Raw genomic sequence first — 72089 nt, 5'->3', positions numbered from 1 at the left:
ATGCAAACATAATCCCACAGATCGTTTATGACCCTTAGTTTGTCCAATGACTACTGTATGTCTTGACGACAGGTGACGAAAATCGGTACATGTCCGTAATTTTGTCATTTCTGGATCTTGAGGTAATGTACGTAATTATATAAAGTTGTACCAGAAACTTGTGGGGGGGGGGGGGCATGTGCTGAAATTCAAGCTATATTATAGAGGTAAAGGGGAGTACCGGTAAATATCTTATCCAGACGATGTCTATGAAACCAAAGCCAATGACACTGTCGCTTCAAAAGTGAATAGAGTGGAATGGAACAGACATGTTTCCTTTGTCTGTTATGATTTCAACCCGGCGATTATGCTTTTTGACAGCGTATAAGAATTCATTTTTTTTTCTTTTGGTAGTTATTTGGATTTCATTAGGAAAATGAAAATGACGGTCATACCGTACTTACAAGAAGGTATCGTGTTTTTTATTAACACTATTCTTCTAAAAGAAATGGTCTGTCGTGAGCAATGTTTCAGTTATCAGTTGTGAGTATTTCAATATTTTGTGCAAGCTTACAGTTTAACCGGTTTGAACTTCTCGAGGTGATGTTGTGTCCAGTCACCCTTTTGATGTACTGATTTTTTTAATCATTTCTCACAATTCGCGATATGTTTTCCAGTGATTTTATCTCAATTTTACTGGTATTTTTTTCTTGGTATTTTTTTATTGGCATATTGACAATGACATATGTCACAATAAACCTTTCTTTAAGCTTATATTATCATTCAGATATTATAGTTAATAATTTTCACATTATCAACGTTTATCAAAATTACTATTCTACTTTTTTGGACACATATCTCCATTTGCTTCTTTTTTTTCTATTCTGCAAAGCTGAATTGAAAACATATGTGGTGTATTGACGCAATATTTAATTCTACCATTATCATAATCCAGTTATGTGTACATACTTTGCAAATAATTTGTAATTCTGCATCGGGCTGCATGAATGAATCTATTGAAGGAAATAAAGATACCATTAATCAATGTTCAAATAATATTTCACTCGTGGTTCAAGAGAACCATCGTGGAAACTTTATGCTTCACGTATGTACGGATGGATGGAGCAGTTTCAAGCTCAGAGAGTGTCTAGAATATATTAAATATATGCCACCTTCCATCTGCAAGGATATTCTTAAGCTGTATATTTGCATTGTATTCTTACGTTTCATGTACCATACATATATCAAGTATAAAGTAACAAGCACATTCAAGTACATTATAATGTTTCTCCATTTTGATTCTTCCAGTTTAAGTTTGATATGAAGCAGACTGGAATGAATAAGAGAGAATATTATTTATCTTATTCAGACTTATATCAGCTATGGATTTCTTCGGTTCCATGTATACATGCAGACTGTGATGGTAATTATCGCAATATTATGGTAATATGCAATTAAATGAATGATTTCATCCTTTGGCAAATTTCCCATTATTTTGACAAACATCGTTTAGCTCGATCCCTTCCCAGAAAAGTGCCCAGAGCTCAATTTGTGTAATTGCACAATGATTTGACCACAGGATATGTTCAAAATCTTAAAATGTTATCTTAAAGGAGATATTTACCCCCCCCCCCCCCCCCCAAAAAAAATAATAATAATAAAAAAATAAAAAAATCGTGTTTGTCTTTTGGGGGCTTGTGGTTGATCTTCATCTAATCTGCTTGGCATAATTATGATGACGACCATAGAGTAGTATGTTTTGTGAAAATATGAGGAATTCTCAAATTCCATAACTTTCTTCTCTCCTTATTGGCTATAATTTCGACGAAAGGTCTCCCGTTTTGTATATTCCAAGTTTCAATAACATGACAGCTGTATTTGAATATGGAGTCACTTTTCACTTCCAACGAACACTCGCATAAAGAGACAGACACCTGTATTCTTACTTGTCAAGAATAAATATACGACAACAGCGTAATACATACGTGTGTTGGAGGCACGGCATTTTTTGTATTTTTATTCTTTTTTAAGCTTATATGCAGTTGTATAACAAAGATGTACCCAATACATAACTGCAATTCTACACAATCAGTAAACTTTGTTCAAAATTGAAAGAAAACAAATGAACTAGCCCAAATCGTAAAAATTCAATATTACACAGTCAATCATAGGTATTTACATTCATATGTTGTAATAGTAAAGAACAATTATTTGTAGTATAAAAAGGAGTAAATGCTACTACTATATCATTTCATACACACATGAATAACCTTGAAAACAGGTCGTGTCAAAATACTATCTACAAATATTTCTGTACAATATCCGTTCATGATTATTATTCCTTTTTAGACACTCTTTATTCGCTTGTAAACTGTAGCGACACTTTGCAGTTTGGGATTTAAATAAGGGAAAATTGAACAATCGGAAATAAATGAAAGCATAACAGTATCCACCAGCAAAGATATGCACATTTTGAATAACATGGTACTTTTCGATTTTATAACTAAGAAGCTATTACTTCCAGTGAATATCCCTGGAATTCGTTGAATACATGAAATGAATGAAGAGCTACACAACAAACAGAGTGGTGTACGTTCCCATCTCACCTTCATCATAGATGTCAAAAGCATAAAGAGCAACGCTTTGCATACAATTCATTCACGGGGCACAGTCTTCATTTATGTTTTAGGTCTAAGCAGGCCATAAATGAATACGTATTTCCTTCGTAAAATAATCATGAATGATATTATTATCATGTAATCAAAGCAGGAGATATTGGCTTTGTTCGTATGCATTAAAGAAGAGCAGCAGCGATTGCAGATCCATTTCTAGTAAAAATCAGTGCGACATGAAACCCAAGGTTTGATTGATTTCAGTAGCTTTGTTTCAATATTTACTTATCCTTTAATAATGCACTATGGTACATAGTCCTTGATGTTGAATTCGAGACACGCATCGCTGCTTTTCTGATAATAATCACAATGTAAACTATAGCTCAAAATGCCAACACACATCTAAAATTCATGTTGATATTAGCTACATATCTGTAAAGTACTCCAACTTTGAATTGCTCTGACGTAAAGAAAAATAGATACCAACCATACCTGAAATCCCTCAAATTTGTTAATAGCAATCTGCAAATCTGTTTACCTCAGTAATAAGCTGGTATAAAGACGCTTTTTTTCACAGAGGATCGAATTTCACTTTTGATCCTGTGCCCATGAAAAAAAAATAATAAGTCGATTCAGTGGATCCATTAAAGAGCACGTAATTTAACAAGCAAACTCAAGTTGGAATCCATGAAAGTGTAGTGATAAGTAGGAAGACGTGAAAATGGAAATTGGACTGAGAGGGACAATTGAGTTGAAATTATAGAAGACGGTCCTTATTTGTCATTTCGGTTGTTTGTTTTTGGTTTCTAAAATTTGTCACAGTTCGAGCATACTTTCCTAATGTCAATATCACAGAACATTTGGGAAGTGTCATGGAAATCATTTGGGAAATGATTATAACATTAACTGATATTAATTGAACATTGTAACATTAATGAACGACAATCCGTGTCAGCAAAGTCTGACATCAGTGATCAAGGTCACTTTACACTACACAATGGTAATGTGTATATTTCTTTTTTACTTTTTGATTTCTTTATTTCTGTGTTTTTTTCCTATCTTTCCTTCTACTATGGCAGGGAAATGCATTGACATTACATGAGTGACAATGTCCTTGTTCCCATTGCCGTTATGTCAATTTTACTCCGCTCTCGATCAATTGGGAATTCACCCTTTCTCTGCCAATGAGTCAAATGTGAACGAATTACACACATAAGCCTATGGACAAGAAGTTGATGTGACACGCAAAGGGTTCACCAATATTCCTCCTTCCACCTATTTCTCCGCAAAAGAAAAACCTTTAGCAAAACGTCTTTTTTTAACGGACAATTTGTTTCAATCTGATGGAAGAGCGTGCGTCAAAGCACAAAACACATCAGCGTCACGCTACCACAGTGTGTGAACAGTTGAAGTGCTTGATTGAAAAACACAAATAAATTAACTCCATTTCTGTCAGTTTGAGATATTTGCGATTAAACTTGCTAAAGAACAAAGAAAACGAGAGGTAAAATATTGGGAAGTCTTTATCATAACTTCAAGAAGAAGAATCCTTCTGTAACAAGTGACGAATCATTTAAGAGGCTATATTTTTCAGTCCTTGATGATGGACTTATCTTAAAACTGTTCAAAAATGGCGCTTAACCTTTTTTTTTGCGATCAAACTCCTCACTACTTGTCAGTTTCAATACATTTTATAACGTTTAGTAAATAGTTGTACCATCCTTGTCCTTCAAGGATAAACCAGTGTTGAAAAGGCAACTTGTACAATTCCAGCTCTATACTGAAGCATTTCCATTTTCTTTCAATATCATATTAAATATATTTTTGCTCATCGTCATTTCACTCATTGTTTCACCTTACCAACAATTTACTGACAAATGATCACATTGTCGCATCGATAGACTTAACCTAAACAGAGAGTATAATCTTATCACATAGTTATCCTCATACAAAAATGGAATTCAATCACACGTGTGTTATTTCCCTTGAAATCCCCCCCCAAAAAAAAAAACCCAAAGTAAATAAATAAAACGTATAGAAAAATATGGCGACTGCTACTTTAAGGTCGACAAAATACCTGCTTAGAGTATGACATGGGGAGTATTGTGTATACAGAATGTACTGACGTGTTGACGCATGCGTAAAATGATATATGAGGGAAGCCATAGAATAATGCTTGTACTAGACAGCTCGTGCAACCCACAGAAAACGTAATGTCATGACAATAAGCAAGAGATTAACATAACCTTTAGCGGAGGACTCCTAAGTCAAATCAACAGAAATCAAATCGACCAACATGGTTAAGTTTACTGAAAGACAACGATCTATGCACACATTCACACACAGTACTTGCAAAACACAGTTCGTCGCGATCTATCCCTTGTTCGTACGATCCCGCCATGGGAATCCTTATTATAGGCTCAGATTTCAATTTCAGAGGTGCGAAAATGAGCACTTTTTCATTAATACAAAAATGTTTTGATTCTATTCGATTCTGTCTTGTTGTAATTGTAATGAATACATTGTCGGTTTAACAGTGGCCCTTTTCATCAATGCAGGAAGATTATACTTAGGAAGAAGTTATACACTTATAGAAAGCATTTCACTTGATTAAACAGAAGTTTATATCGATGAGGGCACTCTAATGCTAATTTCACTAGTGGAAAGAACTTCCACTACATAGGTCTACGACCATTTTTCTTTTGTTGCCTCCAGCAGCGACGATTAGCTGCAAAAATAGGACATTACTCTTTTACATTTACTTTTTAATACTTTGGTGAAGGATTCAATTCATCGTTGGAGTGATAGTTTAACTTTTAAAGGAACAAATGAAACCATCCTATACTTTAATCGTCGAAGGGTGCTAAGAATTTAATGGCGTGCGACGACCAGTTTACAGATTCGCCGCAGTGCCTTTTGTCAGGTAGGGAGAGATGAACTGGGATGACCTATATACAAATACGCTTCAGGTCAGGCAGATTCTAAACAAACACTCGTCACATGTCATTAACCTTTTGCCTCCAAGATACGAAATAATTCCCCTCTGTTTATGCATGCACACATTTGGATCCCTTTCAATAAAGCAAACTATTAAACCTTAAACTGGTAGTATGTATTCGGAAAAAATGAATCAGTAAATTTCATACATATCACTTCCCCTACACCTGGAAAGCCGACACTTGTATAAAATGAGGTGTGCAGGTTACATGTAATAGACACAAAACATATGAAAATATGGACAAGAGCATTTCATGTTGAAACTAAATTATATTAAATCATACACTAATAAACACCATTGTGTATGTTTCTACTATAAAAATTTCAAATATAAGACTATTATAAAATGTTAATTTTCTTTTGCGAAAACAATGCTGACAACACAAAAAATCGTAATGATTATATTGTCTGGTAAATTACAGGGTTAATGGAAAACAAGTAATCTGATTAAAATTTTTGACTGCAGTTATGAATACCATGTTCTTACATGATTAGTATACAAATAACACAGAAATACAAACGGATTATAATGTCTGCACTACACTTAAAATATGGAAATATGATTTCTTCGAAACGCGTTAAGTCATCAGTAATCGTTGCAAAGTTTGATAATAATGATAAACAATGATTTATGAATTCAGCTCGTGATACATCGTAGTGTAATAGAAACTCGAGATGACGAAGCCATTAATATTAATCAAATACACTGAAATAATATTGATAGGAAGATTAAAGAAAATTAAATGGAGAGTGCCTCATCATACAGCGAAGACCACGGAACTTCTCACCTTACGAAAAAACATTGTTATGACTGAGTGAAAGAAAGTTGGTAAATAGAAATACAAGTACAAACTGAAAAGAATTAATAGTTGTGAATAATTTACACTATTATTACGACTCCTTCAACATTACTGTTCGAAGAATTCTAAGATCTATTTTTTCCTTCAGATTAATTTGAACCAGTTTTACCTTATACAAAATTATGATTTCTCTTTTATTAGTTTGTAATAACAATAAAATTGATTATAATATGTTATAAAACCTGAAGAGTATGGTATTACACATGTAGGCCGACATATACATTTACAATCACATGATTATAAACATAGTAAACATATATAAAAAGATTTTAAACAATTTAAAGTAACAAGTTTCACTTTACCCACAGTTAAAGGGATGTTATAGTTTTGGTTGAGATGGGGATTTAATTCTTAATCTTTTGCGAGATAACTAGAAATTACTTCAATGAATATTAAAGAGCATACCATTCCAAGAAGAATCAGACGTTTATTTGATGGAAATCGGTTTTGAAATGCCTGAGACATCCAAAACCAAAAATGTCCTATTAAAAAATGGGACCCACCTTTTATTAGGACCACTTGCTTTCCTTCGTTTTTGAATGTCTCAGCCATTTCAAAACCGATTTTTTAAAATCAAATAAACGTTTAATTCCTCTCAAAAAGGTATACTCATCAATGTTTTCTATAAGTGGTTTCTGATTATCTCAGAAAATTTAAAACCTGAATCCCCATCTCAACCAAAACTATACAATCCCTTCATGGAATCTGTTTTGTTCGTTTATCTTGATATGTTCTACTTGGGACATCTCTTTCATTTTTCATTTCTGAACCAACATGACAGATAAACCGTCGGTAAGAATAGTCAATTGTTAAACCTTGTGATCAAGGGCAGGGAGTTCAGTATACACCCGTAATCTCTTCAGACTTGAAAACAAACACACAAACCAATCACAAACAACATATAAGATGGTGAAGCACTGGGGATGAACTCGCAGTTAGGTCTCGAAACGGGAAGTGCGATTGCTTTGTTTTCATTACGGGCTTCATGTTTCAACTGACACTCCGTTATCTGACGTAATATCTCTAGGATACCGGAGGATGAGGTTTGTGTATGAGTGACGAGGCTTCGCTTAATGAAAGCGACATCAGCTACAACTGCACCCAAATGGCTGCAGACCACTCTTCCTCTCATGAATATGCTCGTGCATTTTTAGGCTGTGAGGGGACTCGTGAAGGGGGTACGACACTTAATTAAGCAAACAGCGCCAAAGCAATATCACGCGTTGAGCCGCGGGAGATGGGACGAACAACGTCGCTGGTGCGACAGCCATGCGACAGCATTTTGTGCGCGGCTGAGATGGGAGAGTTATGTCAGCGGGGATGATAATCTAGCTCATACATCGCTTTGGGATTACCACACAAGAAGAATCACTTTACCTCGACGAAAACAAAAAAGAGAGAAGAAAAGAATGAAATGGAAAAGTGTAATCATCTTTTTCCATCATGGAAACCATTTCTTCACAACGCCTACAACGACCAGGCAGGGAAAACCCCTTTTTCAGTGCATGTATGTTTTCTTCATTCTGCTTTATCCATTATGACTTCATGAACACGCTCGATGATACCCCAATTCAGAATGGAAATGAAGTTTCATGTTCAATCAATGAAGCGTTCATGGCCGTGAAATTTACCTATTTAAGTATGCTACGATCTCTAGTATGTGCGGAGGTGTGTACGTGGGTGTATGTGACTGATGCGAGACAACAGTTCTCATTGACTTCGCTATAATTACTGCCTGTTTTACTAATATCACAGTCTCCATGATTACATCCATTCTTGAGCTATGTTCAATTTTCTCGCGTGCTGTTTTTCGTTTTGTTCGAAGCAGACTCATCTTCATACAGCGTAAGTAATCACTATAATCACTGAGGAGATATTTGGGTAGAGACCAAAGAAATATGGGGAAGCTGATAAGACTTGACGTCGCAGTAGACGACAAACATCGATTATCGCGAGCGCTTCCAAGGTTTAGGCAAGAAAATGGCTGGCTGATGACTGCTATATTGGCATTTCGGTACTTCCCATGATTTTTAACGAAAATTCCACAAACCCGTTTTCTGTTATAAAGTTTGCAGTATGTGTGTGCGTGTGTTTCACACATTTTTTTGACCGCTCTTTCCTCCTCATTTTCATTACATCTTGAATTGTCAACTCCATACAAATAAGAATGAAGATCCGTCTTATGCGTAACCTTGTGGAACGAAATATTATACCTCTTCTCGCGTAACTAATGGTTTCGCGCAAGTATTTGAAGACTCTCATGAATAAAGACATTTGTCGAGTCTCGACGGGGAGGTAGCTTCAAGGAGCAGCATAAATTACCTCGTAACAAAGAAAGAAAACAAGATAGGAACCTGAAACAACAAACTGGAAGGTTTGGACAAAAAAAAAACCCCACAAAAACAACAAGCACTAACACGTAGATATGCATCGCACATACGTAAAGTCATTCTCTCACTTACCCCCTTCAATATGAAAGGTCAGAATTATGTTTTCCCTCCTTTCCTGATACGCCCCTACGATTCAGCTCATTGAGGCATTACACGCCATCTTGGTCTGAAACACCTGTCCCACAATTCAACGATCACGCTCGTCGTATAGGCGGCTTTTACCAGAAAATGCTGCCTTAAACTTCCGGTGACCGGAAGACGTGTGATGCGCCTGTAGAAGGTCCGAAGCTATTGTTGTCTTGTCAATTATTTTTCTTTTGCTTTTAATGACCAACCAGGATGCATTGCGATATAGGGTGATATTATTACATCATTTGGAGAAAATGGTGATTAAGATTTATAACTGCACGAAATCTCTCGCAAATTGTAAGAGGAGAACTGATGAAGTGCGAGTGTGGCTCTATACTATTCGTGTTTAACATGGGGTTGTACATTCACTTCATTGATTTAATCTTCGTAATTAATGAGACCGCATTTGTACTTGCTAGTGTTTTCTTTTTATCACCGTCACTTCTAAGCATGCATTTTCGTTCCACCTACGTCCGAATTCTTGAGAATACGGATATCAGGTCAGGCCTTATGTCTACCGGCAAATGGAAAACGGGATCAAGAAGACAAAACATGAGGAGAAAGAGGAATGACTGGAGTAGGAGAGAAAAAAGAAAGAAATAATACTGGAAACAGTAACCACACTTTCAAAGATTATATCAAAGTGCAGTATAAACTAACATGATTACCTCAGTTGGTATCTCGCTGTGGGGTGTCAAGGCCAAGAACGACTCGGCCAGAAATACAACCGCAACAAATTTGCCTCAGACAAAATGTTACATTAAGAAGCGAAAGTATTGCAGCGAAGTATACCGCGTGCCGGCATAATTTGGCTAAACGTGTTTGCTAGTGGATTACCGCGTAAGAAGGAGGTTATTTTAAAGGCGCTGTTTAAAGATACCCCCAGTTTAAAGATAAGAAATAACCTGCATGGTCCTAGATGCTGATATTGACTAAATAATATGAAGTGATGAAAGATAGAGTTGCATAAAACCAAATGTACTTCAAAATAAACGTTAAAAAAATGTCAGCGTACGAACTATGCGAAATAATATCTCCCATACACAGTAATATAAAAACAACAACACCATCATTCAACAGATTATTAGTATGGTGATATAAGAATATGATAGATCTTACAATATAGAGACAGCATGATTCCCAAAACTTTTGTATGCTGGAGTGTTTTGCAAGCATCACAGAAATTAAGTCATGATAGTGTTAAAATTCAGAAATTGAACCATCAACAATGTTACACAGTGTCTCCAATGTCTGCCGGGAAACTCAAAAAGACTGAATAACCAGAACGTAACTGTGGAATAGAATAATAAAAAGGTAATTCACTGACCACAGTGCAGGAATCAAAATATAAAAGTGACTTGGAACCTCGCAGATTTATTGCGGGAAAGACAAGACTAAGACGTTATGGATGGGAAGGAGTAAAGATTGTTGTAATCGAAGGACCAAATGGGATTGGTATTAAAGAAGAACAGAACAAGCTCTGGAAGAATAGATTTACTACCACACAGTGGAATAAGGAAAGAATTTGGTAAAGAAAGGAATTATTTGAGGGTAGGACGTCAAACAGGAGAACAGAAGCACTGGAAAATATTCGATAATTTTCGTGTCCCTAAGAATAAGACTTGGGGGAATCTTATACTCTTCTCCGGTCGCCCCTTCATAGATAGCATCGTGTTATCAAAAGAAGGACATGCAAAAACAAGAAAGACGAACCAAAGAAGCTCCTCGAGGAAATAAAAACGAAAAAAACCACCGTTTTCCATATTTAACAAAGTAACGCTACTTCACATTTTGAAATTGCCAGTTTAGCGTCTTCTTTCTATGCATTTTATTTCAATATCACACTGATCCGTTAAAAAAAAAAATACGCTCTTTCTATCTCACATTATTTATTTCTACAGAAATCTATAAAATCCCATATTCCATATATTCCATTATTTCTACAGAAATATATGAAATTATAATTATATATCATAAGTTGCCGGTGTAATGGCAACGCCCTTTTGTATTACTGCAGACTGGTAACCCCTCAAAGTAAGGGAATGGGGTCAGTAATTGGCAAAAGCAAGAATATCTTGTCTATAATCATTTTAACAAAATGTATTTATCGCAGAATTGAAGAGAGCATGGAGAGGGGGAAGAATGTTAGGTGGTTTATCAAATGATTTATCTTAATTTGGAAGAAAATGGCAAATAATAATCACAATTCCGCAGTTAAAATGCCTAAAACACCAATGACCGTTTAACAACTGGCATTTAACTAAACATCAATTATTTTCGAAAGTATAATGCACATGAGACTTTAAGATGTAGTTATTGTGGAACTTGGAGAGAGTACAATTACTTTTAGGTTATGCATGCTAATAAGCTTGCCAGAACTTGGGGGTCCTTATAAGATAGGCAGGTGCCTGAATACATTGGCAGATACGACCCTTATGGGGCATCCCTGATAAAAAAAAGTGTCTTTTGAGTAAACCAATGTATATATGCATCAGTGTTCCTGATGTGAATGCAAAATGCAGAGAAAGAACACTCTAAAAATGGTAACTACTATGAGAAGCGCAAGGATCACGGACAATAGAACCTCGAGTCGTACACGTATGACGGCTCGAGGAATACGAATGAATTTATGACGTCAATGTCGCCATGGCAACGCCGAGTTCCACATCAGTGCATCATCCTTTTGACCTGTACAGGCGAATTATGGCGGGGTATTGCATTGTAAATTGAACACGAGACATTTTAATGAAAGAAGGACAGAGACAGCGAGGGAGAGAGAGATTATAAGATAATGAGGTGTGCAAAATGAATAATGACTAATAGTTTCTGCAACTGTTTAATGATAATTTCCTTGAAGATATTCACAGAAAACTAAAACGAATGGAGGAGAGGTGATTTTCAAACTTCAATTTACTCGTCTGCAATCAAATGCAGTTGGCACGGCGGGATGCAGTTCTTGTTATGGCGCCGAAACGCGCGCGATGAAAGGGGAAGGGTGCGGGGAGCTGTTTTTGGGTCAGGGCCAAACGGAGTCGGACATTATTCTAATAATATCGACACGGAATTTTGCCCCGGGATCAAATGGGCTGCCAATTCCAAAGCATCTTGCTTTGCCACGGGTCTATTCGTGGCTCTTCTCAAGCCAATCTTATCCCCTAAAATCACCCTAACGCTCTGGTCTGTCTTCTGATGTATAGGTATGTGTGTGTGTGTGTGTATGTGTGTGTGTGTGTGTCTGTGTGTGAGAGAGAGGGGAAGAGAGAGATAAAAACTTAGAGAGAGATGGGGTGGGACGGTTTCCTAATCAGTATACCTTACTTATGATAGCAGAGCAGTTTTCATATAGGAGGATGAATGTCCAAATCAAATTAACTCGTTTACCAGGGGCGCTTTCTCGTCATTGGATTCTCTCATACACATAGATAAATTATGAATAAATGAGAAAAATGGCCATTTCTGATTTCAAACATGACGTCAACCTACTTAATTTCAGATTAAGAGAAGAAAAATATACCCAAATCGTGAATATAGAAAACTGAAGAATCGAAGAAAACTATTCCATTAAATTTCTGAAATCTCATCCCACCTCCATGAATGAAATGTAAATATCAAAATATCAAAGACCGCCCGACAGACAATCAATAAGCATGGACTATCTAACTACAAACCTAAATTCCAGTTTTACCATTACATTACCTTTTATTTTATTACAAATCTAGCTATTATGCAAAGTTACATTGATGTAAAGGTATGAAAAAAAAAAGAGCAAAGGTGAAGTTCAATGTACTTTGGAGCTACAATATTTCAAAATAATTCCCGTGTCCCTGATCACTAATTTGCCACGCAAACACAATACGCTTTCCTCGCTATGAATGTGATTACATTTAACCTGGGCATTCCTTGCTCTGTGGCAGAGAACTGAAACCTAAAATTCAATGTGAGTGCCCAATTTACTGGGAGTAATCGATTAAAGGAACACACATTCCCCATGAAAGTGGTGAAACACGACCGAACTATTAAAAAAAAAGTGGAGGAAATCTGTAAGGATTATTGTAATGCCATACGGTCTGGTAATGCCGCCAAATGAATTATGTTACATAGTATGGTGCTAGCTGATCACTTTCGATGGGGCCTTTTGGTCACTCTTCTATGACGTCACAGATCATGAAAAAAGATTATCGACACGCATAAATTCAGCGTTTACTGAAAGCATGGAAATTTCTTATGAATCCGTTTAAGAAATATACAGAACTTCCAACGTAATTTGTCATCATAACGTATGAAATGGGAGAATCCAAAGTGAATGTAATCATTCAGTTTTCCTTGTGAACACAAATAAAGAATGTTATTCCGCTTGATTGACGCAAATGGAACTCTTTTCTGTTTTATCAAGTCACTCTTTTACCGCCTTCAAAGGAAATCCGCTTAAATGATCCACTGACTTTCTAACTGTAACACATTCCATCGGTGGATCTTTTCACCATTCTGCTGTTCAATTTGTTTTCATCGAGCTTGCCGATATGAAAACGTTCTCTCCGAAGTTATCATCCCTTTAAAGCCGAGGGCTTGAATGATGGTGTTAACACCCTTGCACGTGTATCGAAGTGCACTTTTTTGCGCTCACGCGCTGACCCTGAGCCGCGCCCGAGTGCGAACACACGGGCGGTTGTCGCGTGAATTGATCGATTACCTGTGATTAGACTTACAACGGCTATGTTTTAATAATTCTCCGACACCTCATCAAATCCGCATGAATCGGCCTTCGCTTTGAAGGACAGCTTGTATCATAATATTAAAGGGCATCGCACCTACACGAGGTGTTGCAGCGTAACAAAAATGGAGAATGGGAAGAAAAGTGACAACATTTCGTGATTTTGCGTCGCAACTAGCGCCTTTTTTCCATCACAGCCATGTCTATAAAGTTACGGAAGCGCCATCTAACGTTAGTGTTATAGTGAGATGTAGAAACCTTGTTCGCGTTCTTATGAGTGCAGTATAGAGTTTGAAAGGGTTTTTTTGCATTATGGAACTCTATGAGTTTTAGAACGTTATGGATTAAGATTTCCTCCGTGTTGTTAGAGATGACATGCCTTATGATATTTTCATCGATTGGATATTTTTGATCGCTTTCATTTCAAGCTTTAGCTTTGAAGGGTTCAATGGTGCAGCTTTTATCACAAGAAATTAAAACTCTCCGCGAACTGGAAAAAGAAAATACCTGAAAAAAGCTTGAATGGTCTATTTTCTTGTACATGGGCTAAATAGGGTGTGGCTTAATGAGAAGCTGTTTTGGTGGTCGTGCAGCAGGCACACCTTTTCCTCCTCCTGCCTCCTCCTCCTGCTCCTCCTCCTCCTCCTCTTCTTCTTCTTCTTCTTCTCAACTTATTGCTGCACTGTGCATTGAAAGCTTCATTTGCAAGTAATCTTTGCTTGGGCGGGTTGGCTGAGGAAATGTGATGAAGCGCCACCAAACTCCGGTGATGGCACCGCTGCCCGAGCAAGGCAAAACGGACAAATCCACAAGACTCCCCCGCATGCCTCTGATGTATGGGTCTGTCTACGTTTCTCGTATTCTTTAACGACCGCTGAATTATCCTCGTTTAATATGCTGGGCATTAAGCCGCATCGCAAGGCATTCGTTGCAATCAGACGAGTTTTACGATCACGTGTGTCATAGTTACTAGTAGCATGTCATTCCTTAGAGAGAGAGAGAGAGAGAGAGGAGACAGAGAGAGAGGGAGATAGAGATGGGGAGCGGGAGGAAGAGGGGGAGATAAAATTTGTTCATTGCCATCTATCCTTTTCTTCTTTTTATAACCTGTACGATGATGAATCAAACTATTGCCAGAGGATTGTGAATATTAACATAAGGGATATGAAAAGATCTGCCCTGGGTGACAAAGATTTAGGCGAATTCAGATAAGATTTGAACAAAGCCAGTTTGGCAAATATTGACAGGTAGGAGAGGCAAAATTGTTTCATATTGTGCTCCATATTTTTTTCCTCTATATTTATTTTACATCTTCTTCTGCCGCAGGTGGAAGGAGCGGACTTGGTTACATGGTAATTCTGAAGTGGCGTCAACTATGTCAAGTATGTTTCTTGCCGATGTAAAGCATATATACATTCTAGTATGATGTGTCGCGTGGGAGTGAATGTTTGATTCGAACTTGTGACATTATAGTCCGACGAAGCCCATCAATCATTAGGATTCACTATTAATGGTTGTTCTGGCTAGCGTATAGTAAGCTGACAGGTAATTTGGCGGTAGGATAAAACGCGTCTAAGTTGTGTCGTCTGCATGTCTTACTAAACGACATCCACTATAGAGGAACATTGTCGCCAACGCTCTCTAAATTTGTAGAAGAATCTGTAGGTTTGTGTTGAAGATGAAGACAGGATTAGATTAAGACACACCAAACACAGTTGTTTCATGTAATTCTTTAAGAGAGTTTGATCGAATAGTTTATAATCCCCCGTCAGTATGGGGGGGGGGGGGGGTAAACAATCGTTTATTTTGCCTTTGACATTCGAAGGCGTGTCCAATCGCACCCGTTAGTTTCTCTTGTGCCCACCACCTGTCCACAAGGTGTGGATGTAATTAGATTTCCCCTCCGCGTTGTTCAAGTAGGTTCCGCCGTAGCATAGATAATAACGATAATGGAACAAGAGTTAGTGCTCACGTAGGGAGCGTTATCAACCGGCGAAGAAGGGGTGCGGGTGTCTTAAAACACCGACACCTTGCTATGACACAGTAGAATATGTGTTTGCATTCAGCACCTGTCCTCACCGGAGTCTCTTGTTCTCGCGCTTTGTAGGAAACCGTTTCGGGCTGAATAAACCAAACTCGCCCTCTTTTGAGCTCATAGCTTGGTCTATATTAAGAGGAGCTGTGAGAATGATTGAACTCATTGTCCCGATGTGTCTCCTTCAGTATAGAAATAGTACAGTGAAGGGAGGACTCGTTACACAACTATATGCTTTTTTTTATGATGACCTCCATGAAATACCAATTTTCTTTAGTTACGTCAAGAGAAACTGTTTTAGATTGTTTTGTTCATGATGGCTGATGACGGGCACAGTTTAATTTGGAGGGTTTCGCCAAGCAGAACATTTACGCATAATTATAGGGAAAGGTTTTGTGCCAAACGCATAACCTAATGTTATGGCAAGTTGCATTGATTAATAGCGACATAGACATGGCTAGACGAATTTATATCGAAATGCTCGTCAATATTTCTCGCAATGTCTAAAACTTACAATCACATGTACGTGTTCAACAGAATACCCATTTCATTTGATCACGAGTAGAAAACAGTATCTAAAAATAACGGAGCTACATCCTTTTACTTCTTGAGGTGTTTGTCTATTGTTTTCTTGTGTTTGTTACAATGCTCTCCACTTTTACAATCAAAAGCAGTTGGGGGCGCGCTTTAAGCTTCATGCTTGCGCTCTGTGTGTAGCCGACTGTAGCTATTGCGCATCGCTTCACGTGCGAGAATTTGTCAGCCGTTGGGTGGCTTACCGTCCCCTTCACGAGTCATCTTGTAGCCTGGGACAACAGCCGGAAGGGGTTTTAGTCCATGTGGAATAGACAAAGATGGAGAGAGAGAGAGAGAGAGAGAGAGAGAGCACACTTTCCCGAGAAATAATATGGAAGTCAGCGGATACAGATGGTTTGCAATGACGGGGGAGCCACGCATCCGTTTACGGACGATTGAAAACACACAAGATTCAAATAAAGTTTTTTTTTTTCTCATCATTTTCCACTCTGTCAACGTGCATTAGGAGTAGCGTTCAATACAGTTCAATTCAATAAGGAAAGCGCGACCGATGAGCAGGTCATATAAGTTGTAAAAATTCTAAATCCTAAAAAGTAGAATGATAACATTTTGTTCACACAGCCGCAATGAAGAGAGGTTCATGTTTGACCGCTTGTGTGCGTTGAATGTTGAATGGTACAGAGAACCCGGTAACATTGTACACAGTGACCAAATTCCGTGGCGCCGAGAGAATTAACTAAATAAACTTCAAATCTTCAGTGTGGTCATTTCAACTTTTATCTTTATCTCCTGAATCATCAGAGCTATTATGTGGGGGCAAAACATTTGAAATTTTTGCTTTCACCGTCGCATTATTCAAAGGTCACACACAGACACAAGATAACATTAAAAAAAGAAAAACCAAAAAAAAAACCAAAAAAAAAAACCCTGACCTGGTATATCAAACAGTGCCCGCTTGATTCTTACGTCATAAAATTGAAGAGAAAAAAAATGTCTTTTAAACATGTCCGTGCCGCAATAAAAAGCGCATCTCATAGATCCTTAAAAAATCAACTTTCATGACTATAATGTACGCCATTAACCTGTATCAATGCTTGACCTAGTTTCATTTTCAGCCGAAAACCCGAACCCCTCCCAGAGAAAAAAAAAAAGTCTCGGTTTAAAAGGGGAATAGCTAAGTGATCTACTCCGATGCGTTTCGAAGCGGGGCGTGTCGAAATGGTTTTAATTGAAAGTATCAACATACGCTCGAGTCAAAGGCAAAGCCAATTCTGGCTAGTCAGTGCATTCAGAACAAGAACCAAAGTTTTAAAAAAAAGTTGGCATTGGACGTTAGAGGAAGTCACCTGGTATTTTTTTTTTTTGGGGGGGGGGGGAACTCTATCAATCCTAGTAGAATATTATTTTGTCATTCACGCATCTTTCAATGTAATACCATTCTTACATTCATCACACAGTGATGTCCTGCATCTCATATGACTTTGAAAGATGCTGCCTTTTATCAAAAATTGTAGTTTTGTAGTTCAATAAGGGCTGAATGACCACTAATATGACCCAAGTGTCAACGAGGAAAGTATTAAAGGCCGAATGATATATCTTATTTTCAACACATTCTGGCGATGTAACACAGGCTCATCAAAATGAACTTATTTGGCTAATACTAGGATTTGTTTTGCTTTTACCTTGTGTTGAGTATCCTAAATTGATCGACATGAGTCTTACTTTTCTTGAGGAAAAAAAAGAGGAAGATATAGGTTTGCAACGAGCATGTCTCCCATGAATATAATAGAAGCGGGGAAAAGTGAACACAAATACATCAAATCATCTTTTTGTAATCCTCCATATTAAAAGGAAGAGAAATATACTTGTTTTTCTTTTTGTTCAGCGTCAGGCTTTGCAGTCCGACCTGAATGTCTGTGTCAGTCATCTTGCATGAATAAAATTAGTCAACAAGCAAAGAACTTTCTGACAGTAAAGAAGCCAGACTTTATCACCTGCCACCCAGACAGCACGTATAATGAAAGCACTCTTGTTTGAACACGTGCAAAAAGAAGATGAACGCACGTATAGTAACCAAGGCAAGTTTGTGCATGAATGTCAGTGGAAATGTTCATACAAAGGCTTACTAATAAAGCTGTCTCGGAGGTATAACCTCCCATATCATATAGCCATTGTTGTAAAGTAGAAGAAGAACGCAGACGACCGGGTCTACAAAATTGCGCCCGATATTCCCAAGGTGTCTATATCATCACTCCATGTAAGTCACAGATTGCGTAATCAAATCGACGCCCGTTTACCTGATCTGTCCGAATTTAGAAATTGATCGAAAACCTCGGCGTCTTCCGAATACAAGGTGCTGTAAACGGCTGGGCTGTAGTTATTTGCGTAAGCCGTTTTTGTGTCCACATTAAAATCCACTGCGTACGAGTCGGCGTTAGTCCTGTGCCGTGCTTTACTGTTGCACGTGCACGTCTGACACAACGGCCTGTGCTCGCCCTTTGCGTGCGGTTCCAATAGCGGTCCGCGCGCGTGGTTGTGATTGTAAAAATTCATATGCGTGTCAATGTGATTTAGCTCTCCCGCGCTGTGCCTTAGCGCTATTTCCTGCTGTTCCTGGGCTTCACGCCTTTCATCCTCTGTATTAAGAGTTAGCAATCTCAGCACGAGCAGGTTCATCACCGACGCAAGAACGACTAGAGCGACCAATATATAAATGATGCTAAAAAACACGTACTCCGGTTTCTCCTGTATCACGTTATTCTTTTGCAAAGCCACGTAGTCGCCGAATCCGACGGTAGTCAGCGTTATCACAACGTAGTAGAGCGCGTCGAGGAAATTCCATTTTTCGAAGTGCACAAACGCCAGGGATCCTGACACGGTAATGATGATGTTAGCAAGGCCGCCAATGATGCATAGCTCCGTGTGGGACACTCCGACCTTCTTGAAGCGCAGACACCCCTTGACTTTCTTCACGCCGAATCCCATCAGGACGTTGAGACGTTCTCCGACGCTCTGGAACATGACCAAGTTTAGCGGAATACCGATGAGGGCGTAGATCATGCAGAAGACTTTTCCTCCAGACGTGTGGGGAGCGGAGTGACCGTAACCTGTCAAGGAAGAAAATTGTGACAAATTTTAGTCTACGAATACTAGTAGTTTCATTTAATACTACTAAAATAGTGTCATCTACAAGAGCGTTGCAGGAGCGAGAGAGAGAGAGAGAGAGAGAGAGAGAGAAGTTTCATGTTTCTTGTGTTCAACAGTATCATTCTGCTCATAAGATCTTCAACATTTCGTCACCATTACGTCATTTCCTGAGGTTTGTGACTTTTGGAGGAGACAATGAAAAACAACAACAAAGAAATTAGAGAAAGAAAAAAATAGAGAGTTGCTAATAAAAGCTTTGTGTCAAACTTCTATATGTTGTTTTGATGTTTGTTTGTTATTGTTGTGTGTATTTTTTTTTCGCCATGCGCTTCCGATTGTTTCCACTCTCACTTTCACTTTTCTACTATCTCCATATACCTGAGCCACTATGTTTCGACCTTGCGCTTCGGATGTCACAACCCTGCTTGTCAATGTCAAATTTCCTGTCCTGCATAACCTAGTCTAGGACACGCTTTGTGCAAAGCTTCATCACCTATCCATAGTCGTAGCGTGTCATGTGACACCATGTAATTCCGAGGGACTTCTTAGAGAAGAAGGGGCTTTGTCGACCTACTTCACATCTTCGGTAGATTACGAAATCCCGCTGAGTGCGAGAAATGCGACGGGCAGCCGTGCGCAGCTCCCGCATTTCATTTTGTGACCGGTTTCCGGACAAGGTGAGAGCATTTGCGTACTGTGTACATCGCAGCACGTGTAATGCCTATTACGTAGTGGTATACCAAATCATTTTTAGTATGTAGAATTCGCATGCATTTTCAAATTTCGAGAACGGACAAGCAAATGCTGTTCCCCCAAACCCCACCAACATCGTTGTGGAGCATTTTCAAAGTTACCATGAGCCAGTCTTGTTTGTGATCATTCGGATCCTAACATCTTTGATAAGAAGTGCAATAAGCTAACATGGAAGGATGGCTTACAGTCTATACTCGCCCATATCAAACTTACATCAAAGAAGGGGAAAATGATCCTCACAAATAACTGGGGTAGGCCTATACCAATGAAACAGATGCAAAATAAGTTGAATTTTCCATTAGATATAAATTTCATATTTGTCAAAATCATCGCGATAAAAACTCAACGAGCAACTAAAATAAGAAGAGCGAGAACAACGCCAACACCATGCGTACAAGGTGGCAGTCTTAGCTATAACTTTGTATACAATAACGAAGGAGCGCTCTACATTGTTCCTATTAACGTGCACAATGGCGCGTGCAATGGGATACGGTTGCAACAGTTGGAAAGCCTAGACTGCTTTGTGATATCGAGAGAGAACACAGCTTGGCGACGTCTTTCTCCGAGACCGTGTTGGTTTTCCTCCCCCGAACCTCTGTCTGCTCCGTGGCATTCCCAGGAGGCGAAGCGGTGTAATGCATCCTCCTCTGTATCGCAGGAACATTTCGGCGAAAATTGGATCTAATGGCGAACACCGCGCTATCATATCTCGAGCAGATCGATGGATTCGCGGTGTGCTTGCCACGGCCGATGACCGGCGGGCCGAACACGAAGAGTGCCCCTGCAGTCACGGGTGGGCGAGTGAGCTCAGATCACTGGACAGAAACGTTCCATTGTAGTACATTTCTAGACTACACACTATCACTACTGATTCCATGTCTCAAGTGGCACAGCGTATTCATTCTACTAAACGTCATTGTTTTATCTGTTTATGAGTGCTAATGTGTTTTTTCTTTTGAACAAAGCTAAAGCTGAGCTTATGGTGCGACGCCTCCCATAAATTGTCACTGTTTATTTCATTCTAAATGAATTGGTACTGAAGGAAAAAAGTGGTACTTTCAATTGAATTAAATCAACAGCAAAAGAAAGCAACCCAAACAATACAAAAAGAAAATCAGCATGAGATCAGGGCGTACACACAATAATATACTCTCGACAAAATGTGCTCTACATAGTTACAATGAAAATAATCAAAGGCATTGTTTTTCTATACAGACTGAAAACTAATCCATCTGTGCTTATCACTCTGGAAGTAAGCACGGAATACATAGACTTCCCAGACGAATTTGGAACAAAATTCATTTCAAGATTCTTTCAAAAGAAATCATGTGGAAAGTGTTGTCTCCAGAATATCTCAGACACTAAAGTGATTTCGGCAGTTCGTGTCTGCGATAGCTGTATCTTTGCGTGCTGAACAAGCAGAATGTCGTAGGGCTTCTATATTTCACTGGTAAAATAACATCTGGGAGAATAAACATGTATTCATCTACCAAAGTAATTTGATAGAATTTGGCTCCTTCAATGACAAATGTAGGTATGCCAGGCGGCTGTTGATTTAAAGTGTACGTGTGTTCGCACAAGATCGTTCGACGGCAGGCGAAAGACGCACAACAACAAGAGCTTTTGATACATAATCCTCCCCTGTTTTCGAATAAAGTCCCTCCTTCACACAACATAACTGACATCCCCCCATTAGATATGCATCGTCCCACAGGTGAGACACGCCGCCTTGCACGTTCTGCAGACGTCCCCGTATCGATCGGAAGGGACAGAAAATCAAGATCTTGAGGAGGTAAAATTTGTAGTCAAGGCCACGTAAAAAAGACTGCTCGAGTCCAGACTAACACAAATCACTCACGATAAGCATCTCTGCATCTTTATGTTGCTTCGATAAAATGTATTCCTCATGGTTCTGCTCTATAACTTGTCTTTCTTTTTCACTCCCGATTTGTTTTCTTTTGTGATTGGATAGGCTCCCTTCTGTTTCTTAATCTCGTATTAATTGTGTCTACATTAAAATATGATTGACAGACCTTCTTTGGGTGGATGACAAATTGATGATATTTGACCTGTCTGACTCAGATATTGCGACGTCGAGAGCTTAGAATTTCTCGAAGGGATCGGAGGGAAAAACTGTATTTGAGTCTTGTCAAGCATGATACTAGAAACTCAAGTGTGTGTGTGTAGGCGGAACAATGGGCCTTGCTGCTACATTAACCTTACATCACTACTCACAAAATGTTTAGTTAAAACCAAGTGGATCCTTAAGATAACACACAGACACGCACGCACACACACACACACACACACACACACACACACATACATGTGCAACCCACTCACAGTCTACCAAAGAGGTTACAATACACACTGCCTACTCATATTATAATTTCTTTGCGCAATACTCTCCTACGCACCGCGAGGAAGGTATACGGGTATACCCAGGTATAAACACTATCAAACTTTTGAGGCTCAGCAATGCGCGACAAGCAAGGGTGCCTCAATGTATCAACTTCTAGGGTTACTAGTACTCTAATTTCTATTAAATACAGGCTACCTTTTTTGCAACATTCGAAAATTAGTAAATAGATGGATTGATAAATATATAAATGAATAGATAATCAATTCAATACATAACTGAAGGAAAAAAGAATTAAATAAACGATAAATTATAAGTAGATGCAAAAATGCTTAGATAGATTAATTAATGACTAGATAGATAGTTAAATGAATAGATTAAGATATAGAAAGAGCGACGAGAGAAACAAAAACTCTTATGTAAGAAAAGAAGAGGGAAATAGTGAAATGTATAGCCACATTTTCTAGAAGGAGATAGACGTGAGGTAGCGAAAGAATAAAGAAAGCACGCCTTGACGCAAGACTAGCGCCATGTATCAAATTCTAAAGCCCACTGTATATAACAGCTTGTCAAACTCGGAAAGTGGCGCCAGTTTTGATCCTAGTTACACTGCACACTAACATACGCTCCCGCAATGCATGATTGTGGCTACTCAAGAATGCGGGTCGTGGATGCGTCCGTCTCCATCTGGTTGTACAGTGTGAGGCGGTGGTAATTATGTAAACATTGCATTACATGTGATCTGCGTAGCGCCTAGCCATAAGGCACCGTGTCTGTTGAACAGGTATACGAAAATGTCTTTTCTTTCCTTTATCTCAGCACAAAACACTGTCTCAACCTACGCATGATAGACGTAGGGAACAAACAGTTGGTTCTGTTATGTGGGTACGAATGTATCAAATGTTAACTATTTTAAAGCCAACAATACACATAATTATACAGAGACAAAGTGTGCAGAAAGTGCTTCATTTCAAAGGAAAATGAGACTGGGGTTAAAACGCAGAGGTTTGTATAATGTCATCGACTGGTACAATGTAAACTTTCAGAAGTAGTGTCTGATTCCTTTTTTAATCAATATTGTCACCCGCTGCATAGCTTTACGATGTTGAGGATTTTCGTTCCCTCACGACACAATTCACATGTCTGAATGCAAAAAAAAAAAAAAATCCAATATAACAATAAACAGTTTCCATAATGTTAAATGTAGTCACGTCACGATGTTTATTTTTTCTTTGACATCATTATTCAGAGTGATTAATCCTTCCCCCGTATGCATCATCTGCAAATAATTGTAATGACCATAGGTCACAATTCGAAAACGCTTGTGGGATTTATTGCCTGTAAAGTAAAATGTGTGAGCAAAACAAAATGTTGCAGAAAGTCAATAGGTTGGAATTCTTTTTTCGTTTTCATTTCTCCAGCTTCAGTTTCCTTCTCAAAAGGTGTGTTTTCTTGCTTTTCTATTCTTGTCGTCGTCATTTTGTCCTTGTTACGTCCTCCTTTTCAAACTTCTATTTCTTTTCTTGCAGAAGCTGTAGTTGTTGCAGTTGTTTTTTTTTTTCTTTGCAATGCTTCGTATATTAACTTCATGGACAATGATGTAGCCTGATTCCTGCCTTGGCTAACAGAAACTTTGCTCTTTTCGACTAGAAAACACGTAATACGGGTGCCAACTTGACTAGAAGTGGCAGAGATTGTTACGAACCCACAAGTCTACCCCCGCGTATAATCTTCCCCATCGCAGGCGGAAACTTCTCTCTTGCGCTGACATTCTCCGGGAATTTGTTTGGCCTACATCGTCATTTACTGGGCAAATTGTCCTTGCCATAGTCAACAAAGGGTTGGTGTTTTCACGTGACGTGTGCCAGTGGAGAACTAAGTCGACAGATGCTGTTGCAAGCATGGTAAGGACTGATAACCTATACCTGGGAGGAAGGGGTTACCGAAGAAGACTGTACGTCTTGTGTTCTGAGGGCGAATTCTGGATAAGGTACTTTGTATCGCTGCGCAGAAAAGAATGGATATTGCGGTTTGGCGTTGCGTGTATTAATGATAAAAATTCACTCGTTTCCCCGCGATCGTCTATGCCGTCGACTGTTGTTCAAAGCGTGTATGAGGATATTTTGCAAAACAACCAAAACCTAACAAAAACAAAGCTATGACAAACCAGTGATATTCCACGCACTAAAAGAGAAAAACACATTCAACAACTTATCTATTCCTTTTAAGCCACATTTGATTTGATACTTTATCATGGTGTGTTTTTGTTTTTCGACCAGCAGACAGAGTAGAACAAAATAATGAGAGGAAAAAATCAATTCTAGCACTGAGTTCCTTTAGGTTTACATCATGTCAGAAATCCTGTTAATGGGAAGTCCTAAACGTTTTCCTGATGTTAAATTTGATCTGCAGACTATGGAATGTGAAGGACTCGAAAGACAGCATTTCTTTTGCTGTTGAACGCGTTTAGTTTTGAAACACTCGAAAAAGAAAAAAAAATGTGCGGCGGACCACCGTGTTTTTTTTTTGTTCCCTGCTCTTTGCGATGACTGAATGAAGTGGGGGCATGAGTTTTGAGTCTCTCACACACAGGACCTCCATTTTATGTCCTATCCGAGGGACAGAGTGTTTTTGCCTCGTACTAGAGGTAGAGATTACACACAACACTTCTCAACTTTAGACTCGGGAATCAAACCCGGGTCATGTGGGTCGAGAGGCAGACGCGCTAAGAGTCGAGTCATTGCAACGTACGAACCAATAACTCGCTTTTCGAAGGGAACAGCCTTTTGCCACACAAATGCCACAATGGCGTGAAAACAATAACATATTTATCAAATATAATAACGTGGCAGACACTAAGCCTTGCAGCAGACACCGCCGTTTGTAAAAGAATGTCCGAGTGTATGATGCTCTTCGAAGAACCCGCTTATAACAAAGAGGAAACTTTATTCTATTAATAATTGTGCTCAAAAGCGAGCAGTTTACTCACTTATTCTAATCTTATTTTTTTCTTAATGGATTGTGTAAGAAATTACGTCTGGTTTAGAAGCATTGCCAACGCAAAATGGTGAGGAATTGAAAAAAAAGTCTGGTATTCATCGAATATTAAAAAAGTGGCTTGCTCTACAAACCCCGCCTTGTGGCCTAAAGCTCTGACACACTGGAGGACGGCATCTCACGTTTTTCTCCTTGTACAACCATACTGTGGTTGTTTGTCTGTTACCATGGCAATCGCTATCACAGACAGACATCCACCCGCGCAAATCACGTTCGATATTATTTTCAGTGATTTGCATGGGCATATTATTCACGAACACACCATGAGAAGCATGAGAAACCACTGAGCAGCTTTTTATTATCTCTCCATGCATAAATTTGATCCGCAGTTGTGCAAATTAGCGTTAGGAAATTGTATCATTCATGACCAGTGAGTAGTAAAATTTGATATTTTGCTTGAAGAAAACTGTATGTATCATGCAGGAACTATGTTCTATCTCTCCCCTTCCACACATAATATGATGATGAAATATGAAAAAAAAAAAACTCTCAACAGTATATCAACCTGCATGTATATGAAACGATCTACTGACCTACATTTTGAGGCCTCGGCCATGATATCGGAATGTCTCCTTTCTTTTGAGGCTGAAATGAAAGGGATGTTGTGTAACATTATCATCTCGTTCTCGAAAGGAAAAAGAAAAGACGCAGAGAATTTGTGGAGGATGGAATAACGACAAAACTATGCAACATTTCTCCTCGTTAATCCGAAGCTTCAGCGAGGATACGGCAGACAGTAGCAACAAATTGACGAATGCAAGGAGAATGCGCCGTGGCACGCACGCTGGTACGTGATTACACGACGATGTTCTTGGTAGGCCAAGAACTGAGCACGTGCAAACGACCGACGGAGCCATGCAGATTAAATCAACCATTAGCAGCTAACTGCGCCCTGCGGACAATGCTATTCATGTGTCATAACCCCACCCCACCCCCCCCCCCCCCCTCCTTCACCCCACTCCCCTTCCCCAAGCTGTCTGGGTTGGCCTCAACAGAGTAAGGGGCCGAGTGGTTTGTACGGGCGACTTTGAGCAATATGATCGACGAGATGAGAAATGATTCCTCGGGTTTGTAGTAGCCATAAGCCATCTTTAAAGGAGAGCTGGCCTCTTTTACGAGACTTCTGGACTGCAATAAAATTCTATTTGCTTTGCTCAAATGAGAAACACCGCTGCAAAAGTAAATTTCATGAAATATGTTTGTGCGTGTGCGTGTGTGTGTGTGTGTGTGTGTATGTGTGTGTATGTATGTATGTATGTATGTATAGAAGAGGGGGTGGCGGAGGGGGCCGAGTTTGAGTTAGCATACTGTGTACATTCTATGTGACAAACTGTTTCATCAAACATGTCTCTTTTGCCCTATGTGTATAGATTAAATTTTACCATGCAGTGTCGCTGTAATGCTGACAGTGCTGATTGGAAGAACTGAAAGCTATAAAGTAAAAAGTATAAAGACAATAAATATTGATGGCTGTAATACGGTGAAGAAGGTGTCTGAGAAACGACTGGAAAAATAATTTTGGCTGTTCAAGCATTAAAAGCAATAAAACTGTATGCAATAAAATTGTAGCCTTGCGTTATTGTGTAACTCCCGAGGGAAATAAGTCACAGCTGCCTTGATTTGACTGTAAATACAGCTAAAGTAAGATTTTGGCGTGTCGGGGAAAAAGTGTTAACTTTCATAAATTGTGCGTAAATGCATAGGGGAAAAAATAAAGCAGAAAAATTTATTCTACTCAATTCATTACTCACGTCAAGGGATCGCTTCGGCAATACAATTCTGTTAGAAACGCTTATCGTATATATATCATTTATATATGATACTATCGACAATGTGTAGATACAAGCGTACACTAAGATAATGTAGAAACCAATAGATCAAATCAATTTAAATCATATCATAATAGTATCATGCATCAGACACGTCACATACAATGCTTGTAGAGCGTGACTAATTGGACATATATTTCTTCTGTTAACGAGAGACAAAATTTCCTCTTACTGCCTATTGATGCGTTCAGAAAGCCCGAAAATTCACAGAAATTACTTAAGTGTGAAGATTGCCATGCGTGAGGGAAGGGAGGCGTGTTTCTCTTTAATAATCCTTTCCTTTCCAAAGAAAACACTGTACATGAGTCAGCTTTTCCACGAAGTTACAGATCCGAGAAGATCTGCGGTAGATCTTAACTTATTGCTCGCGGGAGACGGATATGCCATGTGCAAGATCTTACAGCCTGGGGTTAATCTCTTTAGTTAAATTTTGGCTTTGACATTTTTGAAGAGTGTCATCGCATTTCTAACCATCGTCCATCATCAGATAGAACAAGATGCAACCCTGCCAGTATGTGATACTTAGTACCTCACTTATTCCATAACAAGGAATATCCAAAAGGAATGATGAAGAATACTCGGTATTTTATTATTAGGTTATTTGTTTTTAACAGCTTTCACGACAAATACGTCAAATCATCAAGAATGAAATTCATTCATTATGAGACCAAATTCTTCATTTTGTTACATCTATTCCTTTGTAGTCTTTTAGACCATCCGTTATAGATTGTTTCTCGTTGGTAATGTAATTATTCACACCTAAAAAGGGTAATTATATTGTAGTGTAAAGCGTGACTACCATTTTAATTTTCAACATCATTCTACACTCTCAGTAGTCTGAAATTGGTCGTGAATTTCATTATCATAAATGTCGTAACAACCGACAGGTCGTATAGGTGTACATAACCTATTATCATCGTCATCACCTTTTTCAATATAATATTCTCTTAAATTATTCAATCCCGTAATATAGAAGACGCTCATTCCTTCTCATAATCTACATTTTCCCATTAAGTTATCAAAGCGGAGCTGATTATATAGATTAATCCATCGCTTCCTAAAGTTTCTTGTAATACAATGATTATCCATAATGTTTAAGACACAGGTCACTTTAATAGGGTTGGGTTAATATTTAATCATGGATTTCTTTATCTCTATCTATCTCCAACACTTCCAATGTAGCGCGGGGTTGAAAGTTGTCACAAAAATCATATCATTTTCAGCTGATGTTTTTAAAAAACAGGACAAATCACAACAAGACATAAAATTACTCTTTGTGACTTCCTAGATGATGAAAGCATTATGATATTGATTACTGCAGAAAAGTTCAAATGGTTTTACACTTGATGTTTTCATTGTCCACATGAGCTTGTACACCATTATGGGAGGCGTCTTCCGCGTGAAACTTCATTTGCTCCATCAGTCGAATCCACAGACTCCGATTAATGGTGGACAGTTTCTCCTCTGTATATTATAAAATGAAGAAGCAGGGACGTTTTACTCATCGATTATAAGAAATCTTTGCCATCCGCTTGTTGACCTATTACCGCTATGATAGGTGTATCGAACGGGACCCCTGTGCCCCGGACGCAGGCTGGTAAGAAAACTTGCTATCGATCATTTTGCAAGTACTCTCCCAAATGGGTTCAATAAATCATGACCCGGAGGGGGTAAATGTGATTGAAAATCATACGTCCACGACATTGTCACCTCGGAAAAAAAGAACAACAGCCCCTACCTCACATCACATTATACGTCTCTCTCTAGGCGCGAACGTGAAAATTTGAAACGCAATTTAAATCAAGGGTAGCGTAAAACGCAGGGATACTGAGTGTTTTCTATTAAGTGTACCGTGTTCCAGCTGGCCAAATTTCATTTTCATCTGATCTCACTCCTATACAGAAAAAACAATAATCAAAGGATGATAATCTCAGTGTGAAAGGAGTTGTTGTTTACAGTTTTCTGTACAATGTGAAGAGGTCCGATATACATTAAAACCCAGAGAAATGGGCATGAAGGAAGCAGCGACGCGCCCTGTGGTGTCACTGGTGTTGCATGCGGACAGTGAAATAGACCTCATGGGTTTATATAGGGAAAGACCCGTTCCTGTCCAAAAGAGAGCAAAAAGATGATTTCCTTTTTTTCACTTGGACGCCATGGATTCCATTAGGATGCGTTCACACTTTTTTATTAAGTTCATCCTCTGAAACCGACTGAAAAAAAAATTACAGCAGTATAATTTACAAAAAATGACCATTGAAACACCTACACAATCTTGTCAGCATGTCCGATGGGCTTTACCACACCTAAATGGACGCAGCTGAGTGTTATTATACGTCGACATTCTTTGTCGCTTCAGGATTATATCGATAATCTTGACTATGCTTGTCTAAATTATGCGGAAGGGAAATTATTAATGGTTTTTGTCTCGATCGTTTTCATTTGGCAGCTGTAAAATGCGTCTTCATTGGAGGATGTTTTGAGATTTTCATTTATCGAAATGGAAAATTTGAAGTAATCTGGCAAGTGAAGAGAGAAAAAAAAAACATGGAGTATTTTATCCAAGTCTAAGCATGATACCCAAGCAATTACTCGTCTTACGTATAATATTAAATACAAATACACATTTTTTACATCGGGGAATAGAAACCATTACAAAGATGATGTGTTTGTTTCCTTACTTCGGGAAATGGATAGATTTTGCTTTGTTTTTTGTTTTTTTGTTTCCTTTGTTTTACCAGTAAGCCATAAATTTCTTGACATAATTTCCGTGAACATGGTGAAGGTAACGTTGTTGGTCCCTGACTGGATGGACCCTTCCTCCAACTCATTTCTAATAATCTGTCGGTGTTAGTTACTACTATTTTTTATGCATTGTAAAGACCGAATCAACACGAAGCTATAAAAATCATATACCTCAGCTACTGCGCAGTTGTGTCCATCGGTCAACTTAAAAAACGGAAATACTGTATGCTTAAAGATGATATTGAAATACAACCCGCTGCAACATGTTCAAAGATATGAAACTAGTGTGCACGCAAAAAAGTATATAAAAGTTGTTTTTTTGTCTTGATTCTTTATAAGAAATCAACAGCCCAAACGACGGCAGATGAAAAACTTATTGCTCCATGGAAGAAAATGAAAGAGATGAAATCTAAAGTGAAATATATAAGCTTAAGTAACAGGAATGAGCATTTTGTTCCAACAAAAGTAAAGAAGACCCTAAATGCACTAGCTGCTCATGAAATTTACATGTCGGCAAAGTCATATGCGTGTAATGCTTCAAAACAAATACACATAGTCGCCAATCGTGAAATTATGCATTCCACGTCACGCAGGCTGGAAATCTGATGCTAAACATGAAACTGTCATCGCATGAAATATGAAATTGAAGCTGAAAGTCCATCTAAGCCAATTTCACCGGTTAAAGTACTACTGTCACTATACAGTATATGCTCGGACATTTTCTGTCAGATGAATTATTCACATGGGGGAGAACGGACAAAAGTGGCAGTACTAGAACTTTCGAGAAATAGGAATAAATAACTTTTTTCAACAATCCTTTTTACTTCAAACTAAATTTCTAAAACTTGAAGTACATTCAAGGAGGAAGCATGCCTCGGGTGACGGCCTATTATGTAAAAATAACCATTAAGCATGGCAGATGAAATAAAATTTTCCATGTTGTTTTAGCCATATCCTATTGCCAAAAATGTTTAAACTCAACAATCAATGCATAAGAATACTTCAAAGAATTTGTTTCAAAACGAGAACAACATTCCCTTCTGTTCTTTTATTTAAGTTTTTATTTCAATCTATATCATATTTGAAACCTCATTTTTTGTTTTTTGTTTTTCATAATTTATGTTGTATTACGGGCGTGATTCTCTTGGGAAACATACAGATAAGAACACTCATAATGATGATTATTGTCATGATGATATAACAATAACAATTAAAACTATTATAATATTTACAATAATGACAATACCTATATTTATAATAATAATAAGTAGTGATTAAAATACTTGCAGTAAGAAGAAGATGAAGACGAGAAATTGTTATTTTGCTGATAGGCCCTTGGTTGCTCGATGTGTACTGCGTTTTTGGGTGTATGCGTGTACGTGTTTCCTTCCCTTTTATTTGCCTTTGGCTTCCATTTGAGAACTTCCCCTCAAAATGAAGAAATGATTGAGTCAGATCGTATATGCGCTCTTCCGACGACAGAAACAAAAATCCCTCAAAAGATGCAAAACCTAAGGCCCCCCTAGCTGCTTGCCAATGTCGAGGGGCCTGATTGAAAGCAACGCTGACAAAAAAATAATCAAGATATGCAACTTAATGTCACCATAATTACCTCACGGTAAGACCTGCTTCAAAACTGATGAGGAACATCTTTTCAGTACAAATCTGATTACGCCAATTGTCGTTTGGAGTCACGCTCGTGTATGGCACCGAGAACAAGGAATGCATAGCGCAGGTTTTATTGTGTCACATCTAATCTGCTACTAAATGGAATTTCAGTAAGGTGATAGAGGAAACACGTTTCCTCTCTCTCTCTCTCTCTTCTCTTCAACCTTACCATGTTTACTCTTTTTCTCCCTCTCCTCACTTTTCTTTATGATTTTTTTCTATCTCCTTTTCTTTTCTTTTTTTGCTACTTGATATGTGTTTACACATGTGTTTACGCAAAAAAAAATAAATAAAAAGACAATTTACTCCATGGAGAACAATGCAAATAGAAGAAAACGATTAGAAATACTTACTAACTATAATTGTGAAGTTTTTCACTTAGTCTTGTTTTGTTTTATTTTGTTTTTTGTTTTTTCTCGTCTTCTGTTTTATTTTTGTAGTTTATCCCTCTCTTTTTTTCTTTTGGTTGAGGACAAGACTCGCAAATTATATGTGGAGAGCTTTAGATGTACCATGATTTGTGGAGACTTTAATACGGCTCGATCGAAATGAGAGTCGACGTGTTTGTAATTGTCTGACCATGGATGGATCCTATCAACAAGATTGAAACATGTATGTCGGGTGATGATGCTAATGACAAGATTGTTCAGAATTCGTGCACTTAAAAGCCACCGATGGACCGGGTAAGAAAGCTTTGCAGCGAGTACATAATTTTGCCGATAATTACCTTAATTGTACCCCATTTCGTCGGAGATAAGGCGAACGCATGGAAAACTTGCAGCCGGCGCATTTACACATGCATCACCAATTCGCTCGCCGTACCACTTATCCCAAATTAGACCTATCACATCGCAAATCTATCGCCTTCGTATTCCATGCGTCATTTTGCCGGCGGCTTCGAAACCGTAATCGCTAACATTAAGCCGTCTTGGGTTTCATAAACGCGTCGGAGAACGTCCTTTCGCACCCTCACACCAGTAGATCGCACGTTGAGATGGTCCTGTGCTTGTCTTACAATTGGATATTTAGAGCCACGATAGATACATGCAGCGAAGAATGAACGCATTATTATACGATTTTATTTTCGGTCAACCTAACCGGATTAATGACAAAACACGCATATAATATTGTGCTTTATTCTTCAGGATATCATTTTTCTGACATCATTCGCACGCGATTGAATCGAGATAATATTCTATAGGAGCCATTCGTTTTGTTTCGAAAGAAGCAAAAGTTTTCTTTTTTTCCCGTCGTCGACTTTGTAGTCTGAGATCAAAGGGGCGATGACCCTTTCTGGTATCCATAACTTTAATATGCTATTGAAATCGGCGCCCACCGTGTCGGCGCCAATGACCAGCGGGCGGCCGGGACGGTCGGCGTTTGGCCAATGGTGGGTATACCCCACTGCGCACCTGACTGACTGCCTACAGTGCGTTTATCCACGTGTGTTGGCAGCTACCCAGAGGAAAACACATCCAGCTGGCTTTAATAGTCCACGTGACTCCGATATGATAACAGCGGCAACCCTCCTCCATAGTATACGGTTTAGAATCTATACTATCCACTTGAATCGATAGCCCCTCTATCCTCCCCCGCCTAAAGGACAAGTCTACCTTCATATACATAAGGATTGGGAGAATGCAGCAATATTAGTAGAACACATTAGTGAAAGTTTGAGGAAAATCGGACAATCTATTCAAAAGTTATGAATTTTTGAAGTATCTGCCCAATCACTGCTGGATGAGAAGACTACTACAGTGCATGATGTCACATGCGTACAACGATATAAGGAAAATATAAAGAGAATTTCACAAAACTTTACATTTTGAATAAAGTGCACATTCCTTCGACTTGTTACTGACGTATGTTAAGGGTAATATTATTCCTCCTGCCTTCTGAAAGAGAGAAGTCGAGTGTTCTTTTGTTATGCAAGAAAAATGGAAATATGTTGAATTTCCTTTATTCTTTCTTTATATCCTTGTACACATGTGACATCACAAGCTATAGTAGTTTTTCATCCAGCCATGACTGAGAAGAAACTTCAAAAATTCATAACTTTTGAACGGATTGTCGGATTTTCCCCAAACTTTCGCTGATGTGTTCTGCTTATATTGCTGCATTCACTCAACCCACATGTCTGTGATGGTGAACTAGTCCTTTAATAAACGTTAGCTCTTGTAACGCACCAAACGCTCAACCTATACGCAGATTGCGAGCATCTACAGGCGCACACACAAAACATACTACAAAAGCACACAAGTTTGTAATATAATATTCATTTCACTTTTCAACATCTATCTTCACTGGCTGACCTTGCAAACAATTTCATTTTCGGAGAGTCACTGACCGAAGCTGATTCGATATTGGCATGCAGTACCCGGCTTTTAGATTAACACCAGTCCCCTGTCGAGAGCGTCTCTGCGTCATTCGCTGTAAATATTTGTCCTTTTACAAAATCTAATAGAGGAGACTTGTCCTATATAGATTCAGTCTCTTACCAAACAGTGGTGTGGACTGAATGCTTCTTAAAAAGATGGTGCAAAATGCGAAAAAGGTGATAATCCTGCACACTTAATGCAATGTGGAAAAGATTAAGAAGAATTAATCTACGGCATTTGTATCGCTTGAATTTGGAAAATAATATAACCATGCTGCTAACGAGATGAACACACACACACGGACTAAAGAAAGACTCATTACACTTATGAGGTTACTAACGAGTCCTTAGACTTCACTCACAAGCCGTTCTCTCATAAACAAATATTTATTGCATTGACAGAGCTGACACACAGGAAAACAGGTCGAGATGATTATGAATCGGACGTTCAACATTCTACGATTATGAAAGTGTTGTTCTTTGGGTTGTTGTTGTTTTTTTTTTTTGGATGGTCATATCTCAATCTAAGTTGTTTCTGACAACAACCTTTGGATATGTTAAGAAGATTTTAAGATGGATCACATTGACCACGAATGGCTGAATGTTTGAGTGGATTTGTTTAATGCAAATATAATATGTGCCCGGAATGAACCAACATGCGGTAGGAAAGAGGGTCTCTAATGTCATTGTCTCCTTCGCTTGAGAAGATGTGGCATTTCAACAGACACCATGATTCCTCTTCGAAGGGAAAACAATCTTTAAATAGATCTCCCCAGTATCACTTTCAAGCGACCTCAATATCAGAAGCGTTTGGTGGATACAACGGGCTCTCTTTCGAGACAGAGCCGAGCTGAAATCTACTTTATTCCTTCATCCCCAACCCCCCTATAAACCCCACCTCCAAACTTAATGGACAGTAATGTTACCGCAATGGAGCAGCGGGTAAACAGGAAAGCAAGAACGCACCGAGGCTAGAATCATTCGATTTGGAACAGATTATCGTCTGCTTAGACTAGGAATCTAATATTTCGCCAGGCGAGTTTGTCACGCTGTCAGCCTATACTCCGTATATCGGGGGACCGGGGTCTTACATGATGGGATGATGAAGTGGGTCACAATATTATCTCACGATTATAGTGCATAATGTTCTTTATACTTAGGCAGCCAATGCACAAACAGATTATGCTTACATACACTCTTAAAGGTATAAGCATAACAGTCATATTTCATTTCATTTCATACGCAGAGAATTGTGTTTGCGTGTCTGCGATAGGTATCAAGACCAAAATTCATAAGAGATATAGATAGATAGATAGATAAATAGATAGATAGATAGACAGACAGATAGATAGAGAGATAGAGAGATAGATAGACAGATAAATAGAGAGATAGATAGATAGATAAATAGACAGACAGATGGATAGACAGATAGATAGAGAGAAAGATAAATAGATTAGATAGATAGATAGATAGATCGATAGACAGACAGATAGATAGATAGATAGACAGATAGATAGATAGATAGATGGATAGATAGATGATAGATAGATAGATAGATAGATAGATAGATAGAGAGATAGATAGATCAATAGACAGACAGATAGATAGATAGATAGATAGAGAGATAGATAGATAGATAGATAGATAGATAGATAGATCTTAGATAGAAAGATAGATAGATAGATAAATAGGTAGATAGATAGATAGATAGATCTTAGATAGAAAGATAGATAGATAGATAAATAGGTAGATAGATAGATAGATAGATGGATAGATAGATAGATGATAGATAGATAGATAGATAGAGAGAGAGAGAGATAGATAGATATATCGATAGACAGACAGATAGATAGATAGATAGAGAGATAGATAGATAGATAGATAGATAGATAGGTAGGTAGATAGATAGATAGATAGGTAGATAGAGAGATAGATAGATAGATAGACAGGTAGATAGATAGATAGATAGATAGATAGATAGATAGATAAACAGAGAGACAGAGACAGAGAGAGGCAGACAAAATTGTTTATCCATCATCTACCATATTATAATTATACACTAAGCCATTATATCAATATACGTGGAATTCTGTATTTCTATATATACAGCCATTATAACTTGATACCCATGGGCATGCTATATGTGTACACTATATCTGTATGCAAATTGCTCATGGCGCCTTCTTTTACCAATGCCGGAGTATACCATGATGGGAACACATTATTTCCCTTTCACACTCGCAGATACACACTCTCCCAATTTGCAATGGCATTATCTCCGTAATCAATAGTCCCTAAAGTGAAACGTAAACAGGCATGACAGGATAATGTTTGTTTGGAAGTGAATTACCGGGTGCTCTTACAACTGTCTTATGTTCCACTATAATCATCCCGCTTGCACCATCGTGCGTGCGCCATGCGACAAACGCCATACGCCCATACAACCCAAACAAAATCCCCCTTCGTGAACCCATTACACGCCATTTCTGACTGATGTAAACGTACAATACTCACTGCCATCCATTAGCAGTGATGACGTGAGGTCAGGCCTTCGTAATATGTGAGTAAAGGTGACTTGTTCTTAAAATCGCTTGCGCGTAATGACAAATAGTTCTGTTTTTACTTCACGTACAATAATCGACGTGTGGTAAACATAATACTTGGTCTTGACTGGTTCCGTTTTTTACTCCATTGTACTAAGAAACGTGATTTAAGTTCCTATTTTTCACTACTGTCTCAAGCATCGTTTTGAATGTCTTCCCCATCAGATTTACTGATGATATCATTTTGAACATTAGAACATCCAATTCAAACTAAATGGATGAATAAATCGTTTGAATATTAGGCCATGCATATTTGAATGTTTATGATTTATTGGTGCATATAGTAGGTGATTTTCTTTACAATGCAATGATACGTAAATTGATGCTGTACTAAAAGATATGAAGGTGAGAGAATTTAAAAGATACAAAAACAAGCTGACACAATTATTATGGCTAGCAACCTACCAAAAATGTGCAACGGAGTTCCAATATTCCTGCGTTGTTACTCAAACCGTCCATTAATGATAAATCTTGCCCCAGTATTTGCCCCGTTTGTTTGCTTCAATTCAGCATTTTAGAAAATGGTCTTATCAGTGTCAACAGTGACAGTTTAGTCGCCTTTCAACTACCCGCCGCGTGAATCTATAAGACTTGTGTTTATATTGTCATCAATATCGCCGGGCTATGAATTACTCCTTATTGCGTCGCGGTCCATATGTTACGAAGTAAACACAGCTGGTTTTACAAACACACCACACACTTGCACACATTGAAGCACACACACACACACACACACACAGACACACACACACACACACACACATTTATATATACCCATCGGAGGATCAACAACACATATCATACAACACGTGCAGATACTCAAGTGTTTACTAAACGCATTCAATCGTAGCCCCCTACCTCTGCAAATAGCAAAGGTCGTCGAAAATATTTGAAGGTATAACAGACTGTAGAGTAGTATGTATAGCAAGCATATACTACAAGACTACACACTGTACGAGCTTTAGCGCACACTTTGTTTCAATGTACTGTCCTAGATCATTTGATTAAAATAGATATCTAATAAATATCAAATTTATAAAATTAAACAATCTTCTGTCAAAAAAAATGGTCTATAGAACAGACAATAATATTAAAAACGAAACCTGTGAATATAGTCTGAAACCTACCAGAGAGATGTACCTGATCTTACTGCCCTGTTGACCCGCATTCAGAAATACAGGTTGAAATGAAATAGATATAATCATATATGTTAGATTTACCTAGCAGCATTCGAACTACAAACTCAAGTAACTTGCAGCACTATAAATCAAAACAATTAATGCAAAAATATGCATGTAGGAGCTTTTTTGGAGAGCAATAAAAAAAGCATGTATATGCTGAAAGCGCTTCACCCAGTAAGTATTATATGATATTCTTCATGAACTGTTCATACATTGATGAGTTATATTCTTTCTTGTTACAATTATGATATGAGTCATTATGATGTGGACGCCTTGCGACAAAATACTTCTGAAATGTGGTTAACATTCTAACAAGAGACAAACGTAGTTTTAGTCGGGCCGACATTATGACCCCCTTTCTTAATTGTACAAACTTTTATAATCTTTGACAAGGGAGGTATATACATGTATATGTATATATAAATGTATATATATATATATATATATATATATATATATATATATACTGAGAGAAAGAGATAATGTTGTTTTATTCTAGAATGTAATATACCAATGATATCTGATGATTGTTCACGACAAGCGAATAATTGGAATGTGTGCGGATATTTGAAACACATGCAGTTGCATTTTCTCGTACACAAGCGGGAGTGGGTGCAGTTTTGTTTTCAGAAATAAGTATCTAAATTACATCATTATAAAGGAGGAAATCATAACTGATTGATGGATATTTTCCTAAGTCACAATTACAATCATGTGTCTATTGGAACGTATCATTAAAGACGAGAATGGAAGAATACACCATACACAGTTACAGGGTGATGAAATCTACAACGTAAAAGAAAAAAAAATCATATCATCCCGTAGCTTGATATTTACAGTGAGGGCCGTTTTTTTTTCTCTTATTCGTTTGTTTTATTTTGGGACAGGAATATAAAAGCTGACATAACATGTCAATTTTGTTTTGTCTTTTTTCACCCCCTTGCCGAAAGGAGAGAGAAAAAAAATCGCTAAACAAAAAATAAATGTGAAATACAATGAAACAAATGAGAACGTAAACAGATTATTGAGAGACGGAGGTGTGATGTTTATTTGATAATACGGTGACGCAGATTTGTTTTGTTTTCAAACGATCGTATAGAAAGACCTTTTCAAGTGGCAAACAAACGCGAAACTGACCCACAAGTGATCGCATCTGAAAGATCGTTGCTAGGCGACAAAAGAATTCCCCATTCTCCGATTGCAGTGCAGTTAGAATCAATTGCTATGTCGCCACGCGCTGGGGACACTAGTGGGTTGTACCCCTCTGAATTCCAAATTCATCAGGGTTTTTGTCTCTTTACTCTTCCTCCTTATCTAAAATGTCACAACCATCAAAAAGCATTGTCAGACGCCTATGTATACCATCTTACAGAGAAGCGTGGGAGTAATTCGAATGCAACAGTCCGTGTTGAACAAGAATGTCTTGACAGTCGCGCAGGTAATGGTAGCTGAACGCTGCAATTGAGAGAATAATGGTCGTGGGAAGAAGGAGAAGAAGGAAGGGGGGGGGGGGGGGTGGGGTCGCAACTCCTCGTTCGAAGCGGTATCGTCTGTTAGGATTTATCCGGCCTAAAGCTAAATAACGTGCGTGGGCGCCCGTGATAACATTCCGTATGCATTCACGGCCAAAAATTTACAGTGCGCCGTGATGGAGATGTGTTAGTGTCACGTGGTTTGCCGTAACAAGATTATTGCTGATTTCGTCCAAACGCTGACGGGTGTGCAGTGCGCAGGCAATGCAGCTTCGGTTTGGCGTCACTGGTCTCGTATGCGTAATGATACTTGTGTGTTTGCGTTTATCCATGTGTTTGTGTTTGTGTGTGAGGGTGTGTGTGTGTGTGTGCGCGCGCGTGTGTGTATTCGTGTGCAGTTTATGTGGTTTCTTCTTGTTGTGTGTGTCACTGTTGTCGTTGTTGTTGATCTGCAGGTGGGTATATTTGTGCTCGTTTAGACTGAAATGTCCATGTCTTGCAAGCACGAAGGGCAAGATTTGATACAAACAAGACATCTTTAGATGTTCAGAGGTAGAACAGGTAGCAATAGTTTGCGAAGTTGAAAACTTAGAGATTTTAGTATGTTGAAATTATGAATAAACAATCAAACTCTCATTTGGCGATATCTTGAGCTGAAAATGAGCGATGTAAACTGCCTCGATAACAAATGAACAACTTTATCAGAATAATTTCAATACGTGTATCCTCCCTCAAAAAGAAAAAAAAACACCTCATATTAAAATGATATCAGCCTGTCGTACGCTTTCCTTTTTAATAGATCACACACAACATGTACTTGGCTTAAAATTGTTTTGTTTTATATACTTACGAGTCATTAGAATAGGTTCGCAGATAAACATTAACCCCCAACGTCCTTCGCCCCCCCCCCCAAAAAAAAACACCTTCGTTAATGTGCGTTTACTTTATATGGCAGGAGAAAAAAAAACAAACACACACACACACACACACACACACATAAATGGCGTTGTTAAAGGTGTGATCGGCATCCGTGGTGTTGAATGCTATGATCGCACCGGTCCCGTCCGACGCAGTGCGCGTCACCCTGCATTGTGTACAGTAGAAAGGAGCGGGACTGTGTTACAGGGCTTTGAGGATTTGCGCTGAAAGTAGATAAGCGCGTTTCTCCCTTTAATCTTATCTCTGATAAGAGTCATCCAGATATGTTGTAATTTTGCTTCAACCTCAACTTCCAAGGACATCATTACGACAATATTATGCTGTGGGGGCGCTGTGGCATAGGGGATAAGACTCCAACTCCCAATCGGAGGCGCCGAGTTCGATTCCCGCCCAGTGCTTAAATACGTCCTTGGACTATATGTTTTTACCTACCACGTCCCTCTCGACCCAGGTGTATAAATGGGTACATGGCAGGGCTAGGGTAATACTAATGGCAGGGCCCTCTGGTAGAGCAGTGGCAAAAGACAGTGGGAGTGCAGTGGTAGAGCAGTGGCATTTAGATGTTAAGATAACTATTTTTTCACACACAGTTATAATTGTAGTATAAAACTGTCTGCAGGTGTTGTATTTCACAAGGAGACACCAATGAGCACTCAATCACGATGTAATTTTACAGTATTTTCTTTTCTCTCTCTGTTGGTCAGAGCTAAATAACAAAAGTTTCACAATTGGTGTGTCGTGTTTTTTGCTGTGTTGTTGTTGTTGTTGTTTTTGTCATATTGTTCCTAAAGAGCAAACCATAAATTATTGCGTGAATGGACAATAATGCTGTCGTCGAACATACAAACAAAGGAATATGAGCTCACGTGTCTCCGATGACGTTCGAGCACAAAGGAGGTCCATTGAGATGGAAGTAACCTGTCTCGGCTGTACGAAGGCCTATTCATTCCCATTTCCGGTCGTTCATCAGCTGCACTGGTCGCGGGCAAACCGTGGACATATCTACTTGCAAAATATCATTGGTGTTGTTTGTGTGTGTATCGACGTTGTGCAATTAACCATTTGTCCCAAATGTAATTGCAACTTCATGCATGCCGCCTCTATGATAGATTCCAGTGAGCAATTTGATTAAAACAATATTGACAAGTCTCGCTGAACACCAATGAAATTTGAATTCAAAGATAACGCGCGGATGAATCCTGAATAAAATGTGCTTCTATCTCTTGCGGTGACACATACGGGGATTACAAAGGGGACTTTCATTTTCCTTTCGTTCTTTCTTTCGTCTTTCTTTCTTTCTTTCTTTCCTTCCTTCTTTCTTTCTTTCTTTTTTTCTTTTTTTCTTCAAATCCCTTTCTCTTTCTGGATAACGAAAAAGACATTTCCTTGAGCACTCCTACCACCACAAGCAAGGAGAACCTTTGACATTCGAGAAAGGTCCTGGGACCTTCTCCCGCGCCCGTCCCATCTAGGCCCGCCACCTGCCCGATACCGGCAGGGTCAATACTCTTTGCATCATTTCAAGACTTGTCGATAGAAATCCCGAACACCGCCCCGCATTACGCGCATGGCCGACAAGCAATTGGATTCAAATTGATTAAGGTAGTCCTCCAAAGACACCTGACTAGATTATTTATGGAAAAAAAAAGAGAGAGAGGGAGAAAGAGAGAAAAGACTACACCCCTTATTTGGACGACGATGGTGCGACGAAAAATACCCAAGACTTACACACTAGAGATTCGAGGTTCGATCCCTCCCGCCTGGCGCATCGAGCAAAGTGGTGTAAGCACCACGTAAAAACACAACTATGTTGTATCTCTGACGGCAACTGATGTCAATTGTTCACTTTTCAAAAGACTACCCTGTAAAGAACCACAGAACAACGAATGTCTGGCATAAGAATAAAGTGCATGATTGACATAGGAATTTGAAATATATTCACCAGTCCTTTGCTCTGTTTTTTAATCATGAAGCATTTTCTGACAAGTTGAGAAGCCCATGTTTTTATTCCATGATTTCTTAAAATGAAAATTATATGGGAAAAAGTGAACGCAGGAGTATTCAAGTGGGTAATGTCTAAATGCATAATAAACGATTCAATAGATGATGTTCTGATGGTCTAAAGGAAATAATAACGATGAAATTAACATTTCACCCGATGCGTTACATTTCTCCCAAACAATCTCATGATACTGTTTCACTTTTGTCTTTCTCGCATTGACGTTTTTTTCTTCCTCTCGGTTTGATAGAACAGAAGTTCTTTTCTTATAATGCTGGTAGATTAATGAGCGCAGATTTAATTCCTTCCGGAGAGTACTAAAAAACACCCAAACCTGAATAAATCACACAAAACTGACCAACAATCTCATGATAATGCAATAATAATAACAATAATAATAACTATATAATGATAACAATAATATTGATAATCATAATAATAATGATAATAATAATGATAATAATAATAATGATAATAATAATAATGATAATAATAATAATAATGATAATAATAATAATAATGATAATTATAATAATAATGATAATTATAATAATGATAATGATAATGGTTATGATAATAATAAATAATATTTCAGCGCTTAGTACAAAACTTTCTAAGCCCCTTCCGAAAGATGCAAAAAAACTTGATAAAAAAGCAAAATATTTTAATGAGCGCAGAATATGCACTACTGTAAAGATATTGCTTATTTATTTATTCATTTATTTATTTAGTTAGTTAGTTAGTTAGTTGGTTAGTTAGTTAGTCAGTTAGTTAGTTATTTATTTATTCAGTTATTTACTCATTCATTTATTATCTATTTAGTAATCTACATAAAGTAAATAACTGACTGCCAGAACGCAAGACATAGAAGTATCGGTATAGAGAGTTTACAAACGATAGAAGAATTCGGTCAGTAACAGTTAGTCTGAAAAAAAAAATGAGATCTTATAATCACACAATTTTGAAATGTGATCAAAATCTGATAAAAATCACGGATGTTATGAAGAGATGTGAACAGATTACGAACAGATACGAACAGATTACGAACAGATATGAACAGTCAAATGAGTGAGTACAGATTATCATCACCTCAATATTTCCATTCATCGTGTTGCAAAAACTGACGAAATGCATTTTTTTCTGCTTATCAAAAAGTGATAAGTGTCAAACAAAATGTTATTTCTATCTGAAAAGCGTCAAAATAATCAGCAGTCAAACGTATTAGATTTCAGAATGGGGTATAATTTCATTTGAAGGAAAAAACAAACCACTGATGATTACATGATTGTAAATTATTTGATATGGTAAGGTAAGCAGCGGTGGCATCAACACCCTCTAATGATTGTTCAAGAATTGCTTTGTGAAAGTTAGAAAATCCTCACTATTTGGTAATTCGTAAATTCCTTAAAATTTCATCTGACTTTGATCGCTGTTGTGCTCATAAAGATTTTACTCTTTCTTATCATACTAACTTTTAACTGGTCCAAATATTCTCTGTAAGTTCTAAGACTGCTGAAAGAACATCCATTCCTAGGGAAGAACATTATTTTTTTTCCAAAGAGGTTTGAGGTAATTGTGAAAAACGGAACGTGCGCACTTCAGTAATTATGGACGCAAAATTAGAGAATATAAAATAAAGTCTCTCAACAACGTGCATTAGCTATTAAAATTGAAAACAAAAAGGAAATTATGTAGTTCATGGAAACGACCTGGCTAAGGTTGAAATGCTCCCCAGTCTTTAACTCTCTGCGCCATATCACTAACCACTACTCTGTCCGCACTATCAAAGGTGCCTCCGCTAGACACTATCTCTCTCTCTTTCTCTCTTTCTCTATGTTGGTAAACAAACATATCATGTGACAATTGTATCTCTCCCTCTCTCTATCTATCTCTCTCCCTTTCCATATTCTTTTCTCTCTGTCTCTTTTTCTCCGTCTCCTTCTATATTCCCGCCGAGCATCGCGTTCTCCGTCGGCTCCAGGCCGTGGCTGGGTATCTCTGTAGGGGTGGCCACTGGCCATCGCTGAGACCGTGACATCAAACACTGCGCATCTCTGTTTGAAGAACGTGACCACGCTTGCGACAACTACAAAATGTAGATATGCATGTGATATCTACCCTCGACAGGGATGTCATACATGCATACACTACTTTAATATGTCTATGTAAACACATAACAACCTTCCTAGGTGAACAATATAACAGTTTAACAGACAATGGATATTCACAAAAGCTTATTATAATCATGTATTATAACATGTTTATATATCTGATGTTTCTACTTTTTCTTTTCATTACGAAGTTAAAGGTATAAAGCAATCTCTTGTGAAATAACAAGAACGATACTATGGTAAGTCACATCATCCACGGCAAACAAATTGACGCGAACTTGATATGATATCGATCATTAGTCCATCTCAAATAATAATACTCATTTCTAAACACTTTTTTTGGACGTCTCATCACATCGGACTAGCCTTGGACAGAATGATGACGGAAGGATACAAAATCATTGTTCGTTTGTATTTTATTTGATATCTCACTGCGAAATAACGCGAATTGAAATCGCGACCATGGTGTCACGACAAATAGAAAAGCACCACCTTCAGCGGGTCGCAGAGTTTAAATATAATACCCAGTGCCTTTTCTTTTGTATCGCTCACGTCGAAAAAAAAAACGGAATAGGAACGCAGAATTAATAACGCGATCCGTTTACATCGAACGGAGACTGCGGATCCAATAGTAACATCAAGTGCAAAATGTTATCGGTTAATAGACGAAGCGTTCATCGTCTTCAAGAGGAAAGCACAGCCACTGGTGTATTCGACAGATATAGGGAAAGGATATCCGACGATGATGCAGGAGATCCATTTATCAAAGGGGATATCCGATGTAACCGATGTGAAATGAAAACACAAAAATCCTGATACCATGTGAATTGATTGATATTAATGTCAATGATAGCACTCAGCGAAGTGTCGCGAGCAGAGGTAATGAAGAGCATTGGCTTAAAGTAACGATGAATGCTGCATTAAAAAAAAAAGAAACAGAAGAACCTAAAACCTCGGTGCCAGGTCTAATTTGTGCAATGCAGATTGTTATTTACGACAATGTTTTTCCCAGATGGTGGATTGTAACGCACCATACACCATTACAATGTACATGTACATCCACGGTGGTGGAACACACAGAGAAAAAGGGAATTAATTCTCGGAGCTTGATTAATGTATTCTTGTACACACTCTAAAGCACTTTTGATAGTTTAATTATACCAAACGCGATTAATTATGTCATTATAAGCGAGTGAGCGCTTAGCTTATGCTAAGATCGTCCGAAACAAGCCGCCAAAGCCCCGTGCACTTTTCCAATGTTGCGCCGAATTAGGTGGGTAATCCAATGCAAGACTCGGCAACAACGAGATCCAATTGTCTTCACGTTCCGAGGCAGGGGGAGCCCTCTCTCTGACATTTAGGCTGAAATATCTTGTTATTAATGCAATTTGTGATATCAGTCGGTACTAAATAACACTCGACCTGGGTGAACTCCCAGGAATAACGGAGGAAAACAAAAGGATGTCGTAATAACGAAAACAAAAAGGATATGCCGTTTGTTTTTATCAGTACCAGTGTATACTAGTTGCATGATGGGAAAATTGAGTAACTTAATACACACACAGAAATCGCTGCACTGGAGCTTGAAAATCAAACCTCGACCCAACATCCTTTTCATACATTTATTTCTGATGTCATCCAGCACACAAAAGACAGGTCGATGGAGAGATTTCGAGAAAAGTGTATTTGAGGGGAGATGCTTCTAAAAATAAAGGAAATGATTTTCATACTACTTTTAGAATCAAATTGACAGCTATCACCCTCCGCCCCCCCCCCCCATTGAAGGATAATGTACGAATATAATGATATACAAGGAATTTCATACTCAATCCAAATTACAGGAACTTAATGCTATTCGAATAGCTGCCGCTAAATTCTCTGTATCATCGAATTCCATTTTCTGGTGTCGGTGGGGGCGCCCCATTTGGCCATGATGAGATATTACTTCGTTCAGAGCACGCTACTAACTTCAACTGGTCACCACAAACAGTAGCCCCAATAGTCCGGCGTGAGAATAAATGCCTCGCGCAGATATATATCAAAAAAAAAACCTCCACGGTGATATTGCCGCAATGTAAATCGAGTGACATTTCGTGTTTATGGCCTCGAACGATATGAAAATAAACACCAGCCTCATGACGACTCCATATATCGGGCCGAAAATTCAATAATGCCCTGCCAATAAAAGGCAAACTGTAATATTGATGCCGCATGGAGTCACTGCCTCGCTAAGGCGGAGGTAAACAATTCCGCTCTCCATTTTCGGTCGTTTCGGGGTTTTTATTTGGCGTAAAAAGAGAAAATAATCATCCCCGCAGATCATTGGGAAAGACCAGAGACACAATAAATATCTCGAAAGGGGAATGATTTCGACGGGTTTATTTGGTAGCCTAAAGTCACTCTATTCCTCAACTGCAATATCCTTAAACTTTTCTGAGATAATCATTACAAACATTACATTTAGGGCCTAATGTGAGTACGTATTTTTGAGTTTATAAAAAGAGTTTTATTTATTGTTGTGATATATGAGTTTAAAGCTGCTAAGATATAGAAAATAATAAGAACGTGAGGAATGATGTTTGTAATCATTACATCAAGAATATTCCCAATTATGTAAGTAGACTGGGAAGGTTTATTTTGTTCCATCTGATAATGGACTTATTTCAAAATATTCAATATTCAACAAAATGACGCTTAGCCCACTTTGCAATGAAACTCTTCGCGGCTACGTCCGCATCTGTGCGCAGGGAAGGTGTAGCCGTCAATGTGAATATGTCTGTGAATAATCATAATAAGCATGTTATCAATGATACACATGAGCTGATCGACGATGAATGTTAGCGGTTACGTCAAACTAAGGTCTGAAATTCCTTAAAGTTAACGATATGAATATTGCCATAACAATTCTCACACGACACTGACTGAAGACAGACTGCTCATGTGGTGAATGTAAAGTGTACACCAACAATTCATTAAAAAAAAAAAAGCAGCAAGCGCAGCGAACAGAAAGTAAGTCTTGGCTTATGTTGTGAGGGTAAAACGCTCTCCGCACGCGACGTCACACCTAAGCTACCGTTTAACATTCGCTCAGTACATGATACTCAGAGTAGTTTTCAGAGTGTATCAGTTTCATATTGACCGCTTGACATATACAGTGCTTATCAAGTATAAGAAATTAAAGCCTGTGAACTGAACACGCATCACATCCGTGACTCTCAGCACATTTCCATTCGAAGCCACTTCTACCAAATTACATTCAGGAGATATACCATTCTGTGTATGACCATTATTGTGACGTCATCATGCACCGTTTGGGACTATAGCAAAGGCAATTCGAAATTACGCAATCCACAGCTCATAAAATCATGTCGTCGTGCCTGAAATAACTTGTCAAAAAATTGTCGTTTTCTCCGCCTGAGAAATGGATAAGGTCAGAGATTTTGATGTCAACCTTGCGTAAGGATGTGGGTCACTTTATGCAAACACAAAGCCAATGTGTATAGTGTTATATCATTGATAAAAATAGTCACGTTTTCTTTTCTTATAATGCATTTGTGGCAGCTATAAAGTCCTTATTGTCCTGTTAGGCCTATTAAGCCAACCTGAACTCATTTTCGTGTTTGTTTGTTTTTGTTTGTTTGTTTGTTTACTTGTTTGTTTGTTTGTGGGTTTTTTTTTTTGTGTCTTCGGCTTTTATTTTCCACTTTGACCGAGACATCACCTTTTATCTACATCACTGTTTTCCATCTCCAGAGTTATCACATCAAGCGATGAATACATTAATAATGAATACGACGATTTGTGCTTTATTCGCAGATAGTTTATCCTTCTTGTCACTCACCCGACCACGACATGTCTTTATGACTACGCGATTACTCAAGTATACTTGAGAAAAGAGAGTTAATCATAATGTACGAGATTATGAAAGTAAGCGTGTATATTATGGTCGTAAATTACTTCTGACAAGCGTTTACTTGCGTAATTCACCTCAGATAATTTACAGAAGAGACCAGTTTACAGTACATTCTGCTGATAAGCATTTGACTTTCATCGCCTCGCACATTTACTTCTAATGGTCCGCGCAATGATCTCGCAAGCACGGACGAAAATAGTTCGTCTTATCACTCTGACAATGTGCTGCGTTTATGAGGACGTCGGTAATTATTTCTGTGACTAGTTATGGTGTGGGCATAACGTGGAAAATATGACCATGATATGCGATCTGTTTAGAGCGTATGCCATCTATTACACCTTCATTTGACTTGGAGACTAAATGGCGAAAACCAAAGAAAAAGAAAAGTATCACAGTATTGATCTGAGTATACCTCCAAGCAACATAGGCCGCTATAGAGATGATGGCTGCACCTACAAAGGAGAAATCATATAATGCGACCTATATTTAGCAGTGGCTGCTGTGTTGCTGCTTTTGCTCTTTTTGTACACTTGCCGTAGGCGGTAATTGATGTTTGATGTTGCCTCGTTGGTCTTGTGCATCTTGGTGCAAGGCTAGACGACTTTATCTCGGCGTATCACGTGACCGAATGAGCATCTTAGAGGAGGAAAGCTCTTCTCCTATCTACTGCCCTGGTGCCTCGCTCGTAACCCGACGCGGGTCGTGATAATAATGATCGTGTCCCGTCTCTCGGAGGCTTTGCCAGCCATCACTCATCCCAACAGCTAGGCGCGGCGGCAGCGCCGACCAGCCTTCGGCCAGGTCCGTTTCCTTCGCTGCTATCGTATGAACGCAGGCCTTCACAATTCTAAACACATGATATGCTAGGGTGATGTAAGGAAAAATACATGATTTGCGTCCCCGCTTGCTTCCTTTTTTTGAGGCCGTCTGTTTTTTTCCTTTTCCTTTTTTGTTGCCCCCCCCCCAAAAAAAAAACAAACAAACAAACAAACAAACAAACAAATGAAAAGAAAGTATGATCTTCCTAAAAAAGAGAGAGAGACACAGATTTTGTTCTCCCGGAGGAAAGATCGCATTTTCTAATCAGAAAGATCGACGAACTATGTCATATTTTTTACACCCCCCCCCCCCAAAAAAAAAGAAAGATATTCAAAAAAGGAACGAAAAGGCAGGCCGCCATGTTGATAAAGTGTTTGGCAGTTTGTCTTGGAAAATGTGTCAGGTGGCCATTTTGTTTTTAAAAAAAAAGAGAAATAAAATAAAATGAAAATTAAAAATGGGCTTCCACCTTATTTTTACAGGCAGGACATTAAACATGTTTTGCTTTATTTTGCCTAAAACGCATACAGACACACACACACAAACACATGTCTACATACGCACAAATAGAAATTAAAAAACAAATGTATGTAGGCCTATACATTTTCATGTATGTTTGTGAGCATGTTTGCATGGCAGTTTGTAATCAGTATTGAGTGTTATACTATACAAAAATTTCCACCCGATGATTTCGGGTCTTGCCATTATCATCTGTTAATTTTCGTCGCAGCGACAAATCTTAATCAGCACGTGATAAAGGCATCAATAAATCTATTAGAGACGGAGAGAGAGAGAGAGAGAAACGAAGGTTTTATGGCTCGTTTATTTGGATGTCACGTGGTTTATATAGTTCTTTTGATACGAATTGAATGGCGGACCCGACACTTTCTTTCCAAACACCGCCGTCAGCTTTCGAGTTTCTCTCTCAAGAGAGTCCCGTTTGAAATGCCGGTAATCAAACTATAAATCAAATATCACTTCCCGCCTTTTTTTTTCCATTTCAATTTTTCACAGCTGCATTCAGAAAACCGTAATGATTTTACAGCCATCGGGGACAGTTACCCAGAGGGAAAAAATGAAATATACTGGAGAGAAGAATAGATTTGACATCAAGCCAATTGTCTGACTATAAACATGAATCGTCATCTTTCATTAGGAAAAAAAAAGAGAAGATACTATTCATAAGATAATTTGACTATTTTTACTTTGATTTCAAACATGTCTTATACGATTGTGTGCTATTTCCGACAGGTAGATACACAGATCCTCCGTGGGAGAGGGTTTTACATTTAGATTGATTAAAAGATGTTATTATGGATCTTACCGAGAAGTGGGCCTGCATCAAATTGTATCGATAATGCAACCTGTCCGAGTTTTTGCGTGGCTATGGATAATGGCATAATGTTTGTGCGCACACATCTTATAGAATGAAGTAGTACACAATGACGTACACAACAAACATGAACATTGCTCATATTCACAACTCATTTGCACGCAAACACTTCACATTCTGCACAATGGACCGCTGCACTTTTTTCTTTTTTCTTTTTTTTTCTCCTCATTTTTCCTCTTCTTCTCTCTCTCTCTCTTTCGCCACTCAGTGAGTGGTGACTTGAATGAAATTGTTTAGACAATCATTTGTGAGGCCATTATCCTCGTGAAGCGTTTGCTTATGATGATGGTCTCCTGTATTTCTGTTATATCCAGAGTTGCTTAATTTGTCTTTGAACGACAGATACACAGAAACCTATGTTTGCATAAAAACATGCATAAGATAATGCCTGTTTGTTTTCATTCTGCAATGTGTTAGAAAAAAATGTTGGACATTAATTTTGAATTAATCATTTATCTGTTTTAACTGTCAGATTCAAATTATACTGCATGCATAGGCGCCGGAAGTGGGGGGGCAGGGGGGGCGGCCGCCCCCCCAATCCAAAAAGTGGGGGGGCAAAACGCATTTTTGCCCCCCCAAAAAGCCCCCCCCCCAAAAAAAAAAAAAAAAAATAAACAAATAGAAATAATGATAATAAAAATAAATGAATAAACAAAGAAAATAAAATAAATATGTAGATCTATATGAATAAAAGGGAAAAAATAAAGCTACAAACGGCACTTTTGGACTGTAAAATGTCAAAATTTTCAAGCTCGCTCGCTTCGCTCGCTCGCATCCAGCAGTTGAGCCCGGTGCGCCTCCCCCTTAATTTCTAAAGCGAAAAACATAGCTACGACGGCAGTTGTTGGACTCACATTGAATCGTTATGCCATTCTCCTAGTGTTGCTGACAGTAATTGCCAGTAGTTGCGCCCGATGCCCCCACCCCTTAATTTCCAAAGCGAAAGATAAATATAGCTACAAACGGGAGTTTGGGGACTGTAAAATGTCAAAATTTTCAAGCTCGCTCGCTTCGCTCGCTCGCATTGAATCGTTATGCCACTCTCCTAATGTTGCTGCCAGTAATTGCCAGCAGTTGCGTCCGATGCCCCCCCCCCTTAATTTCCAAAGCGAAAGATATAGCTACAAACGGGAGTTTTGGGACTGTAAAATGTCAAAATTCTCAAGCTCGCTCGCTTTGCTCGCTTGCATTGAATCGTTATGCCATTCTCCTAATGTTGCTGCCAGTAATTGCCAGCAGTTGCGCCCGATGCGCCGCCCCATTTATTTCCAAAGTGAAAGATAAAGCTACAAACCCCAGTTTTGGGACTGTAGAATGTCAAAATTTTCAAGCTTGCTCGCTTCGCTCGCTCGCATTGAATCGTTATGCCATTCTCCTAGTGTTGCTGCCAATAATTGCCAGCAGTTGCGCCCGATGCGCCCCCATTTATTTCAAAGCGAAATATGTATATAGCTACAATTAAAACTCCAGTTTTGGAACTGTAGAATATCAAAATTTTCAAGCTCGCTCGCTTCGCTCGCTCGCATTTTATTGTTATGCCATTCACCTTATGTTGCTGACAGTATCTAATTTGTCGATCGTTTCACACCATCATTCCATAATCCATGTAAGGAAAACTTACAATGTTCCTCAATGACTGCGTTGTTGAATGTATCACATTCCGTAATGTATTGTAGTCCCATTATTGCTCACGCACACACGCACAAGCATACAGACCGTCAAAATTACTTTATGGTTCCCCCCATGTTTCAACCCACCGTACGCCACTTTACATATAATAATATATATATATATATATATATATATATAATAGATGTGTGTGTGTGTGTGTGTGTGTGTATGTGTATATTGTGTAACATATGCATGGTCTAATCTTGAGCCCCCTCCAATGTTTGCCCCCCCCCAATCCAAAACTGCTTCCGGCGCGCCTGACTGCATGTGCTCAATTAGTTCGTTCAATTGACTTTGTATTTCATTTATGTATGAAAAAGAAATTTAGAAATCAAATTAAATCAAAACAAATCTAATCAAGTCGTGGAACCGGACGAAAGACATTGCATTAACATAACAATTATGTAGATTTTCTTCTTCTTTTTTCCGAAAGGAGATGCTGACTCACTCTAGTCTAGGCTAACTATGACGTCATCCAAGGTCTTTTTGGTGACAATGAAAATCGCTGATATTATGGAACATTATTTCTGCGCCTCACCCAAGGTATATGAAAATTTACTAAAGAACTGCACTTGTGGTATTTTCGGGTTTTACTGTTAAAAGTTCCTAACCAACATTTTGATCAAGAGTTGCATTTTATGACACGCTATCAACCTCTCTAAATTCCTTAGATTTAGATGAGGGAGAAATCCAAAATTAGATTGAAAATCTCAAGCTGATAGATTTAGAAGTCAATCTAATTTTTAAGTCTAATTTTGGATTTGTCCCTTACCGCAATGTCATAGATTGATTTCCAATCTAAGGAATTTAGAAAGTATTCTCTTTTACTCTAGGATTGATTAAAAAGTGAGTGTGAGACAACGGTCACATAGAATGGGTTGAAAAAAATGCAATGTTCGCGCCCTACGAATGCTGGTGTTCAATTCATTTTCATGCTGTTGAGAATTCGCACAGCTTTAATATCATTGACGGTTAAGAAACAATATATATATTTATATATGATTACCCCAATCAATAAATGAAATCAAATATCCCAACGTATAGTCAAAAGTGATTTCTCCTTTAAACATACATCGATCGCTCCATTTTTCGTCGTTGCTGTTTTCTGAATATAATTTATGTACACACATTTTAGTTACTTTTTACTTTCATTTCCATGTCTGTACGCTCAGAGCGCATCCGTCTCACTACACTCACATTTTTCTATTGGCAGTGAACATGTACGAATATGAATGTTCAAGAAATCCGGCTGCATGTTATCTTGCGCATATTAACGGACAAATGGAATTATGTCGATGTCTGTATGAACGTATACCGGGAGAAAAGCGGGTACTCCGAAAATGGTGTAATGCAATCTCAAACACAAATCTTTTAAAGACTAATCTTTTAAGTGAAAGTTGCATCAAGCTTCTCTTACGATTCAAATGTCAAATGCTCTTGTATGTGTTACTTAAGGAAAAGCGCACAGACAGATGGGATACATTCATTAGAAATCCTCGGAAGATACACTTTTCTCTTAAAATAAAGTGTAATATCGATGTCTACAAAATGGAAAGATGTTAAAACAAAACAACTTATGGTCTTTTTTTTCAGTTGGCGAGGCTCATTTCTTTTTAAAGTATATACAACTATGATATGCATGTTCTGTGCGCTCTTAAACTTTCACCGATTCATTGAATAGTTAATAGTTGTAGGTTTTGTTCTTTATCTCAGCCTTACACACACTTGTAGAGGACCTGAAGTATACTGATGAGAGAGAGAGGGGGAAAAACGCTTCCATAAATCTAATACTCCTCAGCGTCGAACGGGCTCCAAGACATTTGACAGTTCGTCTCGAATTTCACCCCATGCAGTTTAATTATGGGTCCAACCGTAACCTCATACCGCCAAAATCGAGAGGAGAGAGTGGTCGAGTTGTACATATATTTCAAAAGATGACGATATATAATGGATTCCAACAATTGCATCAAAGCCGCGTGCTCCACCCCCTCCTTCCCTACTAGACCTGGGGTTACCTCCAGCAAAATCATATCTTCATGAAAAAGAACCACCCCCCCCCCTCCCCACCTCCGAAAAAAAAAAGGAAGGGGAAGGTAAGGGCGAATCTCAAATGTAGACAGCGATAGCAGGAGAGGAGCAACGATAGACAGGCATTGAATGAAAGGGACAACAAAGACACACGAATTTCTCATACAGGGCAAGAAAGAAGGAAGGTACGCGAAAATTACATTTAGCGATATTTTCACTTTACATTTGACTTGATTCGATTTGGTTTCTATAGGATTCCAAAGATGTAAACGTTCACGTTCACTAAGTCTTCTTCTCTGAATATAATCGTCATAGATGAACTCAACCCACATTTTCCTCTTCCTCTTTCTCCCTCTCTCTCCATCGCTGTCTGTCTGTCTCTCTGTCTGTCTGTCTATCTCTCCCTCTTCTTCTCCCTTTAGCAGGCTGGATTATGAAGAGCCGTAAAGCAGATTTTTGTATGTTGTACAAGTAGTCTTGATGTCTGGCTGAAATTCGTCTCTTTAGTTTAGCATTCCTGTCACAAGATTTCCTAAAAGCGAGAAATTGACTTCGGGTTTAATTAGAGTCAACGCAGTCTGGCATGGACCCACGCAATGCATGAATTTGAGAGCAGTTCAATTCATTGCCTTGAATACATCGAAAATTCGCCGATGACTCGGGAATTCACTGGCGTCCAATAAGGTGTGTACGGCTTCCCCCCACCCACGCATTGGAGTGTCATATACCCCGCGCACAATCTATGTGAACGTTTGTGGGAGCGATTACGGTCTAATTGATGACCAATGATATTTAGACGCAGCAGCCTCGTCTACAGATCCATCACTCAATGGATCTGTGTATGTGCTTGCGTGTGTGTGCGTGGTGTGGGGTATGTGTGTGTGTGTGTGTGTGTGTGTATGTGTGTGTGTGTGTGTGTGTGTGTGTGTGTGTGCGTGTGTGTGCGTGTGTGTGTGTGTGTGTGTGTGTGTGTGTACTCGTCATGGCATGCAATATTTGCCGAATAAATTTTCATCAAAAGCAAAGGATAAAGTTCACCTGGAGCAAAAGACGTTGTATCTGCAGGTCCGCGATTGATTTAGTAAAATAATCTGTCCTTGTCTTGTCCACAAATGTTATTATCGTTTCTACCCCTGTCCCTGTACCTCAAACAGCCATGATGCACAGAAATCCAAATGATTACACTTTGAACATGTCTACGGCGTACATGAACCATGAGAGCAAAGGAAGTAATTTCCCGCGACTGGTGTATGTCTGATGCCTCATCAGATTAAGTCTCCACGTCAGCTTTTGTCGCACGTGTGAATCAAAAAGATGAGTAAAATTGTATGAATCATTCTAGCTAAGATAGTGAGAGAAAGGGAGCTAGTCAGACAACAAGACAAGGAGAGAGAGAGAGAGAGAGATAGAGAGAGAGAGAGTTAACTTATGTAAAGGAAGCTGTGCTTCCATTCTGTTATGATGCTTCATGTCACTTTGGCCAAAATGTTGGGATATTTGCTTTGTTTTGAAAACTGTTCTTTCCGTCTTTTCTTCTATGTTTCTCTCCGCATGATTAGCAAAGTATTTTTTTTTTAAACAATCAACATCTTACAGTAGGATGTAGTGATAACAATGATATCAAATACAATGCAGTAATATTGCTGTAATATTAATTATTTTAATGATGATAATGATAATAGTAATAATAGTAATAATAATAATAACAATAATAATAATAATAATAATAATAAAGTTAATAATAATAATAATAATGATGATGATAACAACAACAATAATACCAATAATAGTGCAGTACACCCCGTTATAACGACTAGTTATAACAAAATTTGGGAAACAACAAGGACAACAGGAAATATTCTTAAATTACGATAACAAATATCACATATTATATTTTTACCTTCTTCTTTCTTTTTTTTTCAGCAGCTCTAACCGCAAATATCTCAACTTAACCAAAATGGAATTAGCTCGTTTTTGCAATAAAACTCTCCAATAAACTTTACCATAATCACTGATAAAATTTCCTCTTTCTTTCTCATTTTCGTCTCTCTCTCTCTCTCTCTCTCTCTCTCTTCTTCTTCTTCTTCAAACCTACATCGAAAAATTGAAGATTATGGTTAATTTAATAATAAGACGATTTTTACCTCAATTCCTATGTTTTCTCAAACTTGAAAGTATTGGAGCAATTACACCAAAACATGGAGGTGCAAATATGTGCGTGCAGTATAGATCGATGGATTTATTTCTTTTAACTTTGTATTAATTTCTATTTCGATTATTCAAGCGCAAGACGTTGTTCTGGAAAACAGATCGACAGCAAGACACGAGAATGCCAATTATGTTTCGCCGAGCTATCCAACAGAAATTGATTGAAAGAAGCCCTGAATTGAAAATTGATGCAAGCGTCTGCAACATCGAAAAAAATTATCTTTCGAATTGATACGAATTGATTTAGTTAATAACATATTTTCTTTCGGCAAATCAAGTTAAAGATTTTCTCAATTACTCTAACAATGTTAACGCCACTTTTTAATTCCCCGTCAGCTGTATAGTTGTCATTTTGTTTCATTTTCATATTTTTTTGTGATTTTTTTTTTTGGAGAACCACAAATAGACATTTGTGTGTGCTTGAGCATGTACACATGCGGTTTATTCATGTAGATAATCCAAAGAGCTGAGATGATAAAGGTGTTACACTAGCTTGTCCTAGTACTTTGCAGTATATGTATGCGGTATAAAAGAGTATAAAAGGGACACGTACTTGCACTGTCATGTGGTGTCCCTAAAATACAGTGTACATGTACGTTATGAACGTTAACCAAATATTTTTCCTCGAAAATGAGAGGCATTTTGTTTGTCTCCCTGATCCTCAAGGTAAGTATTAACAAGAAGATCGGTATCAGCTTTAAAAAAAATTTTGATTACATTTATACCGACTTTACATGCACGCTGATCCTATTTCTATCGTCATTATTAAGAATAACTCCTCGTACACATGAAGTAATATAATATATGTCCATCAGAATTCGACATAATATCAGTCAATATGAAGACAGGGGAATCGTCTGCAAAGTGTGAGGTATGCATTGGCCTGAACAGAGTTGACAATGGCCCACGAAAATAGACGTCAATACGCGAATAAACAATATCGCAATGGAATCCAAACAGACGGCGGCCTCGTACACGTCATAGGGTAGGAGGAATAAAAACATGCCTCGGAGTTCATGCCACATCGCACATGGTCACAGGAAAAAAAAACGAAAAAAAAAACACAAACTTGTGTCATCAGAATATGTCAATCAAATATGTACTGTAGAGAGAGGGTGTCAACGTTTTCACCTTGCTTTTTTCTGTGTATTATTTTTTTTAAACATAATATGAGAGGGAACAAAACACCATGCTGGTAGTTTGTCTGGACATTAAGCATAAAGTGTTACGTTGAAACAACCTACGATCTTTGTGCATACCACGTGTTTTTATTCACTGATCAATAAATGTGAGTAAACATACCTACACGCACGCACACACACACACACAGACACACACACCACATAAACATTTGTATTTACATAATATATATATATATATATATATATATATATATGTATATATATATATATATATATAGAGAGAGAGAGAGAGAGAGAGAGAGAGAGAGAGGTATGTTTGGGTGTATCGTTTCACTTTGAACTTTTCTTGTGTGCATGTAATTCACATTGAGCATTTAATTATTTCATAGATTTGGCGCCTCATCGATTCCATATATATATATATATATATATATATATATATATATACATGCTTAGAGTATTTTACAAAAAGAATAGAGACAATATAGCAAAACTGTTTAATGAAAAAAAAAGTGAAGAAGAGAAGGGTCATATATATTATTCATGAATGGCAGCCATGTATTATGTCTGGACAAACTGGAATAGTATGGATGTTTCTCAGGTCAGCCCAAATTTTTGGTGATTATTTCTACTCTTTGATTGGTAGAATCTACACCTTGACTCTGGTAATATACTGGATGTCATGATTGCCCTTATTGCATGAGATCTCCACAGCAAACACGAGCTATGAATGTGAAACACAGACGGTACATTATTTTTAGTGCAAAGAGTATTACATGGATCCTCAGCGAGAGGTGTTCTTCCCCCATTTGAGTACATACTCTGTATGCTTTCGCCACGATACATCTCATGAACTCTCAAGGCGTACACCAGTGCAGTAAAGTGGCGCCCGATGTGACTGCCTGTTGCACGCATTCAAGAGCGCCATGAATCAGCGTCCATTTCTCGCTGTATATGCGTTGTACTCTAGTATTCGTTGCGCCATCCGCTACAGGCACCCACCATTCAACGCCTGCGTACCATTTTCGCTGTCGTACGCTTTCCATAGCTGTCTGGGTTTTTTTCCCCTTCACCCCCTCTTCGACCCGTAGAATACGGGATGAGCAGAAACCTGTTGCCCTTTGATCGGTAAAAAAGCAAGGGTTTGATTTCATACACGACTCTGAGATTTGCGTCGAGGGATATGTGGTATGTATGTTTGTGTCTGTGTGTGTGCGTGTATGTGTGTGTGTGTGTGTACAGGCTGAGAGAGAGAGAGAGAGAGAGAGAGAGAGAGAGACCTATAATCAAATTAGTAGGGGAGCAATTTTTCTTGTGATGATTGACATTTTCAAAATGCAGCAAAATTGGGCGTTTTTCCCCCTGCTTCCGATGAGTTTGCATTGTGTTGGCGTGTATACAGAATATACGTGGGTGTTGGTATGTAACCAACAGAGCAGGAGTGTGCATTATGAGTGCGTGTATTATGTATAATACATGCTTGTGTCTATATACATGTGTTATGACTCCTTGTGTGTGTGTGTGTGTGTGTGTGTGCCTGTGTGTTTGGGTGTGTGTGTGTGTGTGTGCGTGTGTGTGTGCCTATACGCGAATTTGCATTAATGGAAAGCATCTAGATGAAATGCAAATTTTACGGTGACATAGCATGGCGTATTGATCAACGTGAAGACCGGAATTGGCGTACTAAAACGATTCGGCGGATTATGATTACTTTCGAGTGAAGATGTCGAAATACCGGACTGAGTTTATGAGATTTAGGCTGTCTTACTCCCACGCATCTTTTTATTCTTGCCCCATATATCCTCAGTAATGCCCCCAAGCACCACATTAATTCAGACATCGTCGCTAAATCTTCTTGTTTACGGTGATAGAGAGTTAGTGTTTCAGTACTGTCAAGTAAAACATGAATATTGCTATTCAAACATTCGTTTATCGGTATCAAATCAGTTGGGTCAGAAATAAAACACTCAGCACCTGATAGTGTCAAGAATTAGTCGTGATAAAAAAACGACGTAATCATAGTGATTAACTGTATACATAGTAATAAACAATATTCCATGCTAATGAATTCATTTATTTTGAATGTCCTAACACAAGTAAACATTCGAATCACGCGAAAGATCCATCATTTCCACCCCGATCCTTAAAAAAAAGAAAAATTACAGGAGAGTCTTTTAACCCAACATTGGCCTCCTTTTTAACATTTCGCGTTCTGTCCATAACCGTCTATATGGAGAAAACCTTGAACGTCAAGTCAAATGGAGCGTGGGTATAGTATTTAAAGGTATTACTTTCATTTACTCTTATCTTCGTTATTATCATTTCCAAGGCTTGCATTATTAGGTTAATAGGCGAATGGTATTGTTGTTGGCAATCTTCTTCTTATTGTTGTTATCAATCTCAAAATGCCACTATGGGGACTTTGTACACCGCATACTGAGTACAATACCAAAAGTCTTAATATAGGTGTACTACCCAAATGGCATATGGACTTGTAGTGTCACTGCCTTGTAATTTGTATAATGTTTTATCTCCTATGGCGACCAGGGATGACATCTCATAGCGCTTTGTATCCAGTGGAAACGCGCTCTAAAAATATCAACTATTATTACATATTTATTATGACCAATGACATGATCACATAGATTCGTGTACGTGAAAATACTGGCGTATTCAACTCCTGCGAATCACATTAAAGGCTGAGAGCAATGCAAACGTAACTGTTTATGTTCATTATGCTCGTACGGGAAGCGAACATGGATGTCATTATTCAAGACTAGGAGAAAAAAAATTAAATGTGCCTATGTCTGCGACTAGCTGAAGTCTTCACCTGATGACGTCAGAAGTTCCTGAGTCATAATTCCCTGTCAGCCAGTCACTGAAGCCTGCCCCCCTTGGGTCTTGGAGAGTTAATGAATAACACTATCGAGTGAATAAGTCAACGGCCCGACAGACACCCTGGCGGCCGTGCCCTTGGCGTGGCCGAACCAAAGGAAAAAGCAGCGTGTCCGCAGCAGAGAACTCTAGAACGAGCATATGGACAGAGATTTTTTCAGAGGTCAATATAATCAGACCGTGGTAATGAGGATGAAGTAATCATAACAAAAACAATGCTGAAAATGATAACAGTTACCGCCCTGAACAAGACTATCGAAATAATGGTTAGAAATGCGAAACTGCTAAAAACAAAAGTTCAGATTATCAATAATTGGGAACTGGGAACTTGGAATTGAGAATAAATGGGAAACTGAGCACCATGGTAAAGAGAACGAGAAACGAGAAGAAGTAGAAAAAAAAAGAACGATATTTGATAAGTTTGTATGCTCATATCCACCCAGAGTAGTTTCTTCAAAAATTACAACACTTCATGGAAAGGTTTTTGTCACTTTCATACAGTGTATATGAAACTCTAGAATTGCGAGGTGTCTAACCGCCACCACCCCCCTTTTGGCAAATGGGAAGAGAGGGATCTTGTTTCCCCGAAACAAAAATCAAACACACGCACACACACAGACAAAAACAAAAAAGTGATTAAAGGAATGGTATAGTGTATAGTATTGGTGAAGTTGAGGATTGGGCTTTTATCGTTTTGCGAGATACCAAGAAACCACTTATGAAATAGGGGTACAGATCATACCATTCTAAGAGGAATTCAAAGTTTATTTGATGAAAATCGGTTTTGAAATGGCTGAGACATCGAAAAACAAAGTAAAACAAAGCGATTCTAATAAAAGTGTGCTAACTTTTATTAGGATTGCTCTGCGGTTTTGGATATCTCTGCCCTTTTCACGGTATTTCATGCTTGAGTGCGTTTTATATGTATTTTTTCAAATATCATCAAACAGGTTAATCAGGAAATTACATTTTTTTTCTCTTTTTTTCGGGGGGGGGCGACTTTTTCACCCTTTTTAGTTGTTCAGCTACAGCATTGTCCAAGAGTGCCTATAAACAGTGATGATGGCGTAAATAAGCTAAGAGCCGTGTGAGCTGCGAAAGCTCGTTGTCATAAGCCATGATCATGGAGCGTTAAACGCGAGACACTCTCCTGCTCATTCGTTTATTAGCGTCAGTCACAGGACACGCAAAGGCTGCCATTACGGTGTGTATTACGATAATGATCGTTGCGTATACGCGACATTGGCTATGCGCGCCGAGCAAGGTTCAAGGCCACTTTCCCATAATGCACCGCCCGTCACTTCTGATGTCCGCCTTTGACGTTTCAAGTAAGCCGGAAGTTGACGCCACGTTTTGGAAAGCGCACGTGCGTTGGACCGTGGTTTCTTTTTTGTTGTCGTTTTATTTTTTATTTTTTTTGTTTCAGCACAGAGTCCGGATTGTATAGCAGTGAAGCAGTAATGATGATGTGCCTACGTGAGTTAGTACCCTGGTAATATCGTTGGGATATGTGGGATGGATGGTACGTAATATTCAAGCAATCTGAAGAACACCAACGGTACAATGTTAGGCACATGTTTTTCTGTAACGTATAGGTTTCGGCAGCCCCACTTGGCCCTGCTGCATATTTTGATCGTGTCGTTTCTTCCCTCATTGTTCTTCAATTAGGCCTATGCTATTGATGGAAAATAGTGAAGCTTTACACGAAAAAAAGATCTTTGAGGTAGATACTTTAAAGGACAAGTCCACCTTCATATACATAAGGATTGAGAGAATGCAGCAATATTATTAGAACACATCAGTAAAAATTTGAGGAAAATTGGACAATCCGTTCAAAAGTTACGAATATTTTAAGTATCTGCGTAGTCACTGCTGGAAGAGAAGACTACTACAGTGTATGATGTCACATGCATACAACTATATAAAGAAAATAAAAAAGAGAATTTCACAAAACTTTACTGTTTGAATAAAGTGCACATTTCTTCGACTTGCTACTGACGTATGTTAAGGGTAATAATTATTCCCCCTGCCTTCTGAAAGAGAGAAGTCGAGTGTTCTTTTGTTATGCGAGAAAAATGGAAATATGTTGATTTTTTTTATTCTTTCTTTATATCGTTGTACTCATGTGACATCACAAGCTATAGTAGTCTTTTCATCCAGCCGTGACTGAGCAGATACTTCAAAAATTCATAACTTTTTAACGGATTGTCCGATTTTGCTCAAACTCTCACTGTGTTCTATTGATATTGCTGCATTCACTCAACCCACATGTCTATGAAGGTGAACTTGTCCTTTAAATTCATGTGCATGTGTGTGTGTGTGTGTGTGTGTGTGCGTGTGTGTGTGTGTGCTTCCTTCTCCTTTCAAAACAATCCGTGTGATTACTATTTATGAAAATTGTTTTGTTAATTTTCTTTTGCATTCAGTTTAGGAATTTCTCCTAATGATTTATAGTAGTTGTTCACGGCATTCAACGGGAAACAGCGTCTATGCCACATGATAAGACATATATTTTTTTAATGAATATGATAGATAACATCGGTATAGATATCTCATGTGGATGCAGCTGACCTGAAATTCAATCAAATTGATATCTTGTTTTGTTGTCATTGTTGTTTTTTGTACGTTTTATAACTATGATTTAAAAAATGAAAATAGTACAAGGTCTTAGCCAATGTGCAATCGTGGCAAAATGCGTAGGCCCATAAATGCATGAAATATATAAAACACGTAATAACATAAGTGAGTGTATGTATGTGTTTACTGGCGTGTGTCTGTACCTTATGGTCGAATTAAAGGGATGGTTTAGTTGTGGTTGAGACGGGAATCCATTCAGCTTTTGATTTTTTGTGAGATGATTAGAAACCTCTTATGAATTATTAAAGAGCATACAATTCTAAGAGGAATTAAAAGTTTCCTTGATGAAATCGGTTTGAAATGACTATTATTATCGAAAACAAAGTAAAACTTAGCGGTCATAATAAAAAATGGGTTCCACCTTTTATAATGTTCGCTTTTTTGTGGATATCTCATCCATTCCAAAACCATTTTATTTTATCAAACTGAATTTGAATTCCACATTAATAAAATTGTGCGCTGATTCATATTATTTTCATGAGAGGTTTCTCACTATATCACAACAACCTGAAGCCCCATCTCAGCCAATATTATACCATTCATTTACGAGAGTTTTAGAGCAGCTAAGCCATGCATCAATGTCTTATCCATCTCCCCTGATGGATACATCAATGTTCTGATCGTTACTGAAAAAAGCCTCCAGAATTAATTTCCGCGAAAATCATACATTATTATCTCCTCAAAGGCACACATTGCAGTCTCTTTTTTCTTCAATATTTCTTAGTTGAATTTAAGTGTCGGTTATTTTTTTCAAAACTGGTGGGCGATAAAGGATATACCTCACTCATCTTTAATGAATCGACAAAAAGAACAACTTCATGAAAAGGCGGGTTAATTCAAAAAAACAAAAGGCTTATAACACGAGCTAAACTATCCTTTACAGGTTTAGAAGATACTGGACATAATTTGTCGTAAAATCCCTCTCTCCTCTCTCCCTCCCCTATCCCCCCCCCCCTCTCTCTCTCTCTCTCTCTCTCTCTCTGTCTGTCTGTCTCGCTTCCTTATCCTCCTTCTCTTTCTCTTCATCTCTATCTCGGAGTTTCCCTTTAAATGAAGTTTTCTCTCCCTTCATCTATCCAAAATAATTATTTACACACTCTTTCAATCTAGCCGTCTTTCTCTCACTCATTCTTCATGTAAATGCTCCTGCTTTATTTTTCTTGTTGTCAGTACCTCTATACCATAGCGATTACAGTATCCAAAGCTCGGGTAGACTTTCCGAAGCCTTAATAGGAGGCAAATTCTATTCGATTGATCGTCACAGGCAGATAATGCCAGGGAGTCTTCCGTCCCACACACGTTCACAAACGACAAAGTATTGCCTTGAATTAAGAAGAGCAAAGTTACAGGGCGCCAATTGGCTCAACTTTGTGCATTGCAATTTGTACTACCTCCCATATGCAGGCATACATTTAAAAATCCGGGGGAGCAGTTATCGCGTTTATAGTTATGAATCATTCAAAGCTCAAGACTTCTATTCCCCATCTAACACTCTTGCAAGTGAAAAAAAAAATCAATCAAAAAGAAATAAAAAGTCGAATTGAAATATGATATACCCTAACATTTCTGGACGATTGACCTGAATAGTTTTCCCTTTCTATAAGAACCCTCGTTTCGTAAATTGAGGGACTACAAAAGCGCTCACTCACACACGCACGAACGCACACACACGTACGCATACACACAGTGATAGACATTAAGTTCAATAAACCCTCAGAAACCTGCGCACACGCAGGCAAAGTCACCTGCCATCAGAGAACAAGAAGAATCTTATAACACAAGTTCCACTTGGCTAGATGAAATATAGAACAACCCTGGATCGTGAATAAAACCAACTGAATCCTTCCTGCATTCTACAGCAGTGTTCCGAAGAATATCATATTTCCTATAAAATGAAAAGAGACTGATTTTTCGGCAGCACTAAGCTGGGTTTCATGTAGATAGAAATCACATTCCAAAGTTTGACGGTTTTTCCCCCATTTTACAGTTCTCTCGTATTACTCTCTCATCAGGCAGCTAATGATTGTAGTCGTTATAATATTTGCAAAAGCGGATTCAACTTGTATAAAGATCCATAAGGTGTCAAAAAGACGTTTTATGTCGACGTCCATGCTTAAACATATAGATACATTCTGAAAGCATAGATATAGATGGAAAATGCCATTATACAATGTGCACGCATCGTGCCAAGAATATTGAGCAGGAATGTCTAATCGTTGATTAACATCAAGTGGTTCAACAAAACCACTAAAAGTTATTAGATAAAATAAAAAGCAGGATAGTTAGACAACGGTCGACATGGTCTATGCATTTCTTAGGATAGATAGATAGAAGTTACTATTGGTTAAAAGATCCTGCTTGTTTTGAAATACGATACGATAAAACTTGTATAAATGGATGTTGTCTTTTCTATAGATACCAAATTTTGGGGGACTGGATTTTTTTTTTTGGCATTCCCTCATTTTGCTTCATTCGTATGTTTCGAAAGAGATTGTGCACATAATATACCTATATACAGTGCTGCTCAAAATAGACAAATAAGACACATAAGAATGGCTTGAAGAATATGAACAATTAGTTCAGAAATGTGGGATAAATATTACGGAAGTCATGAAATTGTTATTTTCAGAAAAAAAAAACTTTTGTTACAGTCAATATACATTGCGTAATTCATGGGGGAGTTAACATTATGTCATCACCTCACAACTTGCCAAATACTTTGTACGAAAAATTTTGAAATTTCCATTAATTTTGTTTTCGTTTTCTTTGTTTTTTATGGTCTAGTCTCAGATCCCTCTATGTAGTATCGTATCATACACCCGGATGTACGTAAGGAGGACGAAGATACTCTCAAACCCACTTTCTCACTTGAATTATCGATGAAAGTTCGAACGCTCTGTGTACTTTTTTTTTACTCTTTGCGAGTGTGAATGCGGGTGTGTGTGACTGCATGTTTTTCTTCAATCCCCACTCTCTTCATCTCTCTCTAATATTACCCCTTCTTCTGTATTTAATGCTATTGCAAACCATGCACCAGGAAATACGGAGCGACGATAAGATCTCGGATTGTCATGCCTCTTCCCGCCATACGTGTCACGTGACACAATCCACTATAAACGCCTTGCATCGAAACTAGCACTGTTGTATATTTAGATAGAAAAATAAAGTAACTGAGGTCCTAGTGAATAGACGTTCTTGGATTTTTTTTCTGACCTGTCTGAGTGTTCAGTTGCCTGTCTTTGACTCTCACTTCTCCGTTTGTCTGTTGCTGTTGTTTTTTTTTCCTTTTCTCTGTCAATTCCTCTCTCCCACCACCCTCCCTTCTCTCTCTCTGTGCTTGATATGCCTATGAACAAGACTAACGAAAGTGAGAGCTAATCGCCAGCAATATGTAGTTGTGTTGTCGACCTAACTGTAGAAGGGGATATAGTATAGTATAATGTATTTATGACAGCCTCCATTATCCATGGTATAGGTAAATGTAAAGGAAAGGATGGCATTATACTAGTCTCTCTCGATAACAGCTACAGACAGAAGAAATAGAAGACTACAAAAGAGGAAACATGCGATTAATTGTAATGCCTGAGTGAAAAAAAGAAATCTGAATCATTTCGTAAAAACGTGATTTGAGACATGCTTTTTTATCATTTGGGATCATTATATAGGTTTGTCTGTTTCTCTTTTAAAACAATCCATCACAATATATAAACATAATATATATATATACATACATATATTATTACGTATATCATAAAGATATAGTAGGCCTATATCTATACGAAATGATGTGTTTTTTACAAGAGACGAAATTTGCTTTGCGATCAACCCTCTTATTGGCCCAAAAATGTATACTTTACAAATATTCTTCAAAAAAAAAAAACCCAAATACACACACACAACAACCATGAGTAACGATGATAAGGGGCACTGTTTACAATTTCGTAATTCCATAAATATGAAAAAATATCTTCATCTGGCGTCCCTGCTTTCACTGCAGCAATTGATTTCGACATGATTTACGAGTTTTGTCCTTCTATGGCCACTAATAGCCATAGCGGAGGTATAAATTACGCAGCCAGCGTTGGGTAGGTGTCGTTATTATGAAGTAAGCCTTGTCTTGTTGGCCTCAATTTTTATTCCAGAAAAGTGAATGAATGAAAACTTAGCTGGCGTATCTATTCTCTTTTTAATCTTTCTGAAGTAGAATGTCCACAGACGTGGAATATCCGTGTTTGCAGACATGATATATATCAGACGAAATGAAATAGTTATTTTGTATTCTGTTTGTTTGTTTGATTTTTTGTTTGTTTGTTGTTATTCTACTTTGGCTATTACTTTATCCATTGATTGTTTTTAGATTGGAAACTTTGGAAATTTCTCGAAAAAAAAATATGTGAAGTAAGCAAGAAAAATTCAAATTATTAGTCTCACCATAGCACTTCGTATAGTGTCCATTGGATAAAAATTCCTGCAGTGTGGCAAAAAGACACAACACACAACACCCATATAGGGCCTCCTATCGTGCCCTTCTTGCATGTAGGTAGTATACATGGGGGCATTGCAAAGCATGCAGATTCGATGCAAAAGATGCGTGAAGAAGCCACACATAAACGTGATGAGTTTGTTACAGTTTTGCCTTGGAAACTTTTTAAAGAGGAAAGCTGACTGATCAAGCTGTTATTATAATGTGTTTGTCTTTCCTCTACAACAGTGACAGTGTCATTCATGTAATTCATGTAATTTGAGGCGGATGATTACATTTTGACGTCGGAAATAACCATGCACTTCTACTCTCTCAATCAAAATATGACAGCGGCGTGTGTGCACACACTGTTGATGTCATTAGAAAGCGATTGTCCTCGTATCTCCTATATCAACAAAGCGCCTATTACTCTAGTGTATTTTCACGAAGTGTGTGACTATAGTAAAAACTATGATCAGGCAAGAGTTTCGATGTCATCACATTTGGCGCTCGATCAGCAACAACACTTTCGTGCTTTTGACACTGTATTGTTAGCAATAGGCGACTCAACTTTCATAAAGATAATGAAATGCACTTTGCTGCCACGTGTGTAACTCTCGACAAAGAGCCCACGTAATAGAGAATAATGGTGGGATTTGTGCCTCATCTGCGTTAATGATCTGAAAGGGCAGCTAGATTTGTCGATTCTACTACCGTCTCTGTGAGGAACGATGTGTAATCGCGACACGACGAATGCCGGAGGGCAAAAAAACTAATAGTTTCATGACGTTAATATCATATTAAGTCTCAATTTCTCATTACCCAGGTCCTGTTTAGCAAGGACAAAGAAGAATTGGAGTAAAATGAACTACCATGTCAGTTCCTCACCGCAAGTAACGGTTGATTAATGAGGGTTGTGTGTTCCACAAACGATTACAGCTTGATAGATACGGTATTCCCACAAGTAGATCTGGATAAAGGGTTCACGTCGAGGATCGTGTATATCATTTTCGTGTTGTTGTTATGGTGATGTGTGAGTATAACTCTGCAACCCTGACGCCCCAAGCTAGGGGACTCTGACACGATATACCCACCTCTGTATAGTGAGGGGAACTTAATTGTCTGTTTCGGGAATTCGAAGCAAATATCCAGTATGTGTGTGTGTCTGGAGGCGCCACAGAACACGTCATTTCGCGGGTTCAGCTTGTTGAAACCTCGGTACGCAAAGACGAACCAAGCTTTCGCGGGCGGGTATAGCGTCGTTGTATCCACATCCATTGCGCTGATTATGCAGCTGCGGCAGATGCAATGACATGCACGCATACTACGCCTAATCGCAGCACTAGTACAACATCATGCTAATTAAATTGATCGAAGAGAACGAATAGAATTAAGCCATCGCCCGTTTAAAGCGCTTTCACTATGCAGCACGCTACACGCAGCTAGAATAATGATGAGATGTTTGGCCCGATATGAATCAAGGCCGCCAAGAATGACGTAACATTATACATGCAGCACGCCTTGTCCTTTCACGTAATTGATGATATGGAAGCAAGGGTAATCTTACTACCGTTGAAACGATGTACTATCCTGCATGTTCCTACCGTGCAACTTTTACTCCACTCGGATTTAATGAGCGACAGTCACATATCGTGTACTGCTGCAGCTATACACATTGCGTGGGACCTAACCCATTACTCACATGTGAGGAAATGTGCTCGAAATAATTTCATTTGCTGTAGTTCTGCGAATCCGTTCAGTGAATTTTGCAGTGAGCGAACCGTTATAGCGAATCCCTCTATAATTGATAACTCACTGGTTTGCGTCGTCAATTGTCACACTCACAGGCTTTACCGCGTCATAATATATCACTTTTGTTCGGTAATGTGACTTTGCTGGAAATGGATAAGTAGGCTGTACAGATGTTATGCAGCATTGTCACTCCACCTCCCCCCTTTCTTTTTTTCTCTCTCTCTCTATCTCACTTTCGCTTCTTCAGTTGATGCTTACCTATTGTAGTAATCACCGTCATGCAGAAGAAAAAAGAACCTGCGAATTTCCACTGAACCCCGGCATTATGTGGCACTAGTTTGATAATTGTGTTTTCAAGATTGTTGAAATCCTCGTCAGTCATGTTATAGTTTTGTTTGATCTGCTTCTGGATAAATTTCAGCTCATTCTTCTGTTTTTCCTCACTTCTGGATTCCAGCGCGTCGAAAACGGCGGCACCAAGCAAGAGATAGATAAACGTGCAAACAATGAGTGATAATGTTCTCACGTTTTGCCGCTTCATTTTGATCGGGAAAAACATGCAACTAATGCCAGCGAACACTTCCCCTGGTGGTTAAACGACAACGTAACGCGCGTAATAATCCGTGGGGTTAGATAGATTCCATGTGGGTTATATCCGTTCAGTGTTTCCAAGGTACGAAGGTAAAGGGCACACACATTCGCAAGAGGCGCTTGGATTCAGAGATAATCCGGAGCGTTAGCACACGATAACGCCGCAGCGTGTAATGAACGTGACCGAGTGAAAGTCGTCTGCTATCAACGAGAGACGAAAATTCGCACACGAGGCGCCCTGTTACGCACTGCGAAACGTATGAGCAAAACAGCACACATTCCGCTCGTAGCAGAGTGACCGTCTGCTCTCTCTTAGCCAAGTGTGCAACCATAGAACTACAACGCACAATCCCACTCACACACACTGCCCCGAAATACACACACGCGCTAACACACACACACACACACCCGCAGCAAAAATATATAAGCATGCACATACACTCAGAGCCACATACACACACGGCCCGACATACTAAGCACATCTCCGATAGATCGAACTTTTTGTGATGAAGCGGAGCAGTCTCCCATCAATTGTACGGACTCTCTGCCATTTCGCTCTCCGCACATGCTTTCTGGAAAAAGAAAAAAAAAAGTGGGGTGGGGGAGCACGATATTTCGTCAATACAGGAACGGGTTCGTTTTCCGTTGCTCATGCAAATTTGAACGGTGGTTGGAAATGCACGCCACCACCTGAAAACAGGGGAAGATGTGAACAAAATCTTCACATCAGATCCAACCCCCGTGCCCGTCAAGGTCGCCCCATAGCGATTTCTACGACCGTTCTTGGCCATGATGATGTTCATATGTCCTTTTGGAAGTCAGGTGGACCGTAACTGTTACCCGCATTGTCGATTTGTTGGACCCAGGGGAGTTAAATATTGTAGCGGTTTCTATCAAATCGATTGCGACTGCTTATGGGTAGCATTGAGCGTTCAGCCATGCGGCAGAGTCGACATTATATAGCGTTGTCTTTGGGGAGATGGCTCTACCGATCGCTTTCACATTGTTCTATCTGAATTTCGATCTCCGTTGCCTGGCAACCACGATTTGTCTGCAGAAACCCAGAAATGGGTTCACACTGGTTGTCTAGTCATTCAAATTTTGACTTGCCCTAGATAAGAAGGAGATATCAAACCTTACTGCTAGAACTCTTTATAGGGCAGAAACTGATATCAGATTATGTTTGTATGCCATGATTTCAGTTTTGCATGAAAACTTTCTTGAGCATACGTTATGTCTGTAGCTCTGAAGGACGACATTCTTATAAGAAGAAATGGTATAACACTTTAATCTTGCATTTGACAATCTCTGACAACAACAACAAAAAAAATCACTAGAACAGAAAAAAAAAGGTTCTAGCGACTGATATATCACATATCAATATGCTGGTATATTATTTGGTAAGTGCGTCGATGATTGATGTACAACATAGTGTACTGGGGGAGGGGGAGCATATTTAAAGTGAATTAATGTTTTCTGTTACGGTATATTGGGGAATTTTCGCAGAAAACCAACAATGATTTATATTGAACACTTCCCGATTTTGCCTCTAGACCTAAATTCAAATGCTCCTTTATTATATTTTCCGTGTTAGAAAATTAGGAATGAGCCTACCCTTTGTTCGATTTTTTTTTTTTTTTTTTTTTGGATAACAAGTCACGTGTTGTAAAATGTTGTCTTGTGTCGTCGTATGGCTCTACCGATATTTCACTTGCATTGCTGGTCATGAGATATTCTAGTCAATTATTAAAAAATTGTGCATGTGATTTTTAGAATGTTTGTATATATATATACTTTCATGAATTATATGTATATATATATATATATATATATATATATATATATTTCATATTCATATATATATATATGTATATGTATATATATTATATAATGTATATGGTTGTAGATCTGTATAATGATAAGATATTACTGGAGAGATAAAAAAGAAATATCCATTTAATTTTGCAAAAAGTTTAGCAGCAATGTTAGTGGTGAGTCAAGTAACGTTAAAGCAGCTTGTTTGTTCGCACTCCTCTTCATTATGCCATACAAATTACAGTTACGTAATCACTAAGTCCTACTTCCGGA

At 38.4% G+C, this 72089-nt stretch overlaps 1 protein-coding gene across 1 annotated transcript; it reads right to left on the bottom strand.

The window, feature by feature from the left end:
• Positions 1 to 18025: 18025 nt before the first annotated feature.
• LOC139739476 (two pore potassium channel protein sup-9-like) lies at positions 18026 to 70163 on the bottom strand. The gene is made up of 2 exons (XM_071650080.1): positions 69669 to 70163; positions 18026 to 19357 (listed from the first exon to the last, which is right to left on the bottom strand). The coding sequence occupies exons 1-2, from the start codon at positions 69967 to 69969 to the stop codon at positions 18528 to 18530; spliced, it is 1131 nt and encodes a 376-aa protein (XP_071506181.1). The 5' UTR covers positions 69970 to 70163; the 3' UTR covers positions 18026 to 18527.
• Between the last annotated feature and the right edge of the window lie 1926 nt (positions 70164 to 72089).

This window comes from Diadema antillarum, unplaced genomic scaffold (assembly GCF_040938485.1).
Source record: "Diadema antillarum isolate AM-2024a unplaced genomic scaffold, OU_Dant_1.0 seq00000799_RagTag, whole genome shotgun sequence".
Lineage (NCBI taxonomy): Eukaryota > Metazoa > Echinodermata > Echinoidea > Diadematoida > Diadematidae > Diadema > Diadema antillarum.
The sequence above is the reverse complement of the archived record's forward strand: the minus strand, read 5'-3'. Positions and strand labels throughout refer to the sequence as shown.

Bases quoted from the DNA above. Each gene is read 5' to 3' on its own strand.
- LOC139739476 (XM_071650080.1), bottom strand. From the start codon at position 69,969: ATGTTTTTCCCGATCAAAATGAAGCGGCAAAACGTGAGAACATTATCA. The intron at 19,358-69,668 runs GTAAGCATCAAC...CTTCCTTGACAG, and splicing joins GACGGTGATTACTACAATAG to GTTACGGTCACTCCGCTCCC.